Genomic DNA, 72,089 nt, shown 5'->3' on the forward strand with positions numbered 1-72,089 from the left:
CGGTCCGATCAATTTTTTTTTAAAATCTATCCGTTTATAGCCATTGGGTAACGGCTAGTGGGCCCCCCAACGACTATTTGACCTAAATTTCAGCCACCTACACTCCTACCCCCCCCCCCCCCACTTTTTAATACCCTAAAGTTTAAAAATTACACTTTAACCCATTTTTTACATATAAATACCCCTAAATTTCATTCTTTTAAATCACCAAATCATCTATTCATCTTCTATTCTCTCAACTCTCTACTCTCTAATCTCTAATTCTCTAATATATAATATATCAAATTTTGGTGTTGCCTTATTTGGTCTTTGGAAATTAGATTTTGAGCTTTAAAATTCAACTCTTAACTCCACGTTCGTCTTTCGACGGTCATAAATGTCTACTTTTTTAAGTAGACATTCGGTACATTCATTAAAAGTTTTATTTTACACTTCATTTATATTTAAATAATTATTTATTTATTTTGTAATTTATTATTTGCATTCCATTTTTTGTATTATATGTAATCTCACGTTTAATATTTCAATATGGATTCCAATAAAAATATTGTTCAAAAATAAAAAGGTAAAAAAAGTGCATTTGAGCGTGTAAAAAATATGTGTAACTTTACATTCTCCGATAATGAAAAACCGGTAGTTCTTCTAAATCAAAAACTAAAAAATCTACTATATTAAAAATAAATGCAGATGATTATACAAATGTTGATGATACAGTTTTTAATATTGATAGTAATTCAGGATTAGATCCTTATCATGAGAATTTACAACGTCGCTTTGGTAAGTTTGATGAGGATTTGCCTAGTGATTTACAACGTCGCTTTGGTAAGTTTGATGAGGATTTGCCTAGTGAATGATATTGATAATTACACTGATACGCCTACTTTTGATGATGATGATGATGAAACTGAAACACCTACGACTATTAATACTCCTAGTCCAAATCCCTTTCGTTGTGCTATCCCTGTTCCTCCCGTACATCCTAGGCCTAAGGTAGAACATGCTAAAAAATCAGTTGTTTAGCAATTTATGACACAAAATGAAGATAAAACACAAGTTATTTGTAATAAATATAAACATAGATTAAATCATAAAACTGTTGGTAAATCTAGCGGGACGGGACATTTGAGTAGTCATTTAATATCTTATTGTAAAAATGAATTTTTGCATGCTAAAGCGGTAGAAGAAGCTAAAAAACAGTACCCCCCTTCTTGAAAATATTGGAGTAGGAAGCTCTAACATGGTACAAACACAATTAAATCCATCTAATGTTTCTGGCTCTAGTTTACCACTTTCATATAGTAGAGAAAAAGATCTTGAGAACTAGCTAAAATGATATGTGTTATGGGTTTGCCATTGAGTTTTGCTGAAAATCCTGATTTTATACATTATATTTAAATTTTATATAATCCAAATTTTAAAGTTTTTGCTAGAAATACAATAAAAAAAAAGGTTGTATTTGATTATCATGCACAATATTTTCAATATCTGCGTTGTTTATTTTATTATAATACTTGTAAAATAGCTATTACTTTTGATATGGGTCGTAGTGTAAATGGTAATGAGTATTTGACTGTTACTGCACATTGAATTGATGAAAATTGATATATGCAAAAAAGAATTTTAGGTTATAAATGTTGTCAAATGCAAAAAAACTTGTAGTTATATTGCTCAAACTATTTTAGATATTTTACAAAGTTATGGAATATGTGATAAAATAAGTAGTATAACCTTTAGATAATGCTTCAAGTAATAATGATGATGTTGAATATTTAAACCCTACTCTTTGTCCTTTCTATGGTGATAATTATCATATTAGGTGTACTGCACATATATAAATTAGAGATGTGTGTACATATGTATGATAACGGATGTTCGAAAGTAGAAAATGCATGTCATTTTATATTTAAATGTCAAGTTAAGTCTAGGCGTAAAGATTTTCAAAATTGTTATTTTGAAACTAATCTTTCACCTAGAAAAATTCTAAAAACAGTGGCTACTAGATGAAATACTTTATATGAAATGCTTGTTGTCGTTTATGAATATAGAATACCCATATAAATGGTTTTGAATGCTCATAATTCTAATATGAGATATAGACTAGATGATAGTGATTGGTGTAACATAAATGAGCTTATAGATTTCCTAAAAGTTTTTTACTAAACTACAAAAATAATATTTGTACTTTATAGTTCATCAATTTGTATTGTTTTGCCTGATATTTGTAGGATTTCTTCTAAATTAAATCAATTTAAAAATAAACCAAGATTTCAACAAACCATTGAAAAATGATTGTAAAATTTAAAAAATCTTATATTCTTATTCCTCAGATTTATTTAAATGTGTGTTTGTTAAACCCTTAGTATAAAGATGTAGGTGCATCAAAAGTGGTTGAAAAAAATGTATTTTAACTTAGATATTAATGATGTATTAGAAGAAATTTCTAGTTGTCAACAAGTTAAAGATAGCATAAAAATTGAAGCTAGAAAATTGTATGATTTATATAATGTTAATATAAATTTATCAAGTGAAAATGAACCTCAAAGCTCTAGGAGTAGATTTGATGAAGATAATATTGATGCTTATTTACATGATTATGTTGAACTTTCTCAAAATAATAGAAACGATTTTGATGCCTATATTAATCAAAATACAGAACCTACTGAAGATATTCTAGCATGGTGGAGAAATCGCTGCAAAGAATTTCCAAAACTACAACGGATGGCTCGAGATATATTAGCTAGCAAGCGTCATCAGTAGCTTCGGAAGGCGTCTTTAGTGCAGCTAGGTTTCAACTTGGAGAACATAGGCATTCACTAGCAGCCGACAGCTTGGAGATATTGTTATTATTTCGAGATTGAAATAATGCCGAGAGAAGAAATTTGGGTCGTGAACCACTACCGACCAAATTTCAAGATGACGTTGATGAAGTAATACAAGATTATAGTGACGACGGAGTTGAAGCAATGGAAGATATTTCTATTCAACCAATTCCCGAACATGTTACTAAAGAAATATTGAATGATTTATGAAGGGATTTATATGGTGGCACCAACTATTAGTAAGAGCATGATAATTCGAGATTTAATTCAAACAGCATCCTTCCTAGAAGGTGGCCATGTAGATTAAATCTTTTAATACTCTACTAATATTTTTGTAAATGTAATTGTAACATAAAATAAATATTAAAAAAATATAGGCTATCCGCCTTAATTTATTTTTTAATATTGTTGTATTAAATTTAATTTTTAATATTGTCAATTTTTAATTTTATAACTTTAAAGTTTGAATTTAAAAATTTCAAACTTTAAGAGTTTGAAATTTAAATTTTATAACTTTAAATTTTGAATTTAAAATTGTCAAAACTTCAAAAGTTTGAATTTAAAAGTTTGAAATTTAAATTTATAACTTTAAAGTTTGAATTTAAAATTTCCAAACATTAAAGGTTATAAAATTTGAATTTCAAACTTTAGAAGTTTGAAAATTTTAAATTTAAACTTTAAAGTTTGAATTTAATAATTTCAAACTTTAAGAGTTCGAAATTTAAATTTTATAACTTTAAAGTTTGAAATTTAAAATTTTTTAACTTTTAAAGTTTGAAATTTAAATTTTTAATTTTTTAATTATTATAATAAAAATTACATTCAATTAAAAATTAAATCTTTAAGTTTTCAATAATTTAAATTACTTTTTTTTACTATCGGTCCGTCCCGGTTACCAGTCTGGTCCGGTGTACTACCGGTTCCTTTCCAGACTGGGACGGAATATGACAAAATTTACCGATTTACTAGTCTAGTCCGGTCCCGGTTCCGGAAGGATCCCAGTTTGCTCAGTACCAGTTCCGGTACCACCGTCAGTCTTAGTAGCTCGTACTTTCAACCCAGGATAGAATGTACTACTCTTTAACTCTAGACTTAGGTTATTCCCCAAAAATTAAGGTCTATATGGAGTGGTCCTTTTAAAGTTGTAAGAGTAACACAACATGGAATTGTGGAACTAAAAGGAGAGATTGGCCCTACGTACCTACTGAATGGGCAAAGAGTGAAACACTACTTTGGTGTTCATTCGGATCGTGAGTGGGAGGCTCTTGAGCTAAATGATGAATGATCCAAGTTGCGTTGTGCCACGACGTTAAATTAAGCACTAAAAGAGAGGAAATCCCTAAAATATATGTAATAGGTAGTAGTCTTACTTAATTTTTATATTTTAGCTTAGTTTTAAATTCATAGGTATAGAGTTTTTATTTTTCCTAGTTTGTTAGTTAGATAAGACTATAACGATAAAAAATGAGGCACTTGATGGGAGGAAACTCACCATTATTATGTCACTTCATTTGGTTGATGCGCAGGTCATGGAGGAGAAAACAATCAGAAACTCAAGAAATACTACAAAAAAAAGTTTAGGTGCAGACCAGGAGCGCAGTGCCATGTGCTGAGTTCAGAGACCCTTTTTGGGCGTACTGGTAGCGCCCAAAATGTAATACCTCTAAAATGACTTATGTGAAACTAGATCCTAACATGTTTTTCATGAGGGTATAAGTTCCTAAAATGGTTTATAATGTGATAATGAAGCAATGTCTAAAGATTCAGGTGCATTGGAAGTCAAACGTCAAGGGACGACCAAGACAATCGACCACTAGTCACTTATGTGCTTCATGTGTGCTTTATGTGTTTATGAGTGTTTTATGATATAATGATGTCCTCATATGAGTTATTATAGTGTTTATAGGCAGTATGTGAAGTTTCATGAAGTTAGGAGGTCAACGTCCAAGAATGTCCATGATGTTCGAAAAGTTTGCCTTGAAATTACCTTGTGTGTCTTAGCATGTTTCGTTGAGTTTTATGTGTTCGTTTTGGATGAAATTGATGCAAGAGGTCCTAAACTTATATACGAGAATATTGAAGTTGGAAACGTTCGGGAAAACATCCCCAAAGAGCAACCAAGGGTCCTTGAGGAAGGACCCTTCACAAGAGCCAAAGTTATCAAAAACCAGCCCAACTTACGGATGGAAATTGACTACGTGGGAGGAGGTTCACCTTTGAACCAGTCTTTGACCCAAACCACAGAACAACAGGATGGTCTGTTGGTTGGGCGACGGTCCATAGGTGACGAGTCATAGGTTGGGTCTGCAGCCTGCACAATTTACTGTAAAATGCAAGGGTGAATTGGTAAATTCACCCCACATTTAAATAAGAGTTTGGCAGGTTTACAAAGGTTATTCTAGGTATTTTAAGAGCGTTTATAAGTCCTAGTTTCCTAGATTAACTCATTCTTCAAAAATCAAAATCCCAATTCTCTAAGAAATTCTCTAGAATTCCATTGAAGCCAAATCATAATAAAGAAATTGGATTGAAGATTTGATTGGTGATTCTTTATAAATATCGTGGTTTAGCTTCATTGATGTATGGTTTTTCATCCTTGAAACTCTATTCATCAAGGATACCAAAATTCAAAGAGATTTCTTAAGTCTTCAAAAGATGAACTTGTCCAATTTTGTAATATATTCATGGGTTCTTGCATTAAAGGTTTTAAATAATTGTATATTGATTGAATTGTTTTTAATTAGATGATTTTAACACAATTAACCTATGAACCTATGTAATTCATGAACCCTAATTTTGAGTACTTTGTGGATGAATCGACTATGTCTTAATGCTTATAAATTCTAGTGTAGTTTTCTATGCGCTATTGAATGATGTAAGAAATGTATTGAATTGATGTATAGGCTGTATTATATTGATAAATATATATTGAATTGACCTAGCTTCATTGAGTATTATAATTTCTATATTGAATTGATGATCATGCCCAAGGGTAAGGGCCTTTTGGTATTATAATGGATGATTAGCTATGGGTTGAAGTGGTGAGAATGGATTGGTGGTACATTGCCCCAATTCTCTTTATTTTATGTAATGTAGGTATTGAATTATGTTGTGATTTTTATGGTTTGCTTATGGTGGCAGTGCTATGTGTATAATTGTGAATGATGTGTCCTAGTCGGCGTTACTTTATGCATTATGATGATCATGGCCATGTCGGGATTACTTGATGTAATATGATGATTTGTGTAGTCGAATTATGTGGAGTATGATCAAATCTATCTACATGTGATTAAGTTTAAAGTATGTGTTCTTCTATTGATGATGTTAGGTGATCATGTTAGACTATGAAATGTCCTTATGTATGGTCTTAGAATTGATGCGTTATTCTTCCTACTTGACTATATGAGCCTATGATGATTATATTGATGAAGTTATAGTAATGTATAGGATGACTTATAGATGAAAATGGTTATTCCTATGTGCTTCTAGAATGATATATTATATGTGCTAAAGTGAAGTCTTGGTGTGTCTCGTGTGGTAGACTTGTGTTCCTTACTTGATACATATATGAATGTCAATATGAGATGTCTTGAATTAGGATGATAAAGCCTCTTAGTCTTTCATATATGAATGACATGAGACCTTGAATGTTGATAAGAAAGTCCTTTATGTGGAACCTTCAACCTAGTGGTAAGGTTATGATCCTTGAAGTCGAAAGTAATAATGGTATCCTTCTTATATGAATGGTGGACTTAAGGTTGGTTGGCTGAAACAACATGAAATCATCCTTAGTAAAGTCATTAAGCTATCCTCATCTTCATTGAAAAGCAGCCCTAGGAGACCGCTTTGGTAGGGTTAATGTGATTGGGTTATGAAATAGATATGGAACCTCTTCATGTGATCCTTAATGTAAATTGCTCTATGAGAACAAAGTCTAGCACTGAGTGAGCATGGTAAGGGAAGTAGCACTAGCTAAGAATTAGTCTAGAGTGCAAAGAAAGCCTTCATATTCCTTAACCATATGCCTACATGAGATGTGTCCAAGTTCTATCATTGGCAAGTAGAACACCCTCCATCAGAGTAGGTTACAAATCTGGATTCCATGCTTAGCTACCATGGTCTATGTCAATTATTGACTATTCTCATCATATGGGATACTTACTAGTGTTGGAGAAGTTCTATGAAGTTTAGGTTTTTGTATGGAACGCTATCTAGACATTGCACAATAGGCTTTGAAGATGTTAGTGAGTGAGTCCCTAGGTCTTCTCCAAGACCATTACTTGAGTGTCCTTATATGTGATGAATGCCTCTTAAATGAACTAAAGAAGTAATTAATTAATTTAGGAAGCATGTTCAATGAATAAGTACTTATCTAGAGTAGGTAAGGGTTGTCTAGTTAAGGTGTGAAGGGTGCATAGGAATGGTTACTTCATATCTTACCTAAGTAAGTCTTAAGAATGAATCTAGTTATGGAAGTTGGTTGATTAAGTAGACATAATCTTAACGTAGTTAGTCTTAAGGATTATTTAGGTAATCTTGGAGAGGTCAAGTATGGACATTCTCTTCTTGATTTACTTAAGTAAGTCTTTTTATAACCTTTGGAAAGGAGAATGTCATATTATATGTACTAGACATGGACACGTGCGTCGCACGTGTGAGCCATGCTAAGTTGTCTCATTCTCTTGATAGAGATTTTAAAGTAGTGTTATGAGTGTGTGCAATAGTATTGATGTAGTATTAGTGTGCATTGTGTTTAAAAGCCTTATCATAAGTGGATGAGTTATATTAATGTCGTTAAGGGATAACTCTTGTGTTTAAAAGCCTTATCGTGAGTGGATGAGTTATATTGATGTTGTTAAGGGATAAAGAGTTAATTGATGCATTTAATAATATATATCACATTTATGTGGTAACTCATGAACGATATAATCAAATTAATATGAAGTATCATATTCGAAGCATGGAAGTGCTGTAAATTATGAATAATAATATTATTAAAATATAATAATGAATTGTAGTATGAACAAACAAGAAATGTCAACATTAAAACATTATGAAACAATATAAGATACAATTGAATAGAGCACGGAGTGACGCATTGAAGAGTATGTTTCAAGGTTTAATCTATTATGTTTTCATAGATCTATCTGTGTTTTCTAAACCTGATATTTCAAGCAATATAATGTTGTTAGTATTGTATGATTTGTAAATAGTTCATTATTTGTGTTAGAATGAACATATATGCATATCATATCTAAAACTTCCTCATAGACGATGTTCTTTGTGTATGTTCCATTGTGGCGTTTCGATTGCTCGGTTAGGACAAGTGCTTTTGTTGTGGACATAGATATCCCTCTTGAGAGTGCTACGTACAATCGACCATGTGAGAAAACATGTTGAGGAAAATACAAATCAACATTTGAAATTGTTTTACCATGCGCTTTATTTATAGTCATTGCAAAGCAATCTAGTTTTGGAAACTGCTTTCGAATAAATTTAAATGGATAATCTTCATTTTCTGGTGGTGAAAGTTGAATTCTTGGAAGGAACACACATTTTGTTGCAGAATGACCACTTGATATTTCTACGTGCAAGACATTTTTGGCAAAGCCTCGACATATCATTCGGGTGCCATTCCATAAGCCATTTGAAGGGTCTAAATTCCTTAGCAGCATTATTGGTGCTTTTTCCTTTAATTCTAACCTGTATTTAATAAGACATGTCAAAATATATGGATATTCATTTATGTTATCTCCTCTTTATGATTGTAATTTGTAATGTATTTTATTTATTACCCATATGGCGGGAGACTGTTTGGTGTTAAAGTATTTAGATATTCTTCTTGGTAATAGTTGTTTGTGTCATCTTCTACTGAGTCAAAACTATTGAATATCTTGGTTTGACCTGGGAACATGGATATTAACTTGTCATTAAGATTATCCACATGGTCATTTCTGCTTGCCACGATAGCTCGTTCGTTGACATATTTTTCGCTAGCAACATTTTATTCGTGTAGGTTTGAAAATATCTCTTTTATTATGTATTCTTCTGCAATTCCATCCCTTCAATGCTTGACATTAAATTTTCTTGGAAGAAGTATTAAATTGTCACCTATTGTTGGTTCATATTCGTTACCCACACGAAGTAAGAATTCACCGAATGTTGGATCTTTTGTTAATATCATATTTTTGTAGATTGAATCTTCTATGTCAAAGACCATAGATACGATTTTACCAATATTGCATTTACAACTTCTACTCTAGTTGATATTGGAACTACTGATAGCACCTGCCAAAAATCTCCTCCAAAAACCATGACATTTCTACCAAATGGTTTATTGATGTCCATCATGTCTCCAAAACTCATGTCAATTGTTTCTATTATTTGTCTCTTCATCATTTAAGCTTCATCCCATATAATTAGTTTTGCTCTTGGAAATCAATTTGGCAGCACCACTTTGCTTTGACATGTTTGTTAAAGTTGACTCATATGTTTGGAGGGGATCCCAAATCGCGAGTGTGTCGTACGTCCTCCTAGTAAAATTAAAGCTGCTACGCCACTGGTTGTTGTAGCCAAAGCTATCATACCTCTTGATCTAACTTTGGCAAGCAATGCACGATATAGGTATGTTTTCCTTATTCCAACGGGTCCATCCACAAAGTATATTGCAGCCCGATAAATGGAGGATTTGACTTCACAAAAGGCAAGAACTGGTTTGTCACTTTCAAGGGTTTGTAACATGTGTCCTTCTATTTTAGTGAAATCTCCCCATAAAGTCATGACTTTTCGATCATAGCAATATATGTAAAAAAAAGAATATCTTTGTGATGAAAGTTTAATAACATGAAATATTTATATGAAGGATGCATAGAAAGTATAAAAGTTACTTTTCATTTGTAACGATTACTTCTCGCCTTATGCTTTGTCATTCTCCATTTAGTGATTTACTTTGAGTAAAATACAAACCACATCTAAAATTAAAAATATGTTATTAAATACATATTTTTGTTGGGTGTATTAAACAACAAACATGTAGTGAAATTACCAAACAAACTCCTATTAGTCATTTTTTTCAGCTTCATTAAAGGAAATAAATCCATTTGAAAATTGTTGAGTCCTAAATTGATGTATGTCTTCAACAACGTCTGCGTTGTTCATGAATGCTACTTCGAGGTCCTTACGAACAGATAAAAATTTTGATTTATTTCCATTTAGCTTTCCATTTGTAGTGTAGTAACTTTGATTAAGTTCAAAAGAGTTGATCCATGTATGAACATCTTTGTTGAAAAGAGTTGTTTGTATTTTTGTTACCTGTGGTAAGACTCTTAATCATTAGACTTGCAAAATAAGTGAATATATTAAGTAATGGATATAATGTGAAATTTAAATAGAACTACCTCTTCATCGACGAATATTAGTTGCCAACGAATACCTTCACTGTTTGCATTTTTGTACTCTTTTGTTAAGCTTCGTCGAGTGACTAAGACTTTAATTACCCATTCTATTGTGTATTTCTTCAACTTACTAATAGTTAGACATTATTTCTCGAGCTCTTCCACAGTTGTCATTGTATGGCTATAGTAGCTAGGATGTACTAACACAATATATATTTGTGATGTAATTGAGATTTTTTTCTATCTAATTAGTATTTTTTTAGTTTATTAAAAAAACATGGTCAAGAATATACTATTCACCAAGCATATACTATTTTTTAAATTTAAATGCGAGCAACTTCAACTAACAACAGTATAAATATCATGGTAATTGAAGCAACTAAATACAAAGTGGAGAAGTGTTACCAATTTTGGCAGTGATGAAAGAAAGAAACCTGTTAAAAGTATTACAACCAAAAGAGATGGTAAATGTAATTTCGAATGAACTAAATTAATATAAAAGAAACAAATTACTGCACCGGAAGTATTACAAACTAAAAGAATTCAAAACAAAAAAGTCTTTGGCCGACAATCTTTAGAATTGTTATGGCAATACATGGAAGTCGCCTAGAAAAGTTGAGTATTGCAAGATATAACAACAATAAAGCTCTATCGACTAAACCTTTGGCCAATTAGGAAGAAATCACTTCAACTTATAAGAAAAAGTCATATATATCTCTTATGTCTTAGAACTGTGGAAATGCTAATTAATGCAAAGATCTTGTAGTAGTATGGTGTTTCTCGTGGTACTTTATAATACATGTTGATGTTGCACCGTTACTGTTCTAATTGCGCACCATAATGAAGTTTTATGCAAAACCGAATCATAAACAAACTGAAATGAAGGTTTATGCAAAAGCAAACCATAACCAGGTGGTGAAGTAAGTTTTTGTTTGGAGTTTTTTTAATTGTGATTTATATGCGTAGAGTTGTACTATGCCCTGTATTCTCGTTACTTATGGCCTTGTGATTTAGGATAGATATTCGACTAAGTATTGAGGAAAATTACAGTGTCAATTTCTTTTATTACGAAACTCATACTGTCAACTATTTGAAAACATAAAGCTTATATTTAATGAGTAAAAATAGGAGGAAGATAAACAAATGGCAAGCTCCATGTGGAACAATAAAAAAAGAATGCCTTTATTAAAATCATAATGGATTTTGTAGGACTACATGAACTGGTGGAGGATCAAATTCATGCATAAGTTTGAAATAATTTGTTGTTAGAACCTGCATATTGAAGAGAACCATTAGGCACAATATTGCTAACTACTTTCATATTTGACAGAGATTCCAGCCATGCGGATCACTAAGCAAAGAAATCGATAACGATTGAAAATCCATGCTTTCAACCAGAATCAAGAATTAAAATATCAAAAATTTCATGCAAAAGTTTGAAATAATCTGTTGTTACAAGTTGCATATTAAAGAGAACCAGTAGGCATAACATCTCTAACTACTTTACATTTGATAGAGATCCCATCCAGGCGGATCACTAAGTAAAAAAATCGATAACGACTGAAAATCCATGCTTTCATGCAGAATCAAGAATCAAAAGATAGAAATTTTACTTTACTAACCGTACTTATTCATTAAACAACAATCTTAGGAGTGCTTTACTCACTATACTTTTTTATTTAACAACAATATGAGGAGATTTTTTTTACCTGATGCATTTGATTGAGACACAGAAAGGATAACAGATTAATGGGAAATAACAACTTCTTGGAGACATTTATATAGACGCCTAAAGTATTTGAAAAGGCTGTTGAAGTTGAGTGTTGATAAATTTTTATCCAATTAATCGAGGAGTTTGAGCAGAAATTGTATGTCTCTGTTACGTTGAACGATGAGGATGAGGCGACGTTTGGTTTCTGGAGATTTAAAGTAGCAAGTATATGTCTCACTTACATTGAACATTAGGCAACGGTTGGTCCATGGAGAATTAAAAGCAGCAACTCTACGTCTGTGTTACATTGAACATGAGGTTGAGACAACGGTTGGTGTTGTGGAGAAATAAATTAGGTATTATCAGCTAAATTATAAGAAGGATCAAAATGGTAAATCAACTTTTGGGTTGAACTCTTCCTGCTTATAATAATATATGATTTTATTGTATAAAGTGAGAATGATCTTATCCTAGATACTCTAAAGGATCTCTTAAGTATGTGTGAAGGGATTGTATGGGCGGTCACACAACTCACTCAAGTGAACCTTAGAATCACCTTTGGTAGGAGGATCTCATGTTTATGTGTTTGGTGTATTTTAAGTGTGTATATCCCATTATAGGTGGTTTTAAGGATAATTTAGGTGTGCCTAGAGAGGGTGTATGGCGGTCTCTCTTTGTCTTACTTAAGTGAGTCTTAGGATAACCTTTAGTAAAAGGATTTCATGCTAGAAAGTGTTCGCTGTGAAGTTGAAGAACTTCACTGTAACTTTGGAATTAGTCACTGTAAAGTGACATAAGTTCACTGTAACATTCCTTAATTTGTCATAAAATGCTTATGTGATATATTCTTATGCTTATACTATAATGTTTTAATCAAAGAGCATATTTTCAATAAATGTTCGTTTTCGTGATTTTTATGCATTATGTCATGCTTAGTACACGTGTTTGTACTAATTCCATAGTTTTATCTATCTCTTTAGTTATTCATAGGTGAAGGTGCTTTGGGGAGAGAAGCTTGGATTATAGAATCTTTCAAGCAAGTTTAAAGTATGTCCTCATTTGACTCGATGGCGTAGATGTCCTTGATTTCTCTTATTGAAGTATTGTGATAAACTTAGTAGTCCTATATTGTCGATTGTATGGGTCGTGTCCCAAGTCTATTGTGAGTCTAAGATTCGATGACATGAGACTTAGTATTTCATATGATTTTTATATGAAAGAGATTTGTAAAGACTATTCGAATGTTGTGAAAATTTTTAATTTTGCACTACTTTTCATATATGTATATGTGATGAACAGTACGAAAGGGCTTGTACAAGACCTCCAAGAGGTCAAGTTCACGTGTCGCGACCTAGGAATGCCCTAACTTTTAGGGTAAGATGCGGGTCGTGACAGCAAACGCGCCTCAACCAAGTCACAACGTCGATGGTAGGCGTAGAAACGGGTTTCTAGCCACAAGGGTTGGCGCATAGCAGGCGTATTGCGCCAGGCACCCAGTGATTGCGACCCATTTTGGGCGCACTGGTAGTGTATCCCACCAAGCTTTCAGGCGCGATATGGGCATGGCGCCCCCATTCTGAGTAGGTGAAATTTTCAGAAATCTTTTTTACTTCATTGGACCCACTAAATATACCACCCTTTTTACCCCCCACCTACCTTAATTTTCCCTATTTCCAAAATATTTACTCTCTCTAAACCGTTCAACTCCCTCCACTTTCTCTCTTAAATCCCCAATTCTCCTCTTCTTCTTCCCTTCACATTTTCCCCTGAAATTCCTTCATTGCTCTTTGCCAAAACCTTCTACCCATACCTTTTCTTCCACATTCAACCACAAAAATCCACTCCACGCTCACAAAACCACAAAAATCCCAAACCCCCTACTACCTACCCCCCCCCCCAATTCTTCCCAAAAAAATTTTCTCTTCTTTTATTATTTCTTCCATTATTTGGGTATTATGATGGCTTCTAAAGTCAATGGTTTGGGTAACAAGAGTATTCGAAAGAGAGTGGCTATCAAAAATTCTAGTGGGGAACCCATCGATTTGCCATCACAAAAGTTCAGTAAGGGAGCCTTAATGCCATACACATATGATTGGTATGACTTCCTAACTAGAAGCCAAGTACCTTGGTGATGAGTATGTCAACGATGGGTGGTGCGCCAAGAATTTACTCACATTTCACGCCCGAATCCAGACTTTGGGACTACAATATGTCTTCACGGACCAAGGTGACTGTAATTTAAGCCTAGGCCGTGAATTTTATGTCAATTGGAATACACACCTTGTTAATATTAATAAAGTATTTATTCTTAAAAAATGGGTGTGATTTACTATTTATTTTTTGGGTACCTCTAATTGTGACAATGTTGATTTTTTGTATATGGTTGAGAAACCCTCCTATCGTGATATTCGGCGTACTTTGTGTGGGGTGAATTTTGTTGTTAGCTGGGACATGGTTAGAGACACAGGTCGCCATTTGACTCTCTACTATGGGCACTTTAACTTAGAGGCTAGAGTTTGGCTTAAGATTATGTGTAGCACTACTCTCGGGAAAGCACATGGCTAATGTTAGTAGGGAGAGGGTAGTGCTGATATATCACTTAATGAAGGGCTTACCGGTCAATGTGAGAGCTATTTTAAGGCAGAATATGCTTAAGTTTAGGACCAACAGACATGGCGTTTATGTTATGGAAGCATCATCAGTAGGTACCTACGGGTGTTATTGATTGAGGAGGAGTTCATGATGTATTCCCTCCCCGTGCCCCCCATCTAGTGAGCCACTTGGTTGATGTCACGCGCACTAAAGCACACAATCCTTCCCACGGGCCTGTTTTGACTACAATTGATAGGCAATCTCGTGATGATAGTTGTATGGGGAGCATGTTTGGCATGGCTGAATTCAATTGTGGGATTGGTGGTCACTCTGTGACTGAGAAGGAGATGGATACACTAGACGATCGGTACCCCTTGACAGTCAGTGCTATGTACATGCGTCGAATGGGCCTGCATTCCTAGAACTGATTGATGATGATTATGCGATGACTGATGAAGAGGATGGCTCAGCTGAGCATGAGTTCGATGTCACTAGAACCAGAGATAATGCTTCGGACGAGGCCTAGAGGCCGACAGGGAATCTCTTTTACCTTTGAACTTTGTTTTAATTTTGAACACTAAGATAGTGTATTGTTTAAGTGTGGGGTGGAAGTTGGACTTTATTGTACATAGTTTATTGCTTTATCGAGTCTTTTTTATTTGAAGGAGAATTCCTTGCATTTTGTTTTCAGTTCTTTTCCCGAGGTTAGTTCCTTTGAACCGATTAGGTCAAGTTATTGCTTTATTGAGTCATAGAGTTGTCTAGGAATGACATTTCCCGATGATGGATGGATGACGACCGTCTTAAGGAAAAATTAGTCATTAGGAGTAGAAGTATGAAACCTGTCTCTTTGGCACTTTGAAACCTTTTCTTAATAGTTGGCTAGACGTCATGGATGGCAACACTTTGTTGGCAATAGTAAGACATTAACCATAAAAACAAACATCATCTCTTTGTATTGACTCTACTTGGAAAATAAAGAAGTGGGGCTTAATTGTGTGGACTCACCGTAATGTTTTTTATGTAAGCATGCTACAAGGTTGGGTCCTTATGTGTGAACTAATGTCATGTGAGGATAATTGTTTCGTTTTTGCATTGAATAACACTAGAACTTTCCCCAAGTGTGCTTAATGTGTAACATGTGTGAAGTGTGGAATATGATTGAGGCGTTTCTTTTAATATCCAAGTTTGAATGTTCCTTGTATGCCTCCAAATAAAATACCTCTAGCTTAGCCCCATTGAGCCTTGTAGCCTTAATTTGTTCAACCCACTTAATTGAGTCGAATCCCTTTTAGTGATACCATTAGTTTGATCCAAATGTCCTTAATGCACTATGTTGAGTTACAGAAAATGAAAACTTTGGTAGAAATGAATATGATGGTAGTGGTTTTGTGGAGAAGAAAAGAAAAGAAAAGGTACACAATGAGACCCCGTAAATCATAAAAGTTGTGATTGGTCCTGGTCCCTTGTGCACTTCAACAAGGGCTAAAAAGCCTAAGTTGAAGGTGTCAATTTAAAAAAAAGGGATATCTACATACAAAAAAGGGGTTGTGCAAAAAAAAGGGGCTAAAGTGAGAGCGAAGGCGAAAAATTGAAGTCAATGGGAAATCATGTAATAGGGATAGAAAAGGTTGTGAATGTTAGCAAGGAAAACAAAATATGTGCATTAGGGAGGATAAGTCACTAAATTTTACCCAAATATATCCTCCATTACCTAAATATGACATTACAACCAAATAAAAGTCCTCTTAATTCTATGTGAACACTTTGTCAAAATTAAAATACACTAAGGAAAAACTTATGGCATGTTCGCATGTGTGAAATCTCATTTGTGAGGGTCAGAGTTCATGTTATGAAAAAGAGTCTTAACACTATAACTATTTGTTGTTGGTTTTAAAAGAAAGGCTATACTTATATTGGTGAGGGCATTCACGAAACATGTTTGGTGCTTAATTTTGTGGTTTGTCTTTATGATGTTGCATTAGTCTGAAATTATATGAGAGGAGTCGTGTATCAAGGTGGTGAATTTTTTGATTGGTAGAGTATAAAGAAGAGTTGAAATTATTGCATGAAGAGTGCCACAAGTTCATGATTAAATATGTTTGGTCGATTGTAAAACAAGGTGCGGAGTCTAAAGGGTTAAAAGTGTAATTTGATAAAATAGAGTTTGTTCGAGGATTAACAAATGTTTAAGTGTGGGGTGGTGATCTTGGGCATATATATATATAATTACGACAAATTACCCTCTTTAACATTAGTTTAGGACATTATCTAATCTAATTAGCATGGTTTGCCTCAAGGTTGCGTTGATTCCACAATAATATACATGATTAGTAATTTTTTAGGTTACTACGGGAAATAATCAAGAAAAATGGAAAAGGAGTTGGAAATGAAGAACAACATTAGAGGAGTACAGGAAGGCGGTGACGCGCTAGGCCTCTTTGACTGAGGCATGTGATGGGCACACTTTAGGCACGCCGCGCAAAAAGTCCAGGCGCGTTTTGGGCGCAATGCCCCAGCCTTATGTAGATCTTTTGAAGAAAGTTGAAGTTAAAAAAGGACTCCTAGTTGAAGTAGAATTCGACTCTAATTTCCTAATTACTATAAATAGACCCTTAGGACCTCATTGTTTAGGTTCGACTTTAATCGGTCTGCAAGAGAAAGAATTCAAGTTTGTAATATGTTTTAATCTTGTTACTCTTATATTTTTCGAAAATCACATGAACAAATGTTTTTTGTGGTTTTTGAATAGTATGAGTGGCTAATCTCCCTAATTCTGGAGATGTAGCTACGAATCGAATGTTGAATATTATTGGATTTTGAATTATTTATTGGTTGTCAACACAAGTTACTCCTATATTCTTGTTTTACTATTTTATGCTTGATCAGCATAAGATAAACTTAGTGTCTAATCTTAAAATCGAAAGAGGAGGGATTAGATAGACCAGAGGATATAGAGAGCTCGATCGACCCATTAGATTGAGGTGATTTGTGTTCAGGAGTGACGCCCGGACGAACAACTTGCTTGGTTACGAAATAGGATGAAATATAAATGTCGTCAATTAGCTTACTTATTGCCGTTAAACGATGTAGTTAGGTATCTAATTGGGGTAGGTGACGAGAGGTATGTAGCCCGACTTATATAATTAACCCTATAAATCAGTAACTAGACAACTAAATTTAGTTCTAAGTCAATACTATGATGCATAAGATTCAACATATGCTGCAGCTTGGGAATTGTCTTTTTCTTTATTCATTGCTAAAGTAGTCGTAGTTAATAATAATCATCAATTCTTGAAATAATTACTTTTACTTTTAGTTGTAGAATTAAGTATTGAATACAAATTGATCATAAGTCCCTTGGGAACGATAACTCGTTTCTAAAAAAGAATATATATTGCATGCGCGACCACGTACACTTGCGTGTATATTGAGGAGCAACATTAGGCGACTCACTTCACTTGTAGGCTATTATAAAGTAAATCACTAGATTGTGTGGAATAGAAAACACGTTGAATTTATGACCATAACTCAATCAATACATATTCACTTATAATATGTAATAAATCAAAGAATTTAATTTGGTAATAGTTAGGTGTAGCCATATGAAAAGGATCCCATGTTTTGTTTCTTTAGGTTTTTTCTATGAATTCAAATTTTGTTATTTTATTGAATGTAGACATACAAGTTGCACAAAATAAATCTTAAAAATAATTTGCACGATGAAGTAATTTGTTCAATATTCAGAGATATATATTAGCTTCAGAAAACATATAATTTACATTAGGCATATAGCTTTAACAGGAAGAATCTTAGCTATCACAACTTGTTCTAGAAACTCAAATAAGAAGGTATCTATTTTGTTTCCATTTAAAATTAATTAAAGTTACATCAGAAAATGACATATTTATCTCATAATCAAGTAAGAGTATTATACCAAGATAGAAAACTAGTGAAAATGACATTAAATTTGAAAGGAAGGAATAGAAAAAGAGGAATGACCAACCATGGTTACAACAAAGTGGAGGAGTGGTAAATACATCAATATTTTTAAGTAAAAATTTTGGACTTGATTCTCTTGGATATGTAATTGTCTTTGTTAGAAAATACTTTTATTTAATGTAGATTTTTTGTGCAAATTTATATTTGATCAAATCTTAATATTGATACCGCACACAAAGTGAAAAAAAGAAACAATGAAAATGGTAGGGTAACAAAGTTAGGTGACACATTCAAATGTTTGGGAAAAAGAAAATAATAATGTGCAGGAGCACGCTGTGATTGAGAAAGATAGAGAATGACCCAAAAGTATTGGTGGGAAACAAAGGTGTACACATCTTATTATTTCTTTTTATTTTTTGGTTTTCTTTAGGAGCTCCGACTAAATTCACATTGCGCGTGGAGTTTTTAACAAGATTTTTTTCATGTTCAGGTTCGAGCACGAGACTTTTAGTTAAGGATAAAACACTCACACTAGTGCACACAACTCATGTTGGTCCTTAGTATTTCATTTTATCTTGTATCACCTTTTTAACTATCGTTATAATTAAGTCTATTACTAATTAAATACTCCCTCCGTTTCAAAAATAATAAAAAAAACAACGGAGTTTAAGAAAAGAAAGAAGTCTTTTTGATCCTGTGTTTCTAAATTAAAGTTATGTCAAATGTACCAAAATATTCTTTAATCTTGTGGTCTTAAACATGCCACATGGAAAGTTAAAGTTAAAGTTTTGCCAAAAAAAGAAAGGGATAATTCTTTTTGAAACATCCTAAAAAGAAAATAATGTCATTCTTTTTAAATGGAAAGAGTATAAAAGAATTAAAAAAAATACAATTTATTAGTTCTTTCTATTTATAAAATTACTTTGTGAAATTAAGAAGTATAAAAAATAAAAAATTTATTTTATATTAAATCTATAATTGAAAATAATTATCACTTTTGATCATGTAATTTCTAAAATGATAATTAATTTTACGTAATTTTTAACAGGGCCGACTCTATCTTACTGAAAATAAGTCCCTTGCCTTATGCCCCCAAATTTTGGGGGCCCAATTTTTATTAAGAATAAATTATGTGTTAAAAAATTATAGAAAAAGTTGTTATTTATGATAAGAAGTATAATTTTTTTAAAATATATTATTTTATCCTCTTTAACCTCTTTTGTACTTTGTAAAAAATAAGAACAAAATAGTGAAAAGTGTTGAAAAAAGTGAATTACAATTTCTTTTTTATTTCTTTCTAAATTTTAGTTTTCAGCATTACTATAAACATATTAAAATGAGGTATATCAAGTTATCAACTTCTTGAGTCAAATTCTATGATTTTAACTCTTATTTTTATTTAATATTTATCAACTTATTATCTATAGCATTATGTTAACAATACATATAGTTCGCCTCACTGAATGACCTTTTTTTAATGTTGAATTAATAAAATCTTACCTAAAATTAATAACTAAAAAAATAATATTATACACAGATAGTTTTCATCTAAATAGTGTAAGAAAAATAAATGTTGAATAAATGTGTATATAAAAAGTTATTTATATTTCAGGGTGCGCACTGAAATCTCGCCTTAGGTCCCCAATTACGTTAAGTCGTCCCTGTTTTCTAAAAGTGAAAAGGACAATTTAATTAATTTTGAGAAGTATTAAGTAAGTGAAATATTAAGAAAAAAAATGCAATGATATTGTAAACATTAGAAGGAAGATACGGCAAGGGGTGTGCATCGGTCAGTTCGGTTCGATTTTACATATAATCGGTTCGGTTAATCGGTTTTCGATTTTAAAATATGCTAACCCAATAATAAACCAATAAGAAATTTTTTATCGGTTTATCGGTTTTTGATGTTATCGGTTCGGTTTCGGTTAACCCAATAAGAAAATGTTGATCAAATAATATTTAATAGTACGGATGTTATAATTACATGTTACCAACTTACCGCCAAAACATAATAGACAATTTTGAATGTTGATCAAATTACTAACATTCACAAACTTGCAAAAGTTATCGCCTACAATTACGAACTAGAATTAAAACTAAAATCAAATATTTCAAAGAGACAATCTTGACCAATTGCTTGATCGACCAGATAATCAACAAAGTTCTCACCAATTTCCTAACCAAAAAATCACATAGCCTGAAAAGCTAATATTGAATCTATTTATGTATTAAATTATGTATATTTAATATTGAGGAAGGGTAAAGTAGTAAATAACTATCGTCTTATTGGGTTATCGGTTTACCCAATAACCCAATAGGAAAAACCGAAACTGACCTAATAACCCAATAATTATTTTTTCTAAACCCATTAAAAACCAAATAACCCAATAACAATAACCCAATAACATTTTATCGGTTCGATTTATTGGTCGGTTCAGTTTTTGTACACCCCTAGATACGGCTATTAAAATATCTTTATAAATGTTCTGATTTTATATCGTACTATCGGTCTGAAATGAAAAGAGGATGAACATGAAAATGAAAAGAATTACTCCCCTTGATCCTAAATTTTTATATAGTACTTTTTATATTTCCTTAGTTATGTGATAAAAATATGAATGTGTAGTGCGGAGGCCGTAGGACCCAACAGAAATATTGAAAAGGAAAGGCGCACAACTCTATTTGTTGTGTGCTACAGACAACACAACACCACTTCCACTTTCTTACTTTTTTCTCAAATCCATTTTCATTTCACACACAAATTACTTTCTTCATCTTCTTCTTCTTGGGGGTTTGGTTAATTCTGTTGTTTCATTTTTAGTAATAATCATGGGTGGTTGTTGAGATACAAAGTTAGGGGTTTTATACTATAATAAATGGGAAATTGCTGCTGTAGGGGTCAACCTTCAATATACAGAGTCTCTTCTAATGCAAAATCTGGTCTGTTTTTCGAATCTTTGCTTCCGTTTACCTTTTTCCATATATGAGCTTGGATTTCGTTATACTGGGCAAACTATGTTATGTATGCAACAAAAAGTAAATTTTAATAATTGAATCCCTACTCTACTATCTCCAATCAAAAACTACTCTCCTTCTTGAATACAAATTTAAGCTCATGTCCTGCTTTTTCTCGCTGAAACATTACCTTTCATTTCTCAATATCTAAACATGATGTGTCTGATCCCAGTGTAGTTTGTTGGCAAAATGATTTCATTTTAATATTTGATACTTCACTTGATAGGTAGTTTCAGACCACTTATAGTTGGCTTGTCAATTTTACTTCCTTTCAGAGTCTCCAAAGGATAAAAGTCCATCTCAAAATGCAAGGATGGATCACACTAAGATGCCTTCGAACCCTGAAGAAGTAGAAGACCTGCGTCGTAGCTCAGCTACAAATCCATTGATTGCATTCTCCTTTGATGAACTTAAGATAATAACATGCAACTTTAGACAAGATTACATGCTCGGTGGAGGAGGATTCGGAAATGTTTATAAAGGATATATTACTGAAGATTTGAGGGAAGGACTCCAGCCAATTACAGTAGCTGTTAAGGTTCATGATGGGGATAATAGTTATCAGGGACACAGGGAATGGCTGGTAATTAGCCTACTCAAAATTCTTCACAATGATTTATGTTTCTTAAGTATATTTCTCAAACCGTATGTTCTTTCATATCTTCCAGGCTGAAGTGATATTTCTCGGCCAACTTTCGCACCCAAATTTAGTAAAGTTGATTGGTTACTGCTGTGAAGCTGAACATCGAGTTCTTATATACGAGTATATGGCTCGGGGAAGTGTTGAAAACAATTTGTTCTCAAGTAAGTATGATCACTTCTTTTTTAGAATTGGACATTTTAATGATATGTAGTAATGGTACGTAATGGAAGAATTCTCAAAGTAAGTTGTTCTAGATACTTGAAAAGGTTGTAAATAGCTTGGACATTAGGAACTTTTTTGAAAGCACATCCTAATCCGATCCCTCCTAATCATTTTCACCTATCTATTATTTTGTTTATCTTAGTGTGCTCTTACTTTAGTTTGAAATCCATCCCTACCCTCTATATCCAATCGCCTTCATGAGTCTGGATGTACTTTCATGATATCATTCTCCATTAAGCTGTGCTATGATTAGTGTTCATTGTTCTCAAGCATGGGAAGTGACGTACTTGCCATAAAGGGGACCATGGTCAAGCATATATAAAGTATGATAATATCTTGAAGTGGAGCTACTTTCAACTAGGGACATCCGTCTATGTGTTAAAATAATACTATCTTGACACCTTCTAAAAAGTGCAGCCAAAAGGAAAAAAGAAGGTAATGGATAGGTTTTTCCATGATATTCTGGATCAGTGCATATGTGGTCCCTTTTTGACTCTATACAATCACTAACATTTTGTGCTATGACTAGTTGTGATTCCCCTCCTCTCCTCCTCCCCCCTTACTCTTCCTTTCAAAGTAGAAAATTTTTCCTCTGGTAGAAGCCTTCTACTCATTTATGGTTTCGATATCTATATGAGAAAGCGTAAAATGAAAATTAATCCATACGATGTGTTCTTTACAAGAATTTCACCTAAATACTAGAGTCCCTTTTGCTCCAAAATGATTAGTATAGTTTGGCCAAAGTTCTGTCAAATGCTCAAGTATCAATTATCATGTTGCTCCCCTCTATGACTCCACTCCCTACTTAAGTTTGCCTCATTCTTTTGAGGATAATATTACTTGTTTTTCACAGCTTGATTGAGAAAATGTTGGGATCTTGACAACTAGCTTTCAAGTTTGTCTGCAGTCAACATGCCTAGAATCTTTTCTTCTGAAATATCTTTTTAGTTCCTACTTAGTTTGTTACCTTTAGCTTGTGGAGTATACATTAGAAGCAGGGAACAAACCTCTAAAGCATTTGAATTGTTTCTGAGGCACCGATTCCTCAGAGGTACAGATTCACTTCCCACATCAGAAAGGATGAAGGGAAACTAGTTATTTTGAGATTTCCCAAAAGTCTCTACTCTCTAGTAAATGGTATTGATCAAGTTAAGCCTATATTTTCATGAATAGACATTTCTTACTTAGTGAGTCGTATTACATGTCACTATGCTTATGTAGGGTTTCTTGATTTCAGGAGTATTGCTTCCTCTTCCGTGGTCCATTAGAATGAAGATTGCCTTTGGCGCAGCTAAGGGGCTCGCATTTCTGCATGAAGCTGAAAAACCTGTTATCTATCGAGATTTTAAGACATCTAATATCCTGTTAGATCTGGTAAGTATTCTACATATTCATATTTTATTCATGCATGATTTCATTCAAATGGCTTCAGCTTAGAGCGAGTATACACTGCAAACTTTATATATACAGGAGTACAATACAAAACTCTCTGATTTTGGGCTAGCTAAAGATGGACCAGTTGGTGACAAATCTCATGTTTCTACTCGCATAATGGGAACCTATGGATATGCTGCCCCTGAATATATTATGACAGGTAAATTTATCTGTCTTGTAAATACATATTGTCTTTCTTAATACAATATGTGCAACAATGTTTTCTGCACTAAAACTACATAGAGTAGTAGCTCTTATAGGGACAAAGTGCTAAGAAGCAATTTTGAAGTGTTGAAACTGAATTTAGTGATAAGCAATTACGTGTTTGAATAGAAGTGTTAGAAATTGAAAATAAGTGTATTTGGTGGAAATGTGCTTTGACACAATTATACTGTCATCCTTGAATGATATCGAGTTGTCCACCTAATATTGTTTTCATTTGCTTTATCACAGCTAATGCTTTTGCTTTATGTGTAGGTCATTTGACTCCTAGGAGTGATGTTTATAGTTTTGGAGTTGTTCTTCTCGAGCTTCTAACGGGAAGAAGATCACTTGATAAATCGAAACCAGCCCGAGAACAAAACCTTACAGATTGGGCAGTACCATTGCTTAGAGAAAAGAAAAAACTGCTCAATATTATAGATCCAAGACTTGATGGAGATTATCCCATAAAATCTGTTCATAAGGCTGCAATGCTTGCTTATCATTGCCTAAATCGCAACCCGAAAGCACGACCTTTAATGAGAGACATTGTAGATTCCTTAGAGCCTCTTCAGATACCTGGTGAAGTTCCAACAAGTGAGAAGCCTACTTTGACTGTGATCACTGATACGCCAAATGGAGTTATCAAAGAGAAGGTGCAAACTTGAACATGATTACAAGGTTTTCTAACTTCCCTAGCATTAATAGAATGATTTGATACAATATTTTACTTTCCTGTAATGCATTACAATGTTTGGCTTTTTGGTAATACAAATAAACACACTATTTATTTAGTCTCCCAATTTAATAGCAGTTTTCAATTCTATTTATCATACCGTTAATGGCCCTTCTACACTTAAATACCAAACTTTTATACATCAAGTTGTTAACAAGATTGTGTATGAGCTCGATAGTGATGACGCAAAGGAAAAAATGGAAGTGTATTTTGAAGTTGGCAGGTAGAGAGTTGAAGTTTATTGTTGATGACAATGGTTTTACTGAATCATCAAGCATTTACTATTCCAACTATCAGAATGAGTTGGACAAAAAGCGTTAAAAATCAAGTCTCAGTCTTACTCCCACTCACAAAGGGGTGGGGATTAAAAAGGACTTTTGGAAGTAAAAATAAGAGAATATGCCACAAGTTTTAACTAGGTGGTACAAGATCTATTTTTTAAAAAGAATTAGTGTTTGCAAGTATGCACTATGCTCCTTTTAAAAATGTTTTTTGTAAATCCAAAGTTTTTCTACTAACACAGACCTAACTAAGAAAAGTGGTTATCTTCTTTTTTTAAAAAAATCAAAAGTGCAAGAAAACAATCTTAGCACATCACTATCTTTTAAACGACTTGATCTTCTCAAACAAGGTTTTATTTCCCTTCATTCTACAAAAAATTAATTCATCATTGAGCAACTTTTTTTTTAATTAGTATGTATTGCTTTTTTGTTCTTTGTGAATCCATAGCTTGAATATTACTTCAATGGCCAAGGGGGATAAATAATTTATTTATGTGATGTAAGGCATAGGCGGAGTCAGGATTTATGTTACTGGGTTCTAGTTTTATTTTTTATAACCCCCCCCCCCCCCCCCATTTATATATATATATATATATATATATATATATATATATATATATATATATATATATATATATATATATATATACACACGCATTCTAGTTTTTTTTATATATAAAATGCAACTTTTTTTTGTATAACCCACCTATTCCACACAATTGTTTTTTGTATAAACCCACCTACATCGATTATTTTTTTTATTCGAACTCAGGTTGCAGGAGGACAAAAGATTTCACTGGGTGCGCAGTGACTGTCGCGCCCCATTTTTGCGGAAAACGGGTTTTGTGCACGACCTAACAACTCTTTTGGGATTTTTGAGTTTTGGAGTCGCCACCTAACGAATTAAGGCGCGTTAGGGCACCTATCTAACCTAACTAAGTCTAACTAAGGTCAACGGGCCAGAGATTAGGGTAAGGGTTCAAATTACCTCGAGGGGAAGGTGTTAGGCATCCCTCGAGGTCCACAAGTGTGGGTCCCGGCCATATCTCATGCAATCTATGTGGGGGTACAAGTAGCAATCAAGGTCGTTTAATTTATTAATTTATTTAACCTTACTAAGTGATAACAAATATAAAACAATTAACACTATTAATTTAAGCATGCAAGGAGGCTAGGTGATGACAATAAATAAAAGAAAAAGAAAGTTTTATTTATATTTAAGCATGAGACTAAGTTATAAACAAAATTTATAAATATTAAACAATTAATATGTGAGAAAGTAAGGTTTTGAAAATTGAGCAAGTTTTTGAATATGAATTTTTATTTTTAAAAAAATGTTTGTTTCTTTATAGGGATGATGCCACGATATTATTGATCGCGCTCCTCCACCATAGAAACAATTTTGATTTGAGGTCAGTCTAAAAATAGTTATGTTTTGAAAAATGATTTAAAAGATTTAGTTCACACGTAGGCACATAAACATTTACATATAAATGCACATAATTCTTTTTGAAATTCATGGGTAGGTGGTACTTCCGGGGATGCGTCGGGTTTAAAAAATTGGAACTAGACCTCGTAGTTCCTTTGACTTTCCCACTAACGATAGGTTAGGAGATAGTACTTTATAATTTATTTCAGAAATAAGCAGAGTCATAATCAATCCAAAATTTAAAGAAAGATTGAATTATGTTGCAAGGTTTTGATATGAAATATTTTTAAACTAAGTAACTTGCTAGATGCATAAAATGACTCTAATAAAAAAAGTTGCATAATGAATGCGGAAATCTTCAAGAGGACAAATAGGATTTCTAATGATATTAACTAATTTTAAGGGGAGGGCACAAATATGCACAAACAAATTTTGTTAAAAAAATCTATTTACAAACCTATAGACATGATTTCTAGGTGTTTAAAAAAAAATAAAAAAATGTAACATATATATGCATGATTTTGTAAATGATATGAACAAATTAAACCTTAGACATGGTTTCTACATGACAAGATGATGCTAAAATTATAACATTATTAAAACACCTAATCGGCCTATTACTATGATTTGCTTTTAACATTAACGGAATCTAGTTTATTATTTTAGACTTTATTAACAAAAGTGTCAAGCAAATTGAAAATTGATTAGATTATAACACCTATAAACATTAAATCTAGGTGGTTAAAGACAAACCTATAGACATGATTTCTAAAAAATATAATGAACAAATAAGCATATAAATCCCCCTCCCCTAGACGACCCCCAAATAAATTTATTATATGAACTTTAGGGTTACAATTGTTACATCATTCGGATAAATAAAATAGCGAAAACATAAAAATATATAGATATATATATACATTCAAACAAATAAATAAATCCTTCTTCAGTTAATCTTCAACTTGAACTTCAAATATGAAACCTGTCAAAGTAATTAGATAACTACACAAGTAATTACACTTGTTAGTTAAGGTGAGACAATATGCAATCGTTTAATGACGAATTCTACATACAAAACAATAGCTTACACAAATTGTGAATGTAAAGATAGTGTGAATGTTAAGAATACTAACCCGTTAAGCAAAACGAATTGATTCAACCTTTACTCGAACAAAGTAATAAGATAGCAAAGAAGAACCCTTGAATAATTACTGGAATATTAATGTTTTGTTAAGTAGCAAGAGAGCAAATGAGAGAAGGGAGAATGATGAGAGAGTTTTGTGACTGAGAGTGAATGAATGTGTGAATGAATAAAAGGAGTCTCTTTATATAGTAGAGGAGGGGGGAACAAATAAGGGAAATAAATATTTCAAGGAATCAATTATAATACAATTTTCCTTATTTTAAAGGATATCCAAATCAGAAAATATTAATATATTTCATTACCAAATATAAACAAGTAAGAAAAATAAAATAAGAAGAGTAATATATTTTCCTTAAATAAAGAAGAGCCAAAAATCATTTTACCATATACGAATCAGTTTAAAGTCTTATTACCCAAACAAATCAAATAAGGATATTCAATATATTAGTAATACACAAATTGACAGTTCTGTCCGCCGCTGGAGTTCTGTTGCTGCTGCTCCTGGTTTCGCCGGCGGTCGCTGCTGCGTCTGGTGGCTGTCGCCGGCGGTCGCTGTTGCTGCTAGGAGAAAAAGAGAAGAAGGGGGGAGGAGAGGAGAGGGAAGAAGAGGGGTGGCGGCTGGTCGGAAAAGGGAGGAAAACGAAAGGGAGAGAGAGGCTGCCGGAGACGGTGGGTTGGTGGTGTTGGGAGAGAGAGAGGCGGCTGATCTGAGGGAGGGAGAAGAGAAGGTTGGCGGCTGATGCTGCCAAGGAGAGGGAGGGAGAAAATTTTTTAGGTTTTGGGACTTTTGGTGTTAAAAGAGAGTGAAAAGGATGATCTCAACCGTTAGATTAGATAGAGATGGAGGGTTAGGATTTGATCTAGAATTTAATTAATTTTAAATAGACGGATGAGATCAAATGGATGATATTCTTGAAATTAGATTGACAAAGAAATAGAGTGGCTAAAATTGCAATAACATTTGGCTAGAATTGGAATGAAAGAGAGGCTATGATTGTAATAAAATTTTAATTGGAGTGGCTAGAATTGAAAGAAATTGGAATAGAATAGGCTAAAATTTAAATAATTTTAAGGAAAGTGTAAAAATTAATTAAACTTTAAACATTTGAAATTCATTAATAATTTTAAAATATTTTAAAAATATCGACGATAATTTTATAAAGTAGAACATACTAAAATATATAATTTTCAAGCAAAGTCGACTAAAAATATAAAATTTAAAATACGTATTTAATCTAATAGTATTCCTAAAAATGGTCAAAGGTCGGTCAAAATTGGGTGTCAACAACTGCCCCTTGGTTGATTGAGAATGAAGAATGAATTGTCAGGCAACCAACGTTGACTTAGTAGCCGATTTTGTCCGACCGACGAGATATATCAGTTGGATCAATTGAAATGATGTAGAGTTGAAAAAAGGGTACGACCGAGACTTTGGTTTTAAGTCGCCTACATATCTCTGGTTATACGAGAATCAGGTCGTGTGTAGTTCTGGATTCAAGAGCAAATGAAACTCTTAAAAGTTGAAAGAGCGGTAAGGTATTTGAAAGGCACGATATCGGCTTGAATGGATAAGAATAGAGTAGCGAGAAAAGAGAGATTGAGAGGCTGAAAGAGCGTGACAGAGAAGCGAGAAGAGCATGATAGAGTAAGGCTATCAGCCTTTGAGCGAGGGTTCGAAGTATGAAAAGCGAAGAATTGATATAGTCATTGTTGTGATAGAGGATAGCGTGATAATTGTAATCAAGGGCGATCGATCATATCTGCAAATTCTAGATAAAATGTTAGCTTATAAATAGATAAAGTATGACCAATACTAATAAAATATGAGTTCTGAATAGAAAAGAGGTGATAAAAATATATCTGTTTGAGACGTAGTGCAAGCCTTGATAGTCTTCAACTTCTCGAAGGATTGAACCCATCTCTGAAGAATGACGTCAAACTCCAATAGATTTGATACTATAAAGATATAACAGTATAGATGAAAATATCTAGTTATAAGGAAAGTCTAAACGTCATTTTAAGGCAGACAAGCCTAAGTGTCGTTTTAAGGCGGACAGCCTAAATATCTTATAAAGCGAACGAACATAAATGTACTATGAGGCGGACAAGCCTAGATGTCCTTTTTAAGGTGGACGGCCTAAATGTCCTATAAGATGGACAAACCTAAATGTCGTTTTAAGGCGGACGAGCCTAAATGCCCTATTGTAAGGTGGACGAGCCTAGATGTTGCATTGTAAGGCGGACGAGCCTAAATGTCCTATAAGATGGACAAACCTAAATGTCGTTTTAAGGCGGACGAGCCTAAATGCCCTATTGTAAGGCGGAAGAGCCTAAACATCCTATTGTAAGGCGGAAGAGCCTGAATATCCTATTGTAAGGCGGAAGAGCCTGAATGTCCTATTGTAAGGCGGACGAGCCTAGATGTCGTATTGTAAGGCGGACGAGCCTAGCTGAAGACATAGAAAGTCACAGTGGCGAGTTGAATCCGAAGATATCTTCATGGTAGCCTGAATGATAGCGAAACAATAGTTCGAGTAGCCAAGAATTTGTCGGAGCCTTTGTGTGTAAGCAAGGGAACAGCCGTTCAGAAGGCGACTTTGTCTGTAATCCGCATAACTGTAACTTGTAGTAGAGTAATTAGAGCAAAATAAGCGGTAAATGTAAACATGATGCAATTTCCCATATAGACCATGAATGTTTGCCTTAAGACCATGCAAAATGATATCTTAGGCTATGATGTCTAGGTCCATGATACGCGAAATGTATCCTCAGGTCATGAAAATGTTGTCTGCAGGCCATGAAGATGACGCCTTTAGACTATGACACCTTCGGATTATGATAGAAAGAAATTAAACCCTTAGGCCATGATATGATGTCCGCAGGCCATGAGGATGATGCCTTTAGACTATGACGCCTTAGGAACATGATATGCATAAAATAAGTCCTCAGGCCATGACATGAAGTCCGCAGGCTATGAAAGATGATGCCTTTGGAGGATGACGCCTTTGGGATATCAGTAATGAGTAAAGAGAGCGTATCTGTTTTTGACATTTGTTGATACTTATGACTTGATTTGATTCGGGCACATGTTAACTTCGAGCACGATGCAATCTTGAGCTTATGCAAATTTCGAGCACAATGCAGTCTCAGGCACAATGCGGTGATGCATTTCTTCGGGCACATGCAATATCGAGCACAATGCAATGATGCACTTCTTCGAGCACAATGTAATATTGGGCACATGCAGTATCGAGCATATGTAATGGTGCATTTCTTCGAGCACATAAAATATCGAAAGCATGCAATAATGTAATTCTTCGATCATAAGTCAATATTGGGCATATGCGATGATGTATTTCCTCGGGCACATGAAATATCGAGCACATGCGATGATGCATTTCTTCGGGCACATAAAATACCGAGCGCATGCAATAATGCAATTCTTCGAGCATAAGTCAATATTGGGCATATGCGATGATGTATTTCTTCGGGCACATGCAATATCGGGCACATGCAATAATGCATTTCTTCGGGCACATGCGATATCGAGCGCAATGCAATGATGCATTTCGGCATTCTCGGGCATAATATAATGATGTAGTTCTTTGAGCATAGTGTGATATTAGGCGTAGGTGCAAAATGATGCAATATCGGGCATAATGTAATTTGTCAGCACAACAGTTGCATTGAGGGCATACAGTAGCCTGGGCGTTCGCCTTATTGGAAGGATCGAGTGCCATATGTCGGGCTCAAATGTGGTGATGTTGATTGTTGCAGTTGCCTTTGTATACGTACCTGTATTTTCTACATTCAAAGAAAAATAGTTAGTTTTAAGGGGGGAGGTTGATCTGTATCCATGATTTGGCGCAGCATGCTCCTTTGGCTTGCCATCCACACCTCTTCGAGCGTCTGTTTTTTTTTTCATAAAAGAGGAGAAGGGAAAGAAAGAAGAGAAAAATAATAATAATAGTAATAATAATAATAATAATAAAATAGAAAATTAAAAAAAACTTTGAAAGATTTTGAAATTATCAAATAAAAGCTAATGTCGAATCTTTGACCATGGCATATGTTGAGACTTTATAACGTCTGACTCAAAAGTGGAGCCGTCATTTAATCTTCGTTGTAAGCTGACTGCTTGTTGAGAAGAAACTTTTGGTGAAATTTTGAGTTTACTCAAAATTTCTGCCCCAGTATGAAGATGTGCCAGGAGAAATCTTGATGGAATTTTTGAGATCCTCTCAAAAATTCTGTCCCAGTTATCAATAGAAAAAGGGGAAATGAAAGTTTTATTTATAATAAGACCGAACCCCATAAGAGTGCCTACGTATCCCTCTTAAACGGGAATCAGGTCTGACGTAGTTCCAAATTACAAAAGAGCATGAATCAATCTCTAGATGTAATACTTTTTCATAGAATCTGAATTGATAGGTTTTGGCCAAACTTCTCCATCCACTTCTGCAAGTATGAGGGCTCCTCCTGTCAGTACTCGAGATACTATGTACGGACCTTGCCAGTTTGGTGAAAATTTACCCTTTGCCTCGTCTTGATTTGGAAAAATCCGCTTCAAAACCAGTTGCCCAGGTGAGAAATGTCTGGGTTTAACCTTCTTGTTAAAAGCTCTGGCCATTCTATTCTGATAGAGCTGACCATGACAAATGGCGTTAATTCTTCTTCCATCTATTAATGCCAAATTCTCTGCCTGACCTTGTATCCAATCAGCATCACTCAACTTTGCTTCTTGGATGATCCTCAGGGAAGGTATCTCAACTTCGGCGGGTATCACAGCTTCAGTGCCGTATACTAAGGAGTAAGGTGTGGCCCTTGTGGAAGTTCTGATTGTGGTACGATACCCCAACAATGCGAAAGGTAGCTTTTCCTGCCAGTGTTTGTGATTATCGATCATCTTGCGCAATATCCTTTTGATGTTTTTGTTTGCTGCCTCAACAGCCCCATTCATCTGTGGCATGTATGCTGTAGAGTTTCGATGACTGATCTTGAACTTCTCACACATTGATCTCATCAGGTCACTGTTTAGGTTGGTGCCTTTGTCGGTGATGATTGACTCAGGAATTCCAAACCTACAAATAATGTTGTTTTTGACAAAGTCATCCACAACTTTCTTTGTCACTGATTTATGGGAGGTGGCCTCAACCCACTTGGTGAAATAGTCAATTGCGACAAGAATGAATCTGTGCCCGTTGGATGCTGTTGGCTCGATTGGACCAATGACATCCATGCCCCATGCTGCGAACGACCAAGGTGAACTAGTGACATGGAGTTCGTTGGGAGGTACTCGAATCATATCTGCGTGAGTCTGACATTGATGACATTTCTGGACGTAGCGAATACAGTCTGTCTCCATAGTTAGCCAATAATATCCTGATCTCAGAATCTTCTTAGCTAATGTAAAACCGTTCATGTGAGGGCCACATGTGCCTACATGTATCTCTTCGACCAGCCTGCGAGCCTCTTTTGCTTCGACGCATCTTAGCAGCCCCAAATCGGGAGTTCTCCTGTAGAGGATTTCCCCACTTAAGAAGAATTGGGTTGCTAACCTTCGAATTGTACGCTTTTGTACACTTGTTGCATCTTCTGTGTATTCACCACTCTTCAAATATCTTCTAATGTCATCGTACCAGGGCTTTCCATCAGGCTCTTCCTCAACATGGAAACAATAAGCCGGTTGTTCATGTATATGAATGTGAATAGGATCGATGTAATTGTGATCAGGGTGTCGAATCATAGAAGACAGAGTGGCTAAGGCGTCTGCGAATTCATTTTGGACTCTTGGTACATGTCTAAATTCTGTTTTGACAAACCTTTTACATAGCCTATGCACGCACTCCAAATATGGTAACAACTTTCAATTTTTTGTTGCCCAATCACCTCGAACCTGATGGATCAATAGGTCTGAATCCCCTATTATTAGCATTTCCTGGACATCCAAGTCGATCGCCCGTCGGAGACCTAGTATGCAGGCTTCGTATTCAGCCATATTATTTGAGCAAAGGAATCTGAGTTTTGCTGATACTGGATAATGTTGCCCGATGGGTGAGATCAAAACAGCCCCGATGCCGCATCCATTCAGATTTTTAGCTCCATCAAAGAACATTCTCCATCCATCATATTCTTCAGAAATGTCCTCTCCCACAAAAGCCACCTCTTCATCTGGGAAGTAGGTCTTCAGCGGTCTGTAATCATCGTCCACGGGATTCTCTGCCATGTGGTCTGCTAATGCCTGTGCTTTCACTGCTTTTTGCGTGACATACACTATGTCAAACTCGCTCAATAATATCTGCCATTTTGCCAGTTTACCTGTGGGCATGGGTTTTTGAAAGATATACTTCAAAGGATCAATCCTTGAAATCAGATAAGTAGTATGCGATGAGAGGTAATGTCGTAACTTTTGGGCGACCCATGTTAGAGCTCAACAGGTACGCTCTAGTAGAGAGTATCGGGCTTCGCACAATGTGAACTTCTTGCTCATATAATATATTGCCTGCTCCTTCCTCCCTGTTTCATCGTGTTGTCCCAAGATACAACTGAAAGCATTGTCCAATACTGAAATATACAAAAGTAATGGTCTACCTGACTCTGGTGGCACCAATACAGGAGGATTGGATAGATAGTCTTTGATCTTGTCAAATGCCTGTTGACATTCACTTGTCCATTTCACTGCAGCATCCTTTTTTAACAGCTTGAAGATAGGTTCACAGATGACAGTAGACTGAGCAATGAAACGACTGATGTAGTTAAGTCGCCCTAAGAAACTCATTACCTCCTTCTTGCTCTTTGGTGGGGGAAGATCACGAATGGCTTTGATCTTTGACGGGTCCAATTTTATACCTCGACGACTGACAATGAAACCTAAAAGCTTTCCAGCAGGCACACCAAAGACACATTTTGCCGGATTCAATTTCAGATTGTACTTGCGTAGCCTGGCAAAGAATTTTCGTAAATCCTCCAAATGATTTAAACTTTCCTTTGATTTGATGATGACATCATCCACATAAACTTCAATTTCCTTATGGATCATGTCATGAAACAAAGTAGTCATCGCTCTCATGTACGTAGCCCCAGCGTTCTTTAATCCAAAAGGCATCACCTTGTAGTTATAGACGCCCCACGGCGTGATGAAGGCAGTTTTCTCAGCGTCGTCTTTGTGCATCTCAATTTGATGATAGCCGGCAAAGCAATCCACAAATGAATGAGTTTCGTGCTTAGCACAATTGTCGATCAGTATGTGTATGTTTGGTAATGGAAAGTTATCTTTAGGGCTAGCTTTATTGAGATCTCGGTAATCCACGCAAACTCTGACCTTGCCGTCCTTCTTGGGCACTGGAACGACATTTGCAAGCCAAGTTGGGTATTCTGTCACCTGGAGTATCCCAATATCTAATTGCTTTGATACTTCTTCTTTGATTTTCAAACTCATCTCGGGCTTGTATTTTCTCAGCTTCTGTTTTACCGGAGGACATGCTGGATCAGTGGGCAGTCGATGGGCTACGATTGAAGTACTTAGCCCTGTCATGTCTGCGTAGGACCACGCGAAAATATCCTTATTCTCTATGAGAAACTTGGTGTACTCTTTCTTGTCTTCTTTTGTCATGTGGATGCTTACCCGGGTTTCTTGTATCACCTCTGCATTTCCCAAATTCACCACTTCTGTCTCTACCAAATTTGGATTGGGTTTTTCCTCAAACTCCTCAACCCTTTTGATTAACTCCTCGGGAACCTCGTTGTCTTCGACTTCTTCTAAGTCGTTAATGTTAAGTTGAGCAGTCTCATTGTATGCCATAGTCTCAGATTCGACATTTTTATAATGAATTTTGCTGGAGAAGAAAAAAAATAGCAAAAAAATTAAATACAAGATAAAAATGGGGAAAAGAACTTTATTGATAAAGATCTGAAAATTTCGTAAGTCCTCATTTGAAAGAAATACAGGGGACGGGAATTAAAATGTTTATTAAAAACTCTTTTATTTGAATTAAACTTGATAGAAAAACATCTTCCAAGGCTACCCAGATGCTCGACGAGGTCTGGATGGAGTCGAGGTCCAGTTGCTGACGCTGATCTTTGCCTCCTTGCTTCCACTAGGGCCCTCTTTCTCCTCCTCGTTGATCACGACATTGCAAACTTTCCCCCTCTTCTTTGGTTAGCGATAACCCCTTCAAGTCGTCTGAGATCTCATCAATATTGCCTCCCATGAAACCTACTGATCGAAATGACTGATACAATGGCGGTATGGGTTTCTTCAATGGATAGTAGTACCTATCTCTAGGTGGTTGCCAATCGAGCCATTCTTCGGTGGTGTACTTATACACCAAACCAAAAGTGGTGGAATGTCGAACAGGCTGTATAGGTTCGACTATCCCTTGTAATTCAGCCCCCAAACCTTTCCTAAGCTCGAAACCAAACCAGGCCATCATATCTATGATTTTTTGGCTGAACCAAGGTTGCAACTCAATATTACCAACAAGCTCCACTGTATGGTACATTTCACCATCCATATTCTCTCTTCCTTCAATCGCGTATACAGGATGCCCCTTTTCCCCACGGACCACAACCTCTTCGTAATCCCATTCAAACTTCAGGCATTGGTGAAGAGTAGATGGGACCGCTCCAGCCATATGAATCCATGGACGACCCAACAATAAGTTGTACGATGAAGGGATGTCCAAAATTTGGAAAGCTATGGGGAAAGTGACAGGACCAATGAGCATGTCCAAGGTTATCTCCCCAATAGTGCCTCTCTGAGAGCCATCAAATGCCCTCACATTCATCTTCCATGTCTGAATTTTTGCACTATCCACACCCAGCCTCGTCAGTGTGCTCAGAGGGCAAATGTTTAAACCTGAACCTGCATCAACTAATGCTTTGTTTATCACCTTATCCTGATATTGAACCGAAATGTACAAAGCTTTATTGTGAGTTGTTCCTTCGATTGGCAGCTCATCTTTGTGAAAAGATATTTTGTAATCCTCAAAGACCTGCCCCACCATTTGGGATACTTCTCCATGAGTGATGTTAGACGGGACATAAGCTTCACCAAGGATCTTCAGAAGGGCATCTCGATGAGTTTCGGAAGATTGTAGTAACTCCAGAATTGATATTTGGGAAGGGGTTTTACTCAGCTGCTCAATGACAGAGTATTCTTTAGCTTTAACCTTTTTCCAAATACTTTGATCCTCGAGCTCCATGACTTGCGCTTTGGATTTGCTAGAGCTTTCCTGAACCAAATTTTAAGAAGTGTAAATTCTTCTAGATCTGGTGACCCCTGTTGCAACATCTGTCTCTTCCACATTTGTTTCTCTTTTGTTGTAATCCCAAGGTACAACATGTGTGTCACATTGTATTGGGGAGGAGGCCTTATAGACAGCGAATGGTGGTCTGGGTGCAGCAACTTCTACTTCAAATGGGGCGAGTCCTTGCACTATTAGTGGTGCTTGGGCAGTGGTAGACATGACTTCTTCTGTTTCGACGGCCCAGATAGATTCTTCCCAATCCCAGACATCACCATCTTCCACCATGTTGACTTGATGGTTAGGGAGAGGATTATTCGCAACATTCGGTGTAGGATCCTTCAGTTGGATGGTTTTTGTATCAATCAACATTTGAACCTTATCCTTAAGGGCTCTGCAAGCTTCAGTGGTGTGGCCCTTCATCCCAGAATGGTAGGCGCAGACCTTGTTAGAGTCGTACCATTTCACGTGAACATCCACAGGGAATGCAGGAATTGGAGAGACGTACCCAGCCTGTTTCAGTCTCTCATAAAGTTGCGCTATGGGTTCAGCCAAAGGGGTATAGGTTTTTGTAGGTCTTCTTTCATAGGAAGGTCTGTTTCGGTAATTTGGTGTTTGAGTGGGGGGTGGAGTTTGGAAGTGTGTTGGTTGAACATTATAGACAGGATATGAGGCATGCAAATATTGAGGAGGAACATTTTGGTAATATATTGGCATGGGTTGGGGAGATATAGGGGGTGGAGCTGAGGGATGTTGAGGGTATGGGGTGTGAGGGTATGAGGATGGTGGTGGGTTTGTTGTCTTGTGCCTCAAAGGGGTCCTAGTTCCATGAGCCATCATTACAGAACCTGTTTTCTTTCGACTCTCTGTCATTCCACCAGATTGTAGAGCCTTGTTGGTTGCTTGTAAAGCCTCCAAGTTGATGATAGTCCCATTCTTTATGCCTTCTTCAATTCTTTCGCCTAGTTTGATGATTTCAGCGAAACTCTTTTCAGCCACCAGCATCATTCAGTCATAGTATTGTGGTTCTTGGGCACGGATGAAATAGTCTTTCATTTGAGATTCTTCCATAGGGGGTCTGGCCCTAGCCGCCTCAGATCTCCATCTTATGGCATATTCTCTGAAGTCAGTTGCCATATCAACCCAATTTATCCATTTCCGCGAGTCTTGCTCAATGTACCATGACAGGGCCTCCCCAGTAAGGCTTCTCATGAACAACTTCATCTCCCCACCCCTACAAGTTTGTCACAATACATTCGTAGGTGGGCTTTGGGATCCCCAATGCCATTGAACGTCTCAAACTTCGGAAGCTTGTATCCTTCGGGCAGTTCCACATCAGGATGCATGCACAGATCCTCATAGCCCAATCCTCCCAACTTTTTGTTTCCTTCCACGTGTTGTATCCTATTGGTCAAGTTGTCTAATCTCTCAGTCAGGTTTTTATTAGGATGTCTTTCTGATGGGACTCTGATTCATGGAGGTCATAAGTCAGAGGGGCAGTTTCAACGTATATGGGATTGGGATTGTTGTTCCCAAAAGTATATGGGATATTTGTGTTTGGGGTTGTTTCTGGGACAGTTGGTTTGGTATGTTTGTAATAGTGGTGAAATGGAAATTGGGTATTTTGGGTGTGGGGTTGTGGAAAGACATTTGGACGAGTGGGTTCAGGTGGGGATATATGGATTGGAGGATTGTCTGGCGTGGCTGTTTGATTAGGAGGATTGTCTATGTTTTCCCCAAATTGGGTTCCAAGAGATATAGACAACTTGGCCAAATCACGCATGCTGGCTACCTCTTCTTCCAATTGCGAAATCTTGCGCTCGAGTCTTAGGATAAGATTACTTTGAAGTTGTCCTCCCTCAGAAGCTTCTACCCTTTCAGTGGTGCTGTTGTTGTCAACCATTTTTTCTTTGTCTTTTGAGCTTGCTCTTTGAGAAGAAGGAGAAGAGGGAGTCCCTTTTGATCGTGTATGTGCCAGGATGAAGGACAGATCAACCTTAGGAAATGGGAAAACAATAGAATCAAAAGAAAAGAGTTAGGGGGTTAAGATAATATCACAATATCAACACGTTGTTTTGAAATAAACGCCCTAAATGCAAGGAACCTCGTTGAGCCAGAGGTAGGCCTAAGCGACACATAAGTGATGCATAATAATTAATTCAAGCCTTATTTGCCAATTTGGAGTTTAGAGTTAGATAATAGAACAACTTTCGATTATTAAAATAATTTCTGTTTATTACATCAATCTAAAGATAACTAAAGGGCTAGGGATAACATATGGGGAGTAAAGAGAAATAAATAATAAAAACTTTAATCATGTTGCTCTCCAATGTTAGGCACAATCTGCTTCTTCATTTCTGGGGTAATGTCATAATCAGTGTTGAGGAGGTTGCGAGCCCATCTTCTCTCTTTTTCATCGCCAAAACCAGGAAGACCTCCTTCACTCAGATCTCTATGCTCTGCATCTTCTAAAAGCCATACATAATATTCAGGTGTGCAGAAGGGTCGGTGCTCTTGAACATCGATAGTTATCACATTCTTCCATCTTCGCAGTATGGTGTTCACTTACGGTAATTCTGACCCAAAGTCATATCCATAGTGGCTCATGTGGGATCGCAGAGGTATCATTTGGATTTGTCCGAATTGTCGAAGGACTCGAAGTGGTGCGTATGGTTGCACACCATTCAAACCGATAAGCTCAATGAAGTAAAGTTCATTTCCTCTTATGATGGCACGTCGTGGCTTCAACCAATAATACTTCCGTTGGATTTCAACGGCTGAGCGCTCCTTTAGGTATGTGAACCAGTCTTCTGTCCCCACAGGGGAGATAAAATGTTTCATCCTTAGGGGATGGTTGATAATTTTGTTCCCCATAGTCCCTCTAACAATGTCTACTTTATTAGCTCTTTGGTAGAAATGTTCGACGGCCCAAAGTTGCAGCAGAAAGTTGCACCTCTCAAAGTATCTTTTGCCTTTGGTGCATGCAGTCAAAGCCCTTAGAATTTCTGCAAGTATCATGGGGACCAAGGTTTTCCCACCTCGAGCCAACATACGAACCACATAACATAAGCTGGTGTGGATCTTTCCTCCTTCTCTAGGAAAAACCAATGAGCCTAATAGGGCGACAGCGAATGCATTAAGACGATACCTTTCCCATTTTGCAGAAGAGCAAGCAAATTCTCTATGAAAGTTTTGATGACCTTCCTCATCCCCAAAGCGTGAATATAAGAACTCTAAAGAAATCCAACCTTCTTTCAGACAAAGTAGATTTGGATTATGACACACGCCCATTTGCTTCAGAAAAGATCTTGGACTTGTCTTGTGTGGAACAATCATTTCCAACTCTTTGTATGCGAGACCCATGAATCCTCCAACTTCTTCTATTGTTGGGGTTAGCTCAAAATCCCTGAACTTGAAGACTAACCTCTCAGTGTCCCAGAATTTCAACAATGCCTTGATTAAGTGACGATCTGACTCTACGGAGATCAAAGCAGTGAGGCCGCCTAACAATTCATTTGCTTCTAACTCTCAATTTTTTTGAATATCTTTCCACCAAGTCTTCAAAATGGGATTAACCTTGACCACCATTTGCGTGTTGGGAAAGTGAGGGTAAGCCATGACTCTGCAAACAAAGTAACAAACAACTTCTAAACTCCATTTTGGCAATGTTGACTTGATTTAATTATTATGATCACGTTGACACATAAATATGCAATTTGTCTAAGGGTGTTGGGGCCCTTTAGACGAGAGGGTGGCTACTAATTACATGGATTGACACCAAGGGTCAAACCTCCTAGGGCTTATGCAGCATGTATGACTTAACCAGGACTTCTAAGAGTGGTTTGACACGGACTTGAAAGGGATTCTATGCGAGAGGCTCGTGGCTTCGCGGTAGTAAAACTATCCACTACGTCCACGCATATGCCGACTCTCTATAATGGGTATTTGAATAAGATGGAGTAGTTGTGAGAGGTGCAAAGGCACAACATCACGAGAATAAAATAAAAAGAAAGAGAGTCCCAATTGAGGAAAGTATGAGCGGGATGCCAATTATTAAAGCAGTAAACATTTAGCATTTAAATTGGAAAATGGTAACATATAGGCAGTTTATAAACAATAAATAAATAAGCATAAATAAAGGAAAGTAGACATATAAAGATATGAAAACTACGCAAATAAAGCAAGAGGATACGAGATTAAACATGTAAACAAATAAGGGGAAAGGGAGGAGGTGAAACATGATAATAAACAATTAAGGAAAACGGAAAGGGAGGGACATGAAGAGGAGACAATAAATAGGGCAACAAAATAAGTTAAACATGGTAAGCACCTAATGAATAAAATAAACCCCACATAAATAAGCAATTAACACGTAATGGTAAGAACCTAATATCCCCAGCGGAGTCGCCATTCTGTCGCACCCCATTTTCGCGGAAAACGGGTTTTGTGCACGACCTAACAACTCTTTTGGTATTTTTGAGTTTTGGAGTCGCCACCTAACGAATTAAGGCGCGTTAGGGCACCTATCTAACCTAACTAAGTCTAACTAAGGTCAATGGACCAGAGATTAGGGTAAGGGTTCAAATTACCTCGAGGGGAAGGTGTTAGGCATCCCTCGAGGTCCACAAGTGTGGGTCCCGGCCGTATCTCATGCAATCTATGTGGGGGTACAAGTAGCAATCAAGGTCGTTTAATTTATTAATTTATTTAATCTTACTAAGTGATAACAAATATAAAACAATTAATACTATTAATTTAAGCATGCAAGGCTAGGTGATGACAATAAATAAAAGAAAAAGAAAGTTTTATTTATATTTAAGCATGAGACTAAGTTATAAACAAAATTTATAAATATTAAACAATTAATATGTGAGAAAGTAAGGTTTTGAAAATTGAGCAAGTTTTTGAATATGAATTTTTATTTTTAAAAAAATGTTTGTTTCTTTATAGGGATGATGCCACGATATTATTGATCGCGCTCCTCCACCATAGAAACAATTTTGATTTGAGGTCAGTCTAAAAATAGTTATGTTTTGAAAAATGATTTAAAAGATTTAGTTCACACGTAGGCACATAAACATTTACATATAAATGCACATAATTCTTTTTGAAATTCATGGGTAGGTGGTACTTCCGGGGATGCGTCGGGTTTAAAAAATTGGAACTAGACCTCGTAGTTCCTTTGACTTTCCCACTAACGATAGGTTAGAAGATAGTACTTTATAATTTATTTCAGAAATAAGCAGAGTCATAATCAATCCAAAATTTAAAGAAAGATTGAATTATGTTGCAAGGTTTTGATATGAAATATTTTTAAACTAAGTAACTTGCTAGATGCATAAAATGACTCTAATAAAAAAAGTTGCATAATGAATGCGGAAATCTTCAAGAGGACAGATAGGATTTCTAATGATATTAACTAATTTTAAGGGGAGGGCACAAATATGCACAAACAAATTTTGTTAAAAAAATTTATTTACAAACCTATAGACATGATTTCTAGGTGTTTAAAAAAAAATAAAAAAATGTAACATATATATGCATGATTTTGTAAATGATATGAACAAATTAAACCTTAGACATGGTTTCTACATGACAATATGATGCTAAAATTATAACATTATTAAAACACCTAATCGGCCTATTACTATGATTTGCTTTTAACATTAACGGAATCTAGTTTATTATTTTAGACTTTATTAACAAAAGTGTCAAGAAAATTGAAAATTGATTAGATTATAACACCTATAAACATTAAATCTAGGTGGTTAAAGACAAACTTATAGGCATGATTTCTAAAAAATATAATGAACAAATAAGCATATAAATCCCCCTCCCCTAGACGACCCCCAAATAAATTTATTATATGATCTTTAGGGTTACAATTGTTACATCATTCGGATAAATAAAATAGCGAAAAAATAAAAATATATAGATATATATATACATTCAAACAAATAAATAAATCCTTCTTCAGTTAATCTTCAACTTGAACTTCAAATATGAAACCTGTCAAAGTAATTAGATAACTACACAAGTAATCACACTTGTTAGTTAAGGTGAGACAATATGCAATCGTTTAATGACGAATTCTACATACAAAACAATAGCTTACACAAATTGTGAATGTAAAGATAGTGTGAATGTTAAGAATACTAACCCGTTAAGCAAAACGAATTGATTCAACCTTTACTGGAACAAAGTAATAAGATAGCAAAGAAGAACCCTTGAATAATTACCGAAATATTAATGTTTTGTTAAGTAGCAAGAGAGCAAATGAGAGAAGGGAGAATGATGAGAGAGTTTTGTGATTGAGAGTGAATGAATGTGTGAATGTATAAAAGGAGTCTCTTTATATAGTGGAGGAGGGGGGAACAAATAAGGGAAATTAATATTTCAAGGAATCAATTATAATACAATTTTCCTTATTTTAAAGGATATCCAAATCAGAAAATATTAATATATTTCATTACCAAATATAAACAAGTAAGAAAAATAAAATAAGAAGAGTAATATATTTTCCTTAAATAAAGAAGAGCCAAAAATCTTTTTACCATATACGAATCAGTTTAAAGTCTTATTACCCAAACAAATCAAATAAGGATATTCAATATATTAGTAATACACAAATTGACAGAATAAAAGGAAAAGAATTATTAAGAAATCACTTAAATATTTTTACTTCCAATGAGCCAAAAAGATTTTTAAAATAACTAATATTATTCTACAAAATAACACAAGGAAGATAAATAAGGTTGTCATAGACAAACAAGTAACAATTGATCAAATCCAATATTAATGAAAACGGAGGGATTAAACATATTGCGGACAGGTTATGAAAGCCAAATATTGAGTCAAAAACTAAAATTTCGAAATAAGTAGAAAACCTCAAAGGATGCTAGGAACTAAAGCATATAACACAAGAGCGCATTTATATGGATCAAAGAAATAAATAAAAAAAAATCACAGATTATTAACAATATAATTGTTCAAGATAGTGATTTCACATAATTTTTAACATGCGACAAGCAAAGCATTGAAAATTCAGCCACACCAAAAATTAAATTAAAATAACAGCGATTTTAGTCAAAAGAGAGCAGACCTGGACGGATTTGTAAAGAAAAAATCCGTCAAAACCGTTTTCAAATTCATCGAGCTCGTCATCTCGCTGTCCGAAACTGCTGGTGGGAGTTGTTGTCGTCGCCGGTGCCTCGCCTGGCTGCTGCTGCGTGGTGGCTGTCGCCGGCTGCTACTACCTGCAAAGAGAAAAGGAAAGGGAAGAGGAGAGACGGAAAGGGGAGAGAGGGGAAGAGGAGAGAAAGAGGGAGAAGGGGGACGACGGGAAAGGGGAGAAAGACGAAGGAGGGGAGGAACGACAGGAGAAGGGGAGAGGAACAGCTGCCAGCGGCTGTTGGCTCTGGGCGACTGGTGGCTGGAACTGCTGTCCGCCGCTGGAGTTTTGTTGCTGCTGCTCCTGGTTTCACCGGCGGTCGCTGCTGCGTCTGGTGGCTGTCGTCGGTGGTCGCTGTTGCTGCTAGGAGAAAAAGAGAAGAAGGGGGGAGGAGAGGAGAGGGAAGAAGAGGGGTGGCGGCTGGTCGGAAAAGGGAGGAAAACGAAAGGGAGAGAGAGGCTGCCGGCGACGGTGGGTTGGTGGTGTTGGGAGAGAGAGAGGCGGCTGATCTGAGGGAGGGAGAAGAGAAGGCTGGCGGCTGATGCTGCCAAGGAGAGGGAGGGAGAAAATTTTTTAGGTTTTGGGACTTTTGGTGTTAAAAGAGAGTGAAAAGGATGATCTCAACCATTAGATTAGATAGAGATGGAGGGTTAGGATTTGATCTAGAATTTAATTAATTTTAAATAGACGGATGAGATCAAATGGATGATTTCTTGAAATTAGATTGACAAAGAAATAGAGTGGCTAAAATTGCAATAACATTTGGCTAGAATTGGAATGAAAGAGAGGCTATGATTGTAATAAAATTTTAATTGGAGTGGCTAGAATTGAAAGAAATTGGAATAGAATAGGCTAAAATTTAAATAATTTTAAGGAAAGTGTAAAAATTAATTAAATTTTAAACATTTGAAATTCATTAATAATTTTAAAATATTTTAAAAATATCGACGATAATTTTATAAAGTAGAACATACTAAAATATATAATTTTCAAGCAAAGTCGACTAAAAATATAAAATTTAAAATACGTATTTAATCTAATAGTATTCCTAAAAATGGTCAAAGGTCGGTCAAAATTGGGTGTAAACAGTGACCACTAGACCAAACGCCTCAGTGTTACTATGGGATCGCAGGAAGTATCTATATATATTCTACTTCATAATATAATACAAATATAAAATTTAAGAAAAGCCAGTGGGTTCGACGGAACCCCCATTGGCTACTGTAGCTCCGCCCCTGATTTAAGGTAACATTTTTAGCTTCTTCATTTTCTTGTGATCTAAATATCTAATTTTTCTGAAATGTTAATAAACAATGTATAGTTATTTCTAGTAAGAGTGAGTGTTTATTATATAAAGAAATAATAAAATATAAACATTTGCATGTTGTTTAAACTACTCTATGGTGTTTACAAAAACATTCACATATATTTGAACACTCAAACAATATTTACACTTAAATACTCGGTCAGATGAAATCCTTATCTAGCAAATCTTTTAGTTGCTCCTTCAACTCTTTTAACTCCGCCGGAGACATTATTTAAGGAGGGATTAAAATAGGTTCCGTATCCGGTAAAAGATCAATGCCAAAATCTATTTCCCGCTCGGGCAAAATACAAGGAAAATCATCAAGGAAAACTTCCAGGAACTCGTTCACTATCGGAACCGACTATAGAGAAGCGATTTCAGAATTAACATCCCTCACCCGATGAAATGGTAAATATACCCTTTTGAGATCATCTTCCTAGCTTTAAGACAAGAGACAAATTGACCCCTAGGCATCGAATTTCCCCTTTTCCACTCTAAGATAGGCTCATTTGGAAATTAGAATCTAACCACACGAGTCCTACAATTGATAGAGGAATAACATGCATGCAAAAAATTCATACTCAAAATCACATCAAAGTCTAACATGTCTAACTCCACCAAATCCACCAAAGTAACTTTATCGGACAGTAAAACGGGACATCTCCTATAGACTCTCTTAGCCACCACCGAGTCACCAACCGGGGTAGAGACCTAAAAACATTCTATCAACACTTCAGGGAGTATATCAAACTTCATGGCCAATGACAAAGGACAAAGTCGCACCGGGATCTAACAAGGCATACACATCAATAAGAAAAACTTTTAACATGCCGGTGACACCATTTAGAGAGCTCTTTTGATCACCTAGGGATTGAAGAGAATAAACACAATTTTGCTTTGACGCATTGGAGTTTGAACCGATTTGAGGAGCTTATTTGTCCTCTCTTCCTTTAGCTCACTTGTCCTCTCACCCTTTAGCCGCAAGTGTTGGAAAATCTCTAATTTTGTGTCCACTCTTCACGCAACTAAAACATCCATCAGTGCCATTTAGGCACTTACCATCATGTTTTCTTCCCTATTTTGCACAAGTAGGCCTAGCCACATAAGAACCACTAATATTGCCTCCTTGAGGTTTAGGGTTGGAAACCATATCATTGTTGACCCGTGGAGAACTAGAGGAACCTTGGTTGGAAAACCTTTGTTTAACCTTGGTCGACCTTGCCCATCAGATTTAGTATTGGAGAAGTTCTCATCACCGGTCCTAGCTCTTTTCACCTCCCTATTTTTTTCCTTGAGTTTCTCCTCCTCAATTTGTGATGGGTTTATCCGATATGGTGGTCAAAGAGTGTAGTATGGCCAAGCTCATTTTGTCATGACCAGGGTACCCTGTAGATGTAATAAGGCACATAGAACCCTGAAAGGCTCCATGTAAGCCACTTAGAATATCATAATATAAGAAATAGAACAATAAGAGTGAAAATTCATTTCAAATATGAAATTTTCATTTGAAGAAAAGTGGAAGTCTAGATTCTAAGTCTCAACATAGTCATCTACTACAATATTCGAATAAGAAAAAGGGGCACATCCAATACAACATAGTCTAAAAAGGAAATGCAAGAAATGAACTACAAAGAATTAACATCTGCCCTCGAATCATGAGGACTCACCAACAAGCTTAAAAAATAAGGAAATCGAAGCTCTTAGCCACAATGCTGACCACCTTAAGAACTAGACCCTATACTTGTGGGAAATGTAGGAAAATTAGGTATTAGTACAAAAATGCACTAAGTACGATAGTCATGCATAAAACATTAAAAACATGCTAAACGAGACATTTTGTTTGAATGCATGTAATTTACTAAGTTTGAACATCATCATGAAGATAGTGGAAAAGCATAAGTCATAAGCATAGCCAACATATAGATCATCATAAAATAAGAGAAACATAGCATAAATACCCTCAAAGCATACTTGTGTTATGTATGAAGAAGACCTCATAATCTCACCCATGCTAAGTAAGTCTTCTTGAGTAATGATAATTCATATTTCATATTCTTATTGTCATAGTGGGATTTATCCTTAACGGACATAGACTATGTGAGTTAATATGGAATTCGGTGTTTAACCCACACTGAAAGAGGTTGTCCTACTTGCCTAAGGTAGAACCATACACTTTGCTTAATTATGTGGATACACTAGATAAATATCTAAGAGGACACATAGTTTATGGGATAATGAGATAGCTACTAGAAATCCGACTTCTACTAACGGGAGAGCTTCAATCTCATGAGACCTTTTCTAGAAACTCGGCCTCTACTAGAGGAGAGCATCTCGTTGTCACTATCCACTCCGTGCTAAGCATTATTTCCACGGAGGACATATTAAGTCTTGACTTAAATTTATATTCATTGAGGAATGTCTTGACACTTAATCCAACAGAATTCATAAGATATCTCATTAGATCATGTGTGAAAATAAACTTTTACCGTCCATGTCTTCATATCGATTCAATAGGTGAAAAAGTATTTTAACCTTAGAATAATCATATAGTGAGAAAAAACCTTTCATACCATGTTATATTCATGCATAAGTGTGTATATGAGAATAACCTCTGAACAACACAACCACTAGATAATAATCATATTCACTTTACTCTCATAGTTTTCTTAAGCATATACTAAACTTCATAAATCATACATAATATCATAATTTGCCTTTCAAGGATCAAAGATCATATTGAATCAACACATCTAGAATTCACTATTTAGACATGTATATTAACATAATTCAAGTAACCAAATTACTACGAAGCATAATTTCATAACATCCTTTTTCATCAACAAACCCACATCACAAGATCATAATTAGAAAATATGTGGATTTCACATAAAAACCATAATAATTGATCAATTTAATCATAATATAAAACAATTCAAACATTAGAATCATTTTTGAAAGGAACGCATGACTTTGGAATAAATTCCTAACTTTTAGGGATTTCTATCTTTGAAATTGGGGTTTTGAAAGGACTCCATGGATGAAAGCTATCATTGGATGAAGGACTAATATAACTTAGCAATGAAATCCAATTAATTTGAGAAGAAAACCTTGTTCCTTGAACCCTAGCTCCACTTCCTTCGGCTTCTTCATTGAATATCTAGAGAAATTTTTTTAGAGAGGAGATGAACTTTTGGGAATATGATTTTGGTTTATGGAAATAATGGGGTGAGTGAGTGTATTTTGACTTTGAAAGACTTATATATGTGTATAAAACTAATGCGAAACGACTTCACTTCAATAAGACTTAAGTCGTGGTCCCATTCGTGGACTTGAGCCAGTGGCTAGGCAACATGTGCCTTTATCCCACAAGCCCAAGGCATCTTCACGAGGGGCTCCACGAGTCTTGGTCCCTCTCGTGGGCCTTGAGGCAGTGGCTTGCCACTTTTTTTCCATCCACACACCAGCAAGGCATGACCAAGGTGTAACACCCCATGGCCTGGTCCTCTGTACGACTAAGTTCACATCGAAAAACCTATTAATATTTAGGAGAGTGAGGTTGTACTCGAAGCCTAAAGACCAAGGGTTCAAGTATATATACAATTAGCTAAGATAAGGTAATGAATGATTTGGGTAAAAATGAAAATTTGAATCAAGCAAATCACTTATATGCTCCACCTCTGTGTTTCACCCACTTGCTTCACCTATGTGTTTCACCTACTAAGCCTTAATGACCAGCCAAAAGGACTTAGTAGGTGCATCACCTACTTGGATTCCTTGACCAACTCAAAGGTCCAAGTAGTTGGATCACCTACGTATCCATTTTTGCGGCACAAAATAAAGAGAAAAAGAGAGGTTGTGGCGAGTCTTTCAGAGGGCTATTTGTTGGATTTTATTTGCCCTGATTTCTTATCATAAATAGGTTTTCCTTTTAGGAAAAGGTTTTGAATTGACTATTCTTTTTTTTGGTAGGAAAAGGTTTAGGACTCTATAAATAGAGGCATGTTCCTTCTAACTTAATTAGCATTCACAATGTAGTCTTAAGGGCTTTGAGAGTTTTGGTTAGGGGGAGAAATTGTGGGTCACAAGTTGGATACGTTATCACTTGTTTAAACCTCTCATGTATTCCGAGTGAATTGGTTGAGGTTGTTTCTCTCTGTGTTTTGTACTCTCATATTTATAGTGAATTGCTCATCTCCTGTGTGGACGTAGGTCGATTGACCGAACCATGTTAAATCTTTGTGTCTTTTGGTATATTTCTCGTTGTTTTCTTACTCGTGGTCTTTCGAGGTTTGCTTTGCTAGCTTCCGCGTTTACACCTGCTCATGCATAAGTGTGTATATGAGAATAACCTCTGAACAACACAACCACTAGATAATAATCATATTCACTTTACTCTCATAGTTTTCTTAAGCATATACTAAACTTCATAAATCATACATAATATCATAATTTGCCTTTCAAGGATCAAAGATCATATTGAATCAACACATCTAGAATTCACTATTTAGACATGTATATTAACATAATTGAAGTAACCAAATTACTACGAAGCATAATTTCATAACATCCTTTTTCATCAACAAACCCACATCACAAGATCATAATTAGAAAATATGTGGATTTCACATAAAAACCATAATAATTGATCAATTTAATCATAATATAAAGCAATTCAAACATTAGAATCATTTTTGAAAGGAACGCATGACTTTGGAATAAATTCCTAACTTTTAGGGATTTCTATCTTTGAAATTGGGGTTTTGAAAGGACTCCATGGATGAAAGCTATCATTGGATGAAGGACTAATATAACTTAGCAATGAAATCCAATTAATTTGAGAAGAAAACCTTGTTCCTTGAACCCTAGCTCCACTTCCTTCGGCTTCTTCATTGAATATCTAGAGAAATTTTTTTAGAGAGGAGATGAACTTTTGGGAATATGATTTTGGTTTATGGAAATAATGGGGTGAGTGAGTGTATTTTGACTTTGAAAGACTTATATATGTGTATAAAACTAATGCGAAACGACTTCACTTCAATAAGACTTAAGTCGTGGTCCCATTCGTGGACTTGAGCCAGTGGCTAGGCAACACGTGCCTTTATCCCACAAGCCCAAGGCATCTTCACGAGGGGCTCCACGAGTCTTGGTCCCTCTCGTGGGCCTTGAGGAAGTGGCTTGCCACTTTCTTTCCATCCGCACACCAGCAAGGCATGACCAAGGTGTAACACCCCATGTCCTGGTCCTCTGTACGACTAAGTTCACATCGACAAACCTATTATTATTTAGGAGAGTGAGGTTGTACTCGAAGCCTAAAGACCAAGGGTTCAAGTATATATACAATTAGCTAAGATAAGGTAATGAATGATTTGGGTAAAAATGAAAATTTGAATCAAGCAAATCACTTATATTCTCCACCTCTGTGTTTCACCCACTTGCTTCACCTATGTGTTTCACCTACTAAGCCTTAATGACCAGCCGAAAGGACTTAGAAGGTGCATCACCTACTTGGATTCCTTGACCAACTCAAAGGTCCAAGTAGTTGGATCACCTACGTATCCATTTTTGCGGCCCAAAATAAAGAGAAAAAGAGAGGTTGTGGCGAGTCTTTCAGACAAAAACTTTGTTGATGTTCTCTTATGATTTTTACATACATAAATTCTGTGAGCTCTCTCAAGTTTATCTCTTCATCTTTCATCTTTCAACTTCAAACGTCTGCCTCAAATTATATCCAGGGTTCTTTAAGAAATCCTCCTCTTTCAAAGCCAAGTTTGAAGGTTAATCGAAGCCCTTGAAGGACTGCATGTAAATGTCTGAATTTGCAGAAATTAAGGTAATGTTGCTATATATATTTTTGTAAGAATAAAATAAATTATTTTTATTTGGTAAATTTATTTATAAATACTATCTTTTATATATAAAAAGAAAAAGTTAATTATATTTATATAAATATTACTACTTACTTTCTCATCTTTAAATTTTACTTCAAATAAGTATTTTTCTTAAAGGTTAACTCGATTTTTCTAATTAATATAATTTCTAATATTGTGATAAATATTTTTGACATTTCTTTAAAGTTAGGAAAGCTTAATTAATTAATAAGTTACTAAATTTATATTAATTTTAATTTTAGAATGACCAATGTTATCAAGTGCACTATAACCTCTATAAATTAATATAGGTGAGGACCATGAAATTTTATTATTTTATAGAGATACTATTTAATCGATAAATTAATATTTATTAATTTAAAAATAATTTAAAATTTAATGAAGGTTAATTTCGATTATATCACAATCATTTTATCTTACTAATGTATGTATCATATTTATTATTTCACATAAAAAAATTATACATAAAGTAAACAAATACATCAAAATCATTGTATTTTACTAATTTCAATCTTGTGATGTTGTGATAATAAAAGTTTTCAAGATGTATTATCGAACATGTTTTATCGTAGAATATTAGAATGTTATGAAGTGAGACAAACTGATTCAGCATAGATAGATGTTTTGGATTATTTCAATTTGCAATCCATGTTTGGACAACAAATGTTCAGCAAGAGATAATAGCATATTGTTTGACACTATAGAATTCGTTCACGGGATAAATCTTAGAGAACTTGAATGATCCTACCTGTGAAAGTCATTCGTTAACTTGAGGTCATGATTAATGATTTCAATTACTACAAATGGATGTCAATAACCTGTTGGATTAGCCAGGTGAAAGTGATACATGTTCAGAGGTCCGGAGCTTATAAGAAATTGTGGATACTATCGGAAAAAACAATGTTCATGATGAAGTTGAAGGTGAGATACTATACATTAGGAACCAGTTACACATAAGAAAATACTAATCTCATCTATAACTCTTCACAATTTTATGGTGTAGTTCGAAAAGACAATATTGAAGCTCTTGGATGCAATAAAAAATGTTAGAGATGAACTTCAACTAGATTTAAATTTAAGAAAAACCAAAACACAATACAGTCATATATCACTAAATTGTCTCAGATATATTTGTACTTTTAAAAATTATTAACTTATGATATTAGTAGGACCATATATTTATATAAGGGTCATCTGAAATAATCTTATCGAAATTGGTGATTTTCTCCATTGGCCCAACGATGACTAATGGTGTGTCTTTCACTCCATTAACAATCAGTTAAATTTTAGGTGTTTCCCCCTTTTTATTATGTGAATTTTATGTGGATGGATTGCTGGCTCAAGACTGCTCACTGTCGATATCAAATCGGGACACTCTCTCGCAAGTTTGTTTCGTATAACCTGGAACATCCTTCATCTTCACTTTATATTAACTGTATCTTGTTGTCTTGTTGGTTCCACTTCGTGATCATGATTTTTCCTAAAGAATATTTCTGTGTGTACTGTGATCATATACTGCCTCTATTAGATGTTTAAATTTGTTATGCCAAAAATATGTAAGTCTCTCGACTAAAGTTCTGTTAACCCCCTTTAGGCCTCTTGTCTAGATACATATTAAACGTATTATTGTTTCTGTTGTTTGGGGTAGGAAGTTCTCTTCTTATATTAAGCTAATTATGAGTAACGTAGTTTGAATACATATTGGTGTTTTCTTTCCTTTCGAGTGACTAGTTTTAATCTAGTAGTGTTGTGGATTCATTTTTTGTTTAGTGATCAGTTAAAGGTGATCTCACTCCAATCCTTATTTTACGACTTCATATTAAGGTAGTGCATTACTATACAAAATAATTATTGATTAGCTTTTTCCAGTGGCTCTTCCTCTAATTGTGATGTTTCTCTCTAGATTGACTAAAGTTTTTTTTTGGTATACTAATTACTTAAATGTCGTCAAGGAAGTGCGAGAATAGTGTTATGTTGTTGTGGTTGTCGATTTTTAGTATATTTACAGTATGCCTACGACCACATGATACTTATTTTACATTTCTTTGAGGAATCTAAAATTCAGTCGCTTATTCTACGTCTTCTTTTTTGTTACATGTACACTCGCGAGCGCGCTTGGAGTTAGTATATAACTTCATCTATGTCCAAATCAGAGAAGCGACTGATAGCCGCATAAGCTCGTGTCTAGCAGCCTTATGGCGTCAAATAGTGTCCATCGCTTCCTCTTTGCTTCCAAAGCTTCATATTTTCCTACATATACATACACTTATAGGTGTTGTCTTTCGACTAACATCTTACACATTAGTATTTCACTCTTATATAAGCTTGTTTTTATTTTGGTTGGGTTTGTACAAATCAACTTAGAATGATGGTAAGACGTAACTGCCAGCCTCACTTCCCTTTAGATATTGCGTTTAGTATAGTCACTTAGCTTAAAGCATTACTTTATAGTTGAGTTTTATTTGTTACTCAATACAAGAAGGCACGACCTCGTATAGAGATTTAACTCAGGAATAATGTTTTTTTTAACAAAAGTGATGCGAACTTATTTTCAGATTCTTTTCCAAGAACAAATGTCTAAAGTGTGGTATTTTTTTGGTCGTCTAAAAATGCAGATATTTTTGTAAATTAAAAGGGCAGATTTTAGCTTTAAAACTATTTTTCTCCAGATTTCCAGAGGTATAATTGCAGCTTTCAACGTGCAAATTTTAGTGCAAACAATGAGTATTTTTTGAAAAGGTTATGCCGTAATTTTATTAGTTTTTTAGAAAAATCACTTTTTGAAATGTTTTAAGTATAAAATAATTTGAAAAATACTTTGAAAAGAGGCATCACTTGATTTTTTAAAAGAAATTAAGAAAATAATTTAAGAAGATTTTAACATATTAAATCGTTATAAATTTAGAGAAAATGGATAAAGAGGTTTTTATTTACGCTTCAGAAAAGTTTTTAAGGCAAAATTTGACTACTTTTTAGAAAAATGATTTGATATAAACATAATAGTATTAATTTAAAATATTTGTTTAACTTGAGAAAAATTGAAAAAGAAACAATTTTTTAATTTTTAAGACAATTGATACTTAGTAAAAACATTTGAATTGAAATGCAAGTGACTACAATTTTAACAAAACTTAAATATATTTAGAATTTGCTTGACTCATTTGTAAAATTATAGTTTAAACTAATTGGTTAATTTGAGCATGAAAATCATTTTAAATTAATTAAAAAATAAATGAAAGGTTTTGGTTAAATATGTTGAATAAAAATGTAAGAGTTGATAAAAGTAAATTATATCAAAATAAATCAACATAAAGAATATAGTTCATCTTTTCAAAATTTATAATTCTAAAGTTAGAGTTAATAAATAACAACCCAATAAATAATAACACAATTTAATGAGTTAAGAGAAAGGGAGAGATTGAATTAGGGCCCTCTTCTTGGGCCAATTTCGCTCAAATTTTTGGGTTTGAACTCAATTCTCCTTTTTTTATACACCTGATGTATATAAGTGTATATATAGTGTGTACAAACCATTTTTCTGCTTTCGCAGACCAGTTCAACTCAACGACTTTCTTTGATTCCTTAAAGTTGTAGACGCCATAAAAGTAAATTAGGCCTCCATGGCCCTATCATCGAATGGCAAGGCGAGGAGATAGAGCCCGTCAGGACTCGGGTTGGATTTTCACATGCATAAACAAATAAAAAGGAACACAAGTAATGCTCAAAGTAGTTTATAATAGAAAATAAAGCAGCATGACATTTCTGAAATACAAATAACCCAAAGGGATGCGATTTACAGAGGACAAAAAAAAAAGACATCCTTAATGAAAAGATAACAGCATGCTACGTATGATGATTAAGCTAAACAGTTGGTATCATCAACTTTACCACAAACACAATTAATACATAACTTACATATTTCTAAGAGCATCAAAAGAAAGTATTCAAACCCATTGGACAAATTGAAACTAGACCAATATAATTCTAACAAAACTCAAACTTTATGTTAATAAACAAATGTTACCACAATAATTTTTCTAATGAGAAAAATTTGAAGGATCAGTTCTTCATTTATAATCTACAAAGGAAAGCAAAAAAAAACAAAACAAACAAGCCTAGTGACCTCAACTTAACAGAGGGAACAAGCGTACAACAAATGGTCATATTTAGACGATAATAAATGCATGAGTAGGGGAACTATATTTAAACTAATCACGATGACCCTTCTGTTGTGAGAAAAGCACGGTTTAACACCTTAAATCGACTACTAAAAGGGGTTGGACATGAAAGTTAAAGAAAGTAACAAGCATGCTCTCAAAGCACTAGCTAGTATCAAAGAACAAAAAATGGAAATACATAATGATAACTTACGAGATACGAGAAAAGAAATACTCCTTCCGTCTCATTTTATGTGACACTTTTTGCATTTCGAGATTCAAACAAGTCTATCTTTAATCGTAAGTTTTTCATAGATCATTTTAACATTTTGAATTATCAATTGTTGTATCTTATAATACTTTTTACGTAGTTAACAAATACATAAATTTCATTTCAAAAAAATTTGAAAATTCCATACACAAATGTCTGGTCAAAATTAAACTGTTTGACTTTCGAAAATCGAAAAGTGCCACATAAAATGAGACAAAGAGAGTACTAAGAAGACATCGTTAACTTAAGATGAAAGGAAATTACACATAAGATCATATTATTACAGAATTAAAGACAAAAATAAACACGCTTAACATAAAAAATAGCCACATAAGTGAGGGACAATATTGACATAAATGAAAAACAACCCAATATTGAATGAAATGTCCAGCTTTGTGCATAATGAGTAGCACTAAAACTCATCCAGCTAAACTTAGGAAATGAAAGAAGATGATCAGGTTCATATCCTCATTTTTTGACGCTAAAACAGTTCCACATGACATTACAGTGAGACAAGTTGAAGCGAGATTACAGTTAGGGACAAACACGACATCAATAGCCGAGATACAAGAGAAAAACGGCCAGCAAGAATGAGATAGATTCCACGAGATAGGCTAACACATATGACAATTCAAAACGATAGATGAGACAGCCAATGGAGCGAGCAAACCATGAAGGAAACATAACCATACAGAAAGCAAATCCTAAGTTGAAGCTAAATAAACATGTCACATTTGTGGAGCACCCCCTAGACGTAACCGGCGTCGTCGTCCTCTTTGACAACTAAGAGTAGACTCTTAGCTTACATTCATAGGTCAAAATGCGGAATAATTTAAAATTTTTCTATATCTATCTTGAGGTTTACATAGACCTCTCGCATACACATAATATAGTCATATCAAGTATACATATAGACCCTTGTATAGGAAGATTACATAGTCTTCTACTTTTATTGCACCTAAATATGTAAGATATAACATAGTCTTAAAATCCGATGTCTCATCTCATAACCATCTAAAATAAGAGTATATCAATTGGGCATATCCCATACATCAACGAAATAAAACCACATATAGGCTATACAATATTTAGTACTCAAATGAAAAGGAAAGAACTAGAAGTCTTATACTAAAACAACATCATAAGCTTGATAGTTGCATTGCCATCAGAAAGTGAGGACCTACCCAACTTGGATGAGTGAGAATTCCAAGTGCCCCTTCAAAGTCGTCTCAAAGCCCTTCAATGATCGGAACCTAAAATGTTTGGAAAAAAGGGAGAAAATAGGATTAGTACACTACTTGTACTAAGTATGAGACCATATGCACACATATCATGAAATCATGCTAAAAAGGGACAATTCATTAAGGTATGCAATTTACTTTGAAAAACCTTATGCCCATTCAAGAACATACCAATCAATAAGACATATTCTTTAACTCAAGAGCATGTATATTACAAGACCAAAAATACCAAGTCTAGTCAAACCAACATGCATATCACATGATTGAACACATAGCCAAGGCCACTCTATCATCAAGTTACAATAGCAACGTTATAACATAACCAAAGCAAGACAATTATCCATGAACCTCATTAAGTAAACTAGTGCAATGACCAAACAAAACCCCATAACCTTACTCAATCAAGTATACCCAACAAGAACCATAGTAAATATACAACTTCACATAGCATTCATTTAAGAATACATATCATTACACTTTTAGCAATGGATACCAAGCACATATTCATAAGTGAAAGCAATCATCATATAGTATCATCAATGTGCAAGATCATCATATACATATCATATACCATTATAAGCATATACATATATATAAGAACATCCTCCCAAGACTTCCCTCAAGGCTAACTAGTGCAATGTTTAGGTAGAGTCCCATACACTTACCTAGACTAAGCTAGACCCCTTAAGTCATCCTAGTTATAGTTCAATCCTTTAGTTCAATTTACCTTTTTGGAACATCTTGCCTTAACCGACATAGACCACATGAGCTAACGTCGAATCTGGTGTCATAGAACCCTACACCGAAGGAAGGCGAACTACTTGCCAAGGTAGTACCAAAACCTGAACATAGCAACTATATGGATCCACTAGCTAGCATTCCTATAGGGCAACATAGTTCAAGAACTAGGAGATATAGTTGGGACTCTCTTTATGCTACATGCATTATAGTCTCCAATCTCACGAGTACGTCAACGATTCTACCTTCCCTATGTGGGAAGGGACATTCCTAACACTAGTTCACTCGGTTCTAAGCTAGAGACCCTTTTCGAAATATCTTTAATACCTTTATTAATTATCATAGCTTAATTTAGGTCATAGGGTCTATCCCTTGTATAATCATCATCATCATAACTCGATAAGAATTGCATGAGTATTGTCCTTTCATTACATTTCATATAAGTGAGGTTAGCACATTTACATAGTCACATCATAATAAGGCACATTGGTAATTTATCACCATCCTTATAACATTTACATCTTAGACAACACCTCACAATCCATAGTTCAAGACATTTCAATTCAACATCATACCAATCTTATAAATCTTAATATAAGGTATGCTTCAATACAACATCATCACTTAATCACAAATAACCACAATTGAAGTATATAATAGAGATCATAAGACTTACTCAATCTCCTTCACAATGCCATCATCAAGGTCTTACCGTCAACCCTTAACTCAACCCAATAAGGGTGTAATATCATCACACAATAATAACCAACATGATGACAAAGCCAATTGAATCATTAAACAACAACCTCATCACTAGTTCATAGCCTAGAATTAGAGACTTAGTTCAAGTTCATAGTCTACTTCACCATCTAGGTCAATTACTCAAGAACTAGCATAATTGGATTATAATGTATCAAAATATACTCATAATTAACATAATAACAACATAGGATAGTAATCCACATACTAACCAAGTCAATCGAGTGATTACTATACAATTCAATTCAAGATAACAACCTAAGGTTAAGGGGAATAGGTCATCTTCTACAAACTAGACCAACCCATCAAGAAATAACATAATAGAGTTATAATACACGTTAATCTATTCATAATATTAAAAATAAATCATAAACAAAGAAATTCAAAAGATCAATTTCTAGATTGGGAAAGACCCACTTGAATTTCATACTTTTGAAACCAATTTGATGGAGCCCTTTGGGGAAAGAAGTCCCAAAGGTGAAAGGAATTCCATACTTTAGTATTTGATGAAGAATGATGGAGAAACCTTGGTGATTTCAGCCGCAGGACTCACCTTGACCTTATTTTCTATGGTGATCATGAAACCTTGGTGGCTTCATCCCTAGAACTCACCTTGACCTTATTTTCTGTGGTGTTCATCAACTTGGGAGAGAGAAAGAAGAGAGAAGGGAGAGATTTTGGGTTTGGGAATTATGAGAGTTAGGTTAGTCTAATTAGGTTAGGGTCTTTATATAGGTTGTTAACTAACTTAATTAGACCACTCTTAACCCCTAATTAATTAACTAACCACTTAATTAATTAACTTGTCTAACTTAAAATCGTGCAGCAAAACAGTCCCTCATAGAAGAGACCACGACAAACGATCCGTTTGTCAAACGACGGATGAGGGACCAACTGTCATGTTGGTCCGTCATTTTTGTGAGACTTGTCCAAAGCAGGATTTCGAGGATTTGGCTAAGTTTCCATTGACGGAAGCAGTCCACGCCTCGTCGATTGGACAACGGATCGTTGGTTTCATCCATTGGTGGACATTGCCTTGGGCAGCCTTTGACCCTCCTCAGGGACCCTTGGTTGGTCCTTGGGGAGTCTTTCCCGGACATTTCGATTATGAATCAACTCTACTACTTGTTAGACACCCTTCCACCAAAATTCATCAATTTCCGACTCCTAAAACTTAGTCAAATAGGCTAAGGCACAGTAGCACCTTATTGAACTAATTTCCGGACGTCATGAATGTTCCTTGACGTTTTGATTTCCAAATTTCCTAAATTACTTATGTAATTATTTATGACCTTAAAACAGCGTCGAAACGTTTTGACACCTATGTTAGACTCTTGAATATGTCTTAGACTTTTGAAGTGTTACATTATCCCCCCCCCCTTAGGATCATTCGTCCTCGAATGACACTAAAAATTTTTGAAAGGAAGGAATAGACTCAACACTAGCAGCCCAACCAATCAAAAATACATAACATAATGAGTTGCAATAGCAATCATAGTATTCTTGCAAATAACAATTCAAAAACTTCAACTACCACATATAAGGCTCAAAATTACATTATGAGGAATTTCCTTCTCACAACAACAAGAGCTCAACATACCATATATGAGTTAATTATGCTAAAACTCAACTTACCAACATGCTCAATATCATTTCTTAAAGACTCACCATATCAAAATGCACAACATAACTCAAAACAAGAAGAATTGCCAAATTTTTGAGTCAAAAGCACACTTCACTGTAACTTTACTATAATGACACCATAAAATGCAAATTTTTGCAAAACTTTATCAAAAATCAAATCAACTTCAATTATAGTCATTATTTTCATCATTAAGAGGAATAACTAACCTTAGTTATCAAATAGATGAGGTAACGGAACTTCATGTCGTCCTTGGCCTCCCATGTTGCACCTGAACTAGGTGATTCTTCCATAACACCTTTACGGAAGCCACCTCTTTGTTACTTAACTTATTTACTTGTCTATCAGGATTTGAACCAAAAACTCCTCATAAGAGAGGTTCTCTTGCACACCAAGGCCCTCAATAGGAAGAATGAACTCGGGATAACCGATACACTTCTTAAGCATAGAAACATGGAAAACCGGATGAACCGAAGATAGTTCACTAGGGAGTTTCAACTCATAGGCAACCTTACTAACCCTTTGCAAGATTTCAGACCCCCATTACGAGGACTCAACTTTCATTTCTTGCCGAATGTAGCCACCCCTTTCATAGGTGAAATTTGTAAGTACACCTTATCACCCTCTTCAAACTCTAAATCTCTTCTCCTATGATCGGCATAAGACTTTTGCCGACCATAGGCTGTTTTCAAGCGATTCTTTATGATATGAACCTTCTCCAAAGTCTTATAGATCAAATCGGAACCCAAAAGTGAAGACTCACCTACTTCAAACCATCCAATTGGAGATCTACATTTCCTACCATACAAGGCTTCATAAGGAGCCATAGATATAGATGAATGCTAGCTACTATTGTAAGCAAACTCCACCAAAGGCAAATGTTTATCCCAATTTCCCTTGAAATAAATTATACAAGCTCTAAGCATATCCTGAAGGGTTTGAATAGTATGCTCCACTTGTCCATCCGTTTGGATGAAAAGTGGTGCTTTGGTACCCAACCTTTTTTGAAATGACCTCCAAAACCTTGATGTGAATTGTGCATCCCTATTTGATATGATGTATATACCATGGCGACACACAATCTTATTTATGAATATCCTTGCATAATGTTCCGCCGAGTAAATAGACTTGACGGGAACAAAATGAGCGGATTTGGTCAACCTATCCACAACCACCCATATGGAGTCATGTTGATTTTGTGTCCGAGGCAAACCTACCATAAAATCCATATTGATGTCTTCCCACTTCCAAGTAGGAACTTGAATTTCTTGAAGTAAACCACCCGACTTTTGATGTTTGGCTTTCACTTGTCGGCTATTTGGACATTTTACAACAAATTCCGCTATGTCCTTCTTCAAACCTTCCCACCAAAGACTTCCCTAAGGTCATGGTACATCTTTGTCAAACCCGGATAAATGGCGTAACGGGACCCATGATCTTCCTCAAGAATCCGGTTCCTCAAACCATATACAATGGGAACACACAACCTTTCGTTAATACCTCAAGACACCATCCCCCCAAGGAGAATGACTCATCAAGCTTACCAAGAACCGATTCCTTCAACTCCATCAATTGTTGATCAAGGTGTTGTTTGGACTTCACCTCAACCACCAAACATGACTCGGAGTTAAGATGGACCATAAAACCACCATTCGGAGAATCTTCCAAATCTAACACCCAATCTACCCAACCTATGAACATCTTTCACTAGTTCTTTCTTGGCTTCCTCTACATGAGACACACTACCTATGGTCACACGACTTAGACCATCAGCAACCACATTAGCCTTGCTAGGGTGATAGAGAACACTCATATCGTAATTTCTTCAACAATTCCAACCACCTTATTTGTCTAAGATTCAACTCCTTTTGAGTAAACACATATTGTAGACTCTTATGGTCGGTACACACATCCACATGAACACCATACAAGTAATGCCTCCATATTTTGAGGCAAATACCACGGCTGCTAACTCAAGATCATGAGTTGGATGGTTTCTGTCATGTAGCTTATGTTTTCTGGAGGCATAGGCCATTACTTTATAATGTTGCATAAGCACACAACCTAAAACCACTCGGGATGCATCATAATACACAACGAAACCCTTGGTACCCTCCGGTAGAGTCAACACCGGAGAAGAAGTAAGCCTATCTTTCAAGATTTAGAAACTTCTCTCACATGCCTCCGTCCACTCAAATTTTTTACTCTTTTGGGTGCAAAACTATTCATAAGAAACTCCTAATCTCAGTTGGAGTCAATGGTCTAGGCCAATTCTTGACCGCCTCGATTTTCCTTGGATCAACCTCAACTCCCTCACTAGAGATGATATGACCAAGAAATTCCACCGACCTCAACCAAAACTTACATTTGCTACACTTGACAAATAATTGGTTCTCCTTAAGCACTTGTAACACCACCCTCAAATGGTCCATGTGTTCACCCCTCATTTTTCAAATATACCAAGATGTCGTCAATGAAGACAATGACAAATTAATCTAGGTAACTGCGAAACACCTTATTCATGAGATCCATAAATGTCACTGGGGCATTAGTGAGACCAAAGGACTTTACTAAGAACTCATAGTGACCATATCTAGTTCGAAGTGCCATTTTGGTGTATCCTCACCTCTCACCCTAAGTTGGTGATACCCCGATCTCAAGTCAATCTTAGAAAAGTAGCTTGACCCTTTGAGTTGATCAAACAAGTCATTAATCCGAGAGAGGATACTTCTTCTTAATAGTGACTTTATTGAGTTGGTGATAATCAATGTACTTTCTAATAAAACCATCTTTCTTCTTCACAAACAAAACCGGAGCACCCAATGGAGAAATACTTGGTATAATGAAGCCTATGTCTACTAAATCTTTGAGTTGAGCCTTCAACTCTTTCAATTCTTCCGAAGCCATCCCATAAGGAGGAATTGAAATGGGGTTGGTATCCACTAGCAAGTCAATACCAAAATTAATTTCCCGTTCGGGAGGAATATCGGAAAGATCATTAAGAAAGACCTTAAGAAATTCTCTCACTACGGGGACTGACTCAATGGGAGGAATTTTGGAGTCTAAACTTGGACTCTTACTATATGGTATAAACACCCTTTAGAGATCATCCTACAAGATTTCAAACAAGAAATGATACGACCTTTAGGAATAGAATTTTCCCCCTTCCACTCTAAAACAGGTTCATTTGGAAATATGAACTTGACAATTCTAGTTCTACAATCAATGGAAGCAAAACAATCATGCAACCAATCCATCCCCAAAATGACATCGAAATCGACCATATCAAGTCTAACAATTCAACATGAGTAACTCTATTGACAACATTATAGGACAATTTCTATACACCCTTTTTGCAACCACTGACTCACCTACTAGGATAGTTACCATGAAAGATTCATTTAGAATATTAGGCAAAATATCAGACTTCCTAGCTATGAAGGGAGTAACAAAAGATAGTGTAGCACCAGAATCAAGTAAAGCATATACATTAACAGGGAAGACTTGTAACATACCGGTCACCACGTTGAGATAACTCTCTTGTTCACCCCTTGAGCGAAGTGCATAAAAGTGATTTTCTTTGGAAGCATCAATATTTGAACCACTGGTTTGTCTACTCGTCTTGTCTTGCCCCTTCATATTTGGGAAATCTCTAACTTTTTCCACACTTTTTCCACATCCAAAACAATTATCCGTTCCCTTAAGGAAATCACCATAATGCTTCTTGCCACACATTCCACAAGTCAGCTTCTTAGTTGGTGAGCTAGTACCTATTCCCTTTTGAGACTTAGGTTAGGCACCCTATCATCACAATCCATGAGAAATTTGGTAGGAAATTTATTAGAATACCTCTTTTTGAACCTAGTCTTATCTTGGATATCAAGAATACCCTTTGAAGATCCACCATCAAAAAACCTTGCTCTCTTGGCATCTCTACTCTTTCTCTTAGCCCTTGCCTCTTCCACTTGTTGATCATGAACCATGAGATGAGAAATGTTCCTATTTTTATGTAGCATAGCCGAATGAAATTCTTCTTGCAAGTCATCCGACACTCCCGTCACAAAGCTGTTTATTTCATCCCTAGGGTCGGAAACCAAAGAAGGAGCGTACTTTGAAAATTTAATGAATTTCAAGGAGTATTCAAGTATACTCATACCTCCTTAATGAAGGTTGATAAATTCCACCACTTTGTATTCCCTCTTATCATAGGAAAGAATCTATCAAGAAAAGCCTTTTTGAAAATCTCCCATGTCACCGATCCATCCCTTAAAGACCTATTTTCTCTCTATTGGATGTGCCAAGTTTGGGCCACATCCTTTAGTTGATAAGTGGCTAACTCGGCCTTCTCACTAGCAGTAAACCCCATAGAATAAAGGATCTTGTAGATTTCATCAACGAACTCTTGGGGTCTTCCTCAACCTTGGACCCAGAAAGTCAGGGGATTCATTCTAGTGAAATCCCTCAAATGAGAGACCATGGTACCAACATTTTTGGCTTGAGTAGTAATGGCTTGGGCCATTTGTAGAAAGGCAGCCCTTATGTCACCATCCATCAAAGGACAAGGACTAACCGGAGCTTGGTCATTATTAACATCTTCTTCAAAAGGAGGGACTTCATTGCCTCGGGGATGAGCTTCCGCATTGAAAATCTCTTTATCAAGTCTTCGTGCCGCGTTCCTTCGAGTATTCATTGCATATAATTCACAATAAAAGGATTAGATGCTAAGAACACATAAAGTAAATACTCTAGAGGCACGATATTGGATTTCCAAGAAAGTGAGAGTTCCCTAAGCATCTTATAGTTTCCTATTGATAAGTGTAGGCGCTTCACAATTATGAAGAAGAATCTACATAGACCTGGTTAAGTGAGACATCAAATCTAAATATATTCAACCTCATGCTCTGATAGCAAGTTTTCACATTCGAGGAGCACCCCTAGACGTAATCTTCATCGTCCTCTTTGAGGACTAAGACTAGCCTCTTAGATTAAATAATTACATTTATAGGTCAAAATGCGGAAAACCAATAAAATTTTTCTATATCTATCATGAGGTTTACATAGACCTCTCGCATACACACAATAAAGTCATATAGAGTATACATAGACCCTTTGTATAGAAAGATTACATAGTCTTCTACTTTTATACACATAGATATCAAGGTATAACATAGTCTTAAAATCCGATGTCTCATCTCATAACTATCTAAAATAAGAGTATATCAATTAGGAATATCTCATACATCAACATAATAAATCCACATATAGGCTATAGAATGTTTAGTACTTAAATTAAAAGGAAATAACTAGAAGTCTTATACTAAAACAACATCATAAGCTTGATAGTGGAATTTGCCCTTGGAAAGTGAGGACCTAGCAAACTTGGATGAGTGAGAATTCCAAGTCTTCCTTCAACGTCGTCTCAAAGCCCTTCAATGACCGAAACCTAAAATGTTTGGAAAAAAAGGGAGAAAATGGGGATACTACACAACTTGTACTAAGTATGAGACCATATGCATACATATCATGAAATCATGCTAAAAAGGGACAATTCATTAAGGTATGCAATTTACTTTGAATAGCCTTATGCACATTCAAGAAGACCCTACCAATCAATAAGACATGTTAGTTAAGTCAACAACATGTATATTACAATACCAACAATACCAAGTCTAGTCAAACCAACATGCATATCACATGATTGAACACATAGCCAAGGATACTCTATTATCAAGTTATAATAGCAACAAACACGGATAAGAGTTCATTACAACATAACCAAAGCATGATAATTACCATTGAGCCATCATAAATTCTAGTGCAATGACCAAGCAAAGCTCCATAGCCTTACTAAATCAAGTAAACCCAACAAGAACCATAATTGATATCCAACTTCACATAACATATCAGTTAAGAGTACATATAATCACACTTTTAACAATGGATACCAAACACATATTCTTAAGTGAAACCAATCATCATATAATATCATCAACGTGCAAGATCATCATATACATATCATGTACCATTATAAGCATATACATATATAAGAACATCCTCCTAAGACTTCCCTTAAGGCTAACTAGTGCAATGTTTAGGTATAGTCCCATACCCCTACCTAAACTAAGCTAGAACCCTTAAGTCATCTTAGTTAGAGTTCAATCCTTTAGTTCATCTACCTTTTGGGAACATCTTTCCTTAACCGACATATACCACGTGAACTAATGTGGAATCTGGTGTCATTGAACCCTACACGAAAGAAAGGCGGACTACTTGCCAAGGTAGTATCAAAACATGAACAGAGCTAGTACGTGGATCCACTAGCTAGTATTCCCATGGGGGCAACATAGTTCAAGAACTAGGATATATAGTTGGGACCATCTTTATGCTACATGTATTATAGTCTCCAATATTATGAGTACATTAGTGGTCTTACCTTCCTTATGTGGGAAGGGATACTCCTCACACTAGTTCACTCAGTGCTAAGCTAGAGTCCCTTTTTGAAATATCTTTAATACCATTATTAACCATCCTAGCTTAATTTATGTCATAGGGTCTATACTTTGTATAATCACCATCATCATAGCTCAATAAGAATTTCATGGGTGTTGTCCTTTCATTACAATTCATATCAATGAGGTTAGCACATTTACATTGTCACATCATCATAAGGCACATTGGTAATTTATCACCATCCTTATAACATTTACATCTTAGCCAACAACTCATAATCCATATTTCAAGACATTTAAATTCAACATCATACCAACCGTATCAATCTTAATATAAGGTATACTTCAATACAACATTATCACTTAATCACAAGTAACCACAATCAAAGTATAGAATAGAGATCACAAGACTTACTCAATCTCCTTCACAATGCCGTCATCAAGGTATTACCATCCACCCTTAACTCAACCCAATAAGGGTGTTATATCATCACCCAACAATAACCTACATGATAACAAAGCTAATTGAATCATTATACAACAACTCATCACTAGTTCATAGCTTAGAATTAGAGACTAAGTTCAAGTTCATAGTCTACTTCACCATCTAGGTAAATTACTCAATAAATACCATAATTGGATTAAAATGTATCAAAATATACTCATAATTAGCATAATGACAACATAGGATAGTATTCCACTCACCAACCAAGTCAATTGAGTTATTACTATACAATTCAATTTAAGATCACAACCTAGGTTAAGGGGAATCGGTCATCTTCTACAAACTAGACCAATAAATTAAGAAATAACATAATAGAGTTGTAATACATGTTAATATATTCATAATACCCAAAATAAATCATAAACAAAGCAATTCACAAGATCAATTTTGATATTGGAAAAGACCCACTTGAATTTCATACTTTTGAAACCAATTTGATGGAACCTTTTGTGGAAAGAAGTCCAAAAGGTGAAAGGAATACCATACCTTAGTATTTGATGAAGATTGATGTATAAACCTTGGTTATTGCAGCCCTATAACTCACCTTCACCTTGTCTTCTATGGTGTTCTTCAACTTGGGAGAGATAAAGAAGAGAGAAGGGAGAGAATTTGGTTTTGGGAATTATGAGAGTTAGGTTAGTCTAATTAGGTTAGGTTCTTTATATAGGTTGTTAAATAACTTAATTATAACACCCTTAACCCCTAATTAATTAACTAACCAATTAATTAATTAACTTGTCTAACTTAAAATCGTGCATCATAACAGTCCCTCACAGACGAGACCACGACAAGTGATCTGTTTGTCAAACAACGGCCAAGGGAATAACCGTCATTTTGATCCATCGTTTTGGTTTGATACTTGTCTAAAAAAGGCTTCCAAGGATTTGGCTATGTTTCCACTGACGGAAGTAGTCTACGCCCTTCGATTCAACAACGGATTGTTGGTTGCATCTGTTGGATGGCACTGCCTTGTGCATCCTTTGACCCCAACATGCAAGGGTCCTCTTTAGGACCCTTGGTTGGTCCTTGGAGATTCTGGCCCGGACGTTTTAATTTTGAATCAACTCTAATACATGTTATACACCCTTCCACCAAAACTCATCAATTTCCAGCTCCTAAAAACTTAGTCAAATATGCTAAGGCACACTAGCACCTCATTGAACTAGTTTTCGATGGACGTTCCTTGACTTTTTTATTTCTAAACTTCCTAAATGACTTATACACACTACTTATGACCTTAAAACAGTGTCCAAACCTTTTTACACCTATGTTAGACTCTATAACATGTCTTAGACATTCGAAGTGTTACAAAACATGAAGTCATTTTTAGTGAAACGAAGCAGCGGTTTAACTGACGATGTATATACAAAACCGAGCTAACAAATATAACTACCAATATACAATATTGAAATAAACATTCACAAATGCTTGAATACCGAAGTCACTCTTACTATCCAAAAACTCATAGAAAAGCAAAATTAAAGCAAGTGCTAAACGAAATAATCAAATACCCTAACTAACAAACCTTGTATCAAGTGTTGAACACACAACACAATACATTGAAACTAAATACGAGAGGAGGTGAGGTTACCTTTTATCAGGGAGCGTACTAGGACTACTATCTTGACCGTGAAGCTATCACTACCAGAAATGAAGTTCCGATGAGCTTCGAAAAATTCTTTTTAGGGGGCAAGCGAGAGGGAAAAACAGAAACCTAATTCGTCAATATTTAGCAAGAAATTGTTGTTCTTCTTTTTCTCCAATATTTTCTAAATCTTGATCCTTGAAGGTAGGGGGTTATTTATAGGGGAAGATGTGGCGATTTTAAGAGGGGAAATCCGTTGGAAAATTCAAACAAAAAATTTGAATTTCTTTTCCTCTCTTCGAACCAACAGTAAAGGGGATGGGAAAATGTTGAATTTTGCGAAAGGGGGAAAATGGGACGTGAGGTGATGGATCTACAAGCGACGATGATGGAGACGGTACACTGTTACGTCATTTGAAATCTTGCCAAAGTGGCGGGTTAGAATCACACCTTTACAGTTTTGTCGGACTGAAGCATATTGATTTCGGATAAAATTAAACGAAAGGTGTCAAATAAGTCTTGTTTTTTTGGTGATAGATTGATCAAGAGCTGGTCAAATCCTCCTCTAATGTAATTAAGTAAATTTGGACCAAATTAACATTTCAAAAACTTTCTTAATATTTTATAAAATACAAAATAGCACTTCATTTTTTAACTTCTATAATTAAATTCAAATCATTTCTTTTAGAAAAATATTTTCATCTTCTCTTAGCGTTCTCTCTCTCTTCTCTCTCTTTTGTTCTTCTTCCTTTTCCTTTTTCAATCCGAAAATCCGACTAGACTATCTCTATTATCTTTCTCTTCCTCTCCGACTATCTCCTTTATTTTCCTCCTCATCTCCAGTCATGACTTTCTTTTCTTTCTGAACTTAAATTGTGATCGGTTTAAAATGGGTAAGTTATTTTTGAGTTGTTTTTTGGATTAATGAATAATAAAACATTCTGTATATGTAAAAATAAATGATGATGTGTGTAATGGGGCCTATTAATTATTGTTTTTGAAAGACAATCAACCAACCCAAAAAACCCTAATTTTGAGGAAATGTATATGGATTGTTAAGATTCAGTGAAAAGACGTTTTTGTTGTTCTTTTTATTGTCATTTTGTTGATACAATTTTAGAAATGTAGTCTTGTTTAGTTGTCCAACATATATTTCATTTGTTGAAACATGTATCATATGTTGCCACATTTTAATGATATGTTGGTGCATATTCCAACATTCATCATATATTGTAACATCACTTATGCGTTAGAGCAACAAAATGGTCATCTGTGGGAACATGATTCATCCGTGGCAACAAAAAATTCATTTGTGGCGAAAATAGGTACATTTGTGTCAACATATGATTCATCTGTGGCAACATAAAATTTATATGTGGCTATAGAAAGTTCATGTGTGTCAATAGTAGATATATATGTGACAACATAATGTTAATTTATGTCAACAAACTATCCATATATGGCACATACTGTTAATATTATTTTATAATGAGTTGTAAACTCTCAATCTTTTTTTATTTACCTTGTAGATGAAATGATACAAGAAAATGAAGTTTCATCCATGACAACAGTACAATCTTTTATTAGTCTTGTTTCATCTTCTAACATCAAATTCTCTTTTTGTCTATGCGAAGAATGTGAGCAGCAACATGATTATTTTATTAGTCGTGTTAACAAACTCATTGATATTTTTAGGGAAATGTCTCATAATATTGATATCCAATGATCCAAGAAGAACTCACATCTTTTGAAGTGTAGGAGGATGAAAAAATCTATTTCCCAAACACTTTCTATAATTACTTAGAAGAAAGAGAAGGAGAAGAAGGCAAAGGAGGAGAACGAGAAAGATAAGAAGGCAAAGGAGGAGAAGGAGAAAGATAAGAAGGAAAAGGAGGAGAAGGAGAAGGAGAGGCAGAAAGATAAGGATAAGAAGAAGGAGAAGGAGAAGGAGTAGGAGAAGGAGAATAAGAATCATAAAGAGAAGGAGGACAAGTATAAGGAAAGAAACAAAAAGAAAAAGAGAAAGCGTAAAAGAAAGGGAAGAAAGTCGAAGTCGTCATTTGTGATATGAAGCGACAATATCCATTTGAAGGTTTTAACATTGATGGCGAGGGTACAACTGAACTAATGTCATCCTTATCGCAATGGGTAAACGAGGGTCTTTACAAGCATCATGCAAAAAAGTAAGGTTGTTCAACAATTATTAGTATTTTTTCTTTTTCTCCACTAAATAATTAGATATAATGATTACACAATTATAGAAGAGACAAGGATGATCACTACTTAGTCAATTGCTCAAAACTTGATTTTGACCAACTTGATTTTATAGTTGCATTTCCAAAGAATAAGGACCGGTTCTACGTAATGTCTCAACCCAAAAAATGTTGGACTAATAAGGTAAATCCATGCCTAATTTTATGTTTTGATTGAACATTTTCGCTGAAGTCGAAAAGATAAACATCTACCCGGTATACCAGCAAATACATGAATCTATACAAATAAATTGATACAGAGATACACTTGTTTGATGCATCTGTGCAGTATGTGGATGTCATTTTTTACTATTTGTGTAAAAAGTTGAAGCAACAGAGTCATTCTAAATATCGATATACCACAACTAGTTGTTTTTTCTAAACATACATTAACAATGCTAGTGTTGTTCTTGAATATGAGTATACAATCGTTAGCACTATGAAAGGGTTTGGTATAGCTTGTGAACTCTCCTTGGAACTTGAAAGATGATGTTTATATCATTCTAAATAGTTATTGGGAATTCCATTGGGTCTTGGCAGTCGTTTCATTGAAGGAAGGATGCATAAAAGTATATGATTCGATGTCCTCATTTGGGTCTAACAGAAAATTGTCCTTCGAGATTCAAAAGTTTTCTATAATGTTGCCAAAGTACCTTGAGTTAAGCGAATTTTTTACCAAAAAGAGCAAACCAACTAGTCAGTTCTAGAATATTACCAAGGAAAGAACAAATCTCACCCATTCGAAGTCAGACATGTTACTGGTATTGCCCAAAAAGAAAGCAGTAGTTTGTAAGTATCACATTTTTTTTTTTCTTACGACTATCAAAATGTGATGTTATTATATTTTCTAATTGATGATACACCATACAGAGATTGTGGACTTTTTGTTGCTGCATACGCTGAGTTTTTGAGTGATGGACTAGAAGTATTATCTTGTGGACTTAGTGCTGAAACCCTTCACATGAGATATGCTTCACTCATATGAAGTTATGGTATTTTAAAGGCTCTTAATGACTATGTTAGTAACAATGAAGACCCACAGAGGCCTAGACTTAAAAAGGCAAAGATCAATGAAAATGTTGAGGTCACCACCATTGTTAGATAGGTGGTTATGTATATCAGTGTGAATTACCTTTTTGTTGATAAGTTGTATAAAACAATTGGTGAAATATTATTTTTTGCTGATAATATCAATATAAATGGTTGTCAATTATGATAGAAATGATCAAATGTGGTGTGTGTGACAATATATATTACTTCTATTATGAAAAACACCACATAATTATCTCCATATGTACCAAAAGAAAGGATACATGT

At 35.2% G+C, this 72,089-nt stretch overlaps 1 protein-coding gene and 2 long non-coding RNA genes across 3 annotated transcripts; 1 reads left to right on the forward strand and 2 right to left on the reverse strand.

Annotated features, from left to right (window-relative positions):
• The first annotated feature begins 20,965 nt into the window (after positions 1 to 20,965).
• On the forward strand, positions 20,966 to 24,776 carry LOC101253412 (probable serine/threonine-protein kinase PBL16). Its single transcript, XM_004228899.5, has 6 exons — positions 20,966 to 21,398; positions 21,749 to 22,056; positions 22,142 to 22,277; positions 23,576 to 23,712; positions 23,809 to 23,932; positions 24,250 to 24,776. Exons 1-6 carry the CDS (start codon positions 21,335 to 21,337, stop codon positions 24,639 to 24,641), a joined length of 1,161 nt encoding a protein of 386 aa, XP_004228947.1. The 5' UTR covers positions 20,966 to 21,334; the 3' UTR covers positions 24,642 to 24,776.
• Positions 24,777 to 26,244: 1,468 nt separating this feature from the next.
• Positions 26,245 to 27,697, reverse strand: LOC138348369 (uncharacterized). The gene is made up of 2 exons (XR_011220961.1): positions 27,553 to 27,697; positions 26,245 to 27,401 (listed from the first exon to the last, which is right to left on the reverse strand). It is a non-coding gene; the product is annotated as an uncharacterized lncRNA (long non-coding RNA).
• Positions 27,698 to 41,464: 13,767 nt separating this feature from the next.
• Positions 41,465 to 44,532, reverse strand: LOC112940723 (uncharacterized). The gene is made up of 2 exons (XR_003245002.2): positions 42,969 to 44,532; positions 41,465 to 42,817 (listed from the first exon to the last, which is right to left on the reverse strand). It is a non-coding gene; the product is annotated as an uncharacterized lncRNA (long non-coding RNA).
• Positions 44,533 to 72,089: the final 27,557 nt, after the last annotated feature.

The sequence above is a fragment of the Solanum lycopersicum genome, chromosome 1 (genome assembly GCF_036512215.1).
Source record: "Solanum lycopersicum chromosome 1, SLM_r2.1".
Classification (NCBI taxonomy): Eukaryota; Viridiplantae; Streptophyta; class Magnoliopsida; order Solanales; family Solanaceae; genus Solanum; species Solanum lycopersicum.

Excerpts from the sequence above, each read along its gene's own strand:
- LOC101253412 (XM_004228899.5), top strand. The coding sequence starts at position 21,335 with ATGGGAAATTGCTGCTGTAGGGGTCAACCTTCAATATACAGAGTCTCT. Across the intron at positions 22,057-22,141 it reads AGGGACACAGGGAATGGCTG|GCTGAAGTGATATTTCTCGG; the intron begins GTAATTAGCCTA and ends CATATCTTCCAG. Across the intron at positions 23,713-23,808 it reads CTAATATCCTGTTAGATCTG|GAGTACAATACAAAACTCTC; the intron begins GTAAGTATTCTA and ends TTATATATACAG.